The following is a 60948-nucleotide window of genomic DNA, read 5'->3' on the forward strand; positions in this document are numbered from 1 at the left end:
TAGGGTGATCTCCAAAGGTGCCTTCCAAGTGCCTGGTGGCTTGCATTTGCTCATGAACCTCACTAAGTCGCAGTTTACTTCACGAGTCTCCAGCAAGGTTGTTCTTTTGAATGACCATGATGAGAATGAAATTACAGCCTCGGAAGGACACAGGATGTTCCGGTTTGCATACTTATACCAACAGAGGTTGCAGCAACACCTAAAGATGCCGCATTGCCCCAAGACTGAAGGTAGGGATTTCCTCGGATTCTGGCAGCATGCAGGCAGCTGCCAAACCCTTTCAGTCCCAGCGGATGAGCGCTGTCAGGCACCACTTAATCCACTGGATGCTCCTGACAGTTTGTGTCACCTTTATCTAATTTGCCTCTGAAAGAAACAGTGAAATAACATTTTCTCTTTGCTGTTTCCAGGAGAAAGTCACAAATAAACAAGAAGAGAAAGTGAGTAGCTGACTAGAAATCAGTAAAACCAAGACAGTAATTAGGCTGAGGAGATCCCACCTGGAGTTTGGTTTTCCTCCTCTCTTTCCCTCCAAGTGGTCATGGGGCTCACCTCCAACAGCAGTAGGCAAAAAACTGCTGGGTACCTTTTTTCCCCCCTCTAAATCATTTGTCAGCCTTCAGCCCCTGCTTTTAGCCGACAGAATTTTTAGAAAAACACATTTCAGCAATGTAAATATAAAATAAAACGGCACAGGCCAGGGCTCACCTTGCAGTTGTGGCCCCACTGACACCCCGGCTGCCCCACTGACACCCCACAGGCACCTCTGGCTGCCCCACTGACACCCCTATCAACCCCACTGCAGGCCATTGCCACCCTGAGGGCCTGAGGGGGATGGGAGGAGATGCCCTGCTGCAGCAGCCCCTGCCTGGCCCTGGCCCATGGGTGGACTGAGATACTTCAGTGGAATCAATATAAAATCAACTTTGTCCAGTCCACAGGGTCCCACAATTAATGGTGCAGCATACCAAATGTATCTTTTAAGCACCTTTTGTACAAAAGTTTTTGCTCTCCTCCCATCACCCTGATTCAGTAAGGTTATTGTATCTGCTTTGAATTGCTTTAAACTATAATTTTTTTCTGGCTGCTTCTTACATCTCTCTCTCCTCCCTTTTTATACATTATCCCCGGTTTTCCACAGAAGAAGTAAAAGCCAACCCAGATTTTGATATTGCACACACTTTTGTTTTTTATAAACCACTTCAGGACTCCCACTGTCCTGGGATCAGCCCTGCTAGATAACTTGTATTTTTTTTGCAGCTGCAGAACAAAAATATTATGGTTACATACCAAAACAGGGCTTTCCACCGGTTAAAAGCCACGGGAAGGGAGGAGAGCAGAGTCCAGCCACAGTCACAGCCAGCACTGCTGATGTGCTTCAAACCACGCTCAACCTGCTGCCAAAGCGGGCAGCCTCTGTACTCTCTGTCTATAGCTACAGTAACTTAATGACAAAGTTATGGTTGCAGAAAAATTGCTTAAATAATGGCAGGTTGTTACAGGACCCAGAAAGAGCAGAGGGGCACCTGCCCCAGATGGATGTGAGTGGATGGGCAGCCAGACCTCCTGACTCGGCTCTGCGGCTCACTTGCAAGGCTCGCCATTCCTCATTCCTAAATGCAGGTTGATTTCTGACCTAAAGCTACTTGACAGGCTTCCCTTGAGTAATCCACCATGGTTTCCATGGAATTCTCCTCTTTGCAATGAGATAAAAATGTGCCTGATCTCTTCCTAACATGTTTGCAAAACAGCTAGAATATTTTCTCGTGTAGGCTTCTGTTGTTTTCCTTCACTGTTTGCTAAGACATAAAAATCAGTGATACCAAAAATTCCATATTAAACATCTTAAAGATCCAGCCCTGTTCCCATTATGAAGGATGTTTTACAATGCAAACAGCATGCTTCAAGTAGATGCAGCTATCTGTAGCTAGTGAGCAAGGGGTTTAAAGCCTGCTCTCAGACAGTATTTCAGACAGCATTTAATAAAATCCAAAGATTTGGGTGCCATTTACCACACCGTACAGTGTTTACAGGAGCAGATCTCTCCAAATAGCAGATTAAAGACAGGCTGGATTTTTTAAACATCTCTGTCCTGTCTAAAAGGCTTGAAGCACTGAAAGCATGGCTATGTTTTATGTGCCGTGAGTCTGAAATGGGAAGAGGGGCAGGGATGGAGTGAGCCAGTATAGGTAACACAGGGAAAACCAGTCACCACCACCACCTAGACAGTCCAGCACAGATTATACAGTTCAATTCTGCATTTATACAGATCCTGTACACATTAAAATATTAGCATGGTGTCACTGGCAAAGTTGGTTCAAGGTAAGTTGAAGATGCCATAACCACGTTCACAGGAGTCCCAGAATTTAGGAACAATTAATTCAATTTCTATTTGTTTCATTTCATAGTAACTTTGACCCATGTATATTATTACATTTCAAAGCATGTTGAACATCTTTGAATTCTGGTATTGTAATGTTTTGTGACATTGCTGAACCACAATACAGTGACCCTGTCTGCTCTCTTAACCGGGAATGGTAAAAAAGAAGGACTCCTGGCACTTTTAAAAACTCCCTTAACAAGAAGGAACACTATTCTAGGAAGGATTTCACCTCTCTCTTAATTTGCAGATGAATGAAACCCTCTCTCATTTCTGTTCCCTCTTCCACAGGCGCTGTCATTTCACTAGCATTCCTCCACACCACAGCGACGGCCAAGATCGAAATAACTATCTAAATGAAACCATCTGGATTCTGCATGGGTGAATTTATACTGTGAGGTTTTCATGAACGACAGCCCAACGTATCAAGAATTGGATGAAACTTGGCCTGTGTCAGAATAAAACAGTGATTTTTTTTTAATTTCTCACAATTTCTGGGGAAAAAAATCAGAAATATTAAAATGAGCATTTTTAAATGTTTTATTTCAACAAGGCCAGGACAATCCAGCTTTATACTTCTGACAGCTACGGTTGCTGAAACAACACTGAGGCATTTTGAACTAACCATAAGGTTTTAAAACTGTTGTTCAAATACTGATGAATTCCACATGTGCGAAATGCTTCCATTTCAGTAAAAGCTTACAAGTATACTGTTTTCAGAGGGATACACTTTGGTTCCAGTACACGTGTAATGAATATCTAGGCTCTCGGGAGCATCATAAATTTAAAGAAAAATCCAACCAAATCTCAGCACTGTTCATTTTTTAATATCACTGCTATTTTATAACCTTGCATAAAATCAGCTCAATAATATTGGATTTCAGTAGCATGTACAGTCAATTTTTGTAACATTTGAGTGTTAAACTTAGGGGAAAGTTGTTTATTAGTTTAGGAAACAATGGTGTTTACTCACATTCTCTTTTTTTCCAAATGGAAAGAGCACTCATATTCAACTGAAAAGCTATAACAATTTGGTACGAGGACAAAACTTCTGAGAATATCAGAATGATCCCACCAGAAATTTGAATGGTAGAGGAATCTTCTCACAACTAAACACACTTATGAAACAAATATTTTGCTTTCCTCAGCTGCTCGAACAAAAATCCAAGTGCCCAGAACTGACAAATTACCAGAAAAATGGTAACAAACAGATAAAATATTTATGCAGAAAATTAAAAAAAAAAAGCCCCCAAAGTACTAAAATCCCAGGAGAGGTCCCCCACCCTCGGCATCCCCACCTTCCTTTCTTACACCAGGGAAAACAACATACAACTGGAGTGCATGGCTCTCACCCTTTTCTCGGAGTAGGAAGTTATGACTGTGATATTTGCTCTTTTTGCCTGAGTAATGAGACAAAAAAGTAGAATATGTTGTCCTATGGCTATTTGTGTCTTGATTATCTCAATAATATGATTAACTCAATAATATGATTATCTCAATAATATGGTTACAATAAATGAATAAATAAGGATAAAGCTCGCAGGAGTCTTCCCATTAATTTCAGTGGGACCAGGATGTCAAAAGCTTGTCTTTTTTAAAGGATCAGGATCCAGGGACATGCTGGAAATCTGCATTTACATTTGTGCATGTACATTTACAACATCGAAGTGGCCTATAACATCAGTTGTTCTGCCTATTAAGAAAACGGGATTTAAACATTTTAAAACTGTTTGTTTCTCTGTGTCTCATCCCTACATTCTTGCTGGCCTCACCTGGCTCTGCTCTTACTTTCAGGTCCTTAAAGCAACGGCTTTTCCTGCTGTCCTTCCCCAGCTTTCCTCATCACCACTCTTGCCCAACCCTAGCAAGTATGTCTTTGGTTATTTGCATGCCAGCAATGGCTTGAAACACAAACATATCCATTTCTCCCTCTAGCACTGATTCTCTCTTCAGAAATCTTGCTTTTTCCATAGAAGTTTCACAAACAAAATTCCGTGACACTGGATTATACCTTATTTTAGTTATCCAAAATACCCACCCTTTCACCCTTCCAGCAGCCCAAGGGCTGTAGTAAGACAACAGTGCCTAAACACAGGGCACGTGTTTACAGAAAGAACATCCTACTGAACTAGCTTGGTGTCTTTTAACTGTAAGATGGTGAAGTGTGTTGGTATACGTACTAACACTGATGCCACAGAGCACTGCATGCCTCCCAACCTAATACCCGTCACTGACTGAGAAACTAGAACAGCACAGAACTAACCTGGCATACAGCAAGTAACCCGAAAACCAGCTGACAAATCTCCAAGCGTAACTGTAAACAAGGAATCATCACCCGATAGTTTCCAAGAAGCTCCAGGGTGATCTATCCTCAGCTATGTAACATCTTTACTGGAAGAAAACATGAAATCATGCTCTAATAAAGTTGCAGATGACACAACGCGGTGGAGCGATAACTGAGGGAGAGGATTTGTCACTGCCAGGGAACTGGCTGGGTCGCATGGCGGAGGGGAAGCAAGGAAGCCCCCCGTGCTTTGGTGGGGCCAAGTCAAGTCCCCCAGCAACACATGCACAAAGGGCAGGGCTTCATCTTGGCAGTCAGAGACGCTACAACAGATTTGGGGATCACAGTGGTTCATCAGCTAAGCACAAGCACAGCCATTACAGATGAGAAGACATTAAGAACGTTGTATTAACTCCATCCTTGGCACTCAGGCAGCTGCTGCCAGGGCTCCAGCAAGCTTGGCAGGGCCCTGCGTTTCCTCCCAATGCCTTTTCAGGGTGTCAGCCCCTGGCACTGTGCATGGCGGTTGGGCACGAGGGTGGCAGGCAGGCTCTGGTGAGCCGGCCTGCTGATGAGCGCTGTCCCTGGGGAGCGGGAACACACTGTCCCTCCGTCTGGACCGCAGCTCTCGCCCTGCCTTCTCAGGGCCCTGCTGTGACTTAAAAATATCCTTTCCCAGACTCTTAGGAAAGAGACAAATCTTCTGGTTTGCAGTTTAACTCCTTCTGCAGCCCATGATACAAACGCTGAAAACTGGCAAGCGTAAGAGACCATTTAGACACCAAAACCACATAAATACCAAGGGCTTTGCGTGGAATTCAAGACTGTGTCTTTATTTTAAAAAGATAAGGGGAGGGCTATGGAGGGAAATATCATCCTTCAGTATCCACCCACTACAACTACTGGCAGAATCAAAATACTGAGCTAGATGAAGTTTTGGTCTCAACCTATTTTTATATTGCTACTCAGTCGTACACAATATTTGAGTATAGTACTGTAGCAAAGAATGCAAATCTTCCTGTGCTCCTGGCATTACTGGTGTAATTCCCGCTGGAGGACCGTGTTAAAATTAGAGCCCACAATTCATAAAGGATGTTGACAAGTTGCAGAGAGTTCAGAGAGGAATATGAAGAACAGAAAAACAGCCTTTACAGCTACAGATCCAGGAGCTCTATCTATTTAGCTTATGAAGAGAAAAGGTTAAGGGATGACTTGGTTAAAGAAAATCAGTGTTTACAGGGAGAATGAAATTTTGAGATCAGTGTCCTCCATTAGCATAGGAAAACCTTGATACTGAAAACAGACAGGTTCTGACTGGAAAGATGGGGCACATGTTTAACAGTGCAAATAATGAGTTTATTACTGAAGCTAGGGCTGGGGCAGACCGGATGATTCTTCATTGCAATTTTTTTGAATAGCATTTGGATGTTTTTTCCTAAAAAGACATGCTGAAAGTCAAACAAGCGCAAACAGAAGCAGCCATGTGACCTGTATCATCCAAGAAAACAAATAGTAATGCTCCCTTTTGCTTTTATAACATTGACAGTCTTCTCTCCCTTCTATCAGCAGTCCTGACAGTAATTCCAAGCGTGTAACAGGTGTGCATATAATCCTGATCATAGATCCTCCTGGCAGATCTGGTCTGTTTGTGCATGCACCAAGCAGCTCTCTGGTCTCTCAGCTGCATGTGCTTTGAACCATAAAATAACATCATAGGCATGGCACCGGTGTTTTGGCTCCCCACTGCCTGAAGCCAGGAGCAATCACCCCATGCCACCTCTGCCAACACCTCCCTCACTTCTTCCTGGTGCCTGCCGACAGTGGGGAATCCTTTGACGTACCCTGATCCAAGCAATTTCAACCAGTCCTTAATTATCCATTCTGTGTTCCCCTAATACCCTATGCCAAGCACCCTCACTGTGCTTTAAGCCCTTTCCTTGGTGTCCTATCCAACACAATAATGGAGAACAAATTATTCCCTTCTTTGAAGGTGTTTAAGACTATTTTCATGCCTCACTGGAGTCTCCTCCAGACTCGACAGCACCAATTCTTTCTACCTTTCCTGAGAGGCCACAGCTCTCATTAATTTTGCCGCTGGACTCAGCTCCAAGTACACCTCCTCTTGCCTGAAATGTGACCGCCCCCCAACTCAACACAGGGCTGCAAGCATTCCACAAACACACACCAAAAACCCAAGATCTGTCACGTGTGTCTGAGAGCAGAACTTCACCCTCTTTAAATCCCATCTTGTTTATCAGCAATATAATATTTTGCACATTATCACCCCAATTATAAAGGCTCGTAAGTGATAATGAGATTCCACTTCCAGCAAAGCACATACTAGGTTTTACTAACTTCATTAACCAAGAAAAGCTGGTTAATGGCTGAAAGTGCAATGATGCACATAATAATACCAGTTGCTTTGCTACTACAATTATATTATTAAGGTGGATCTTTGAGGTACAATTTCTATGTATAATTAGTGGTTTATCCCTTCAGGAAAAAAAATCAAAAGTGCCCAAAGGTTTGAACAAAATAGTTCTTACTGAAAACACAACTGAAGTCATGCTCTCAGGGTCAGACTCAGAACAGGATTTGTGAGAAAAGAGGAGCACAAGATTTTGGAAAATTAACACAGGCTCCCAGGGGATGTGAAATGCCGAAGTGCAAATTGCAATCGGCTCACACTGCTGTGCACAGGGATGTGCACATGGGAGCACCCAATCTCTCACGTCATCCACGGGCATCCATGCCCAGGGCTCTCAGGGGTAAGGAACATGGGTGGGCAGGAGCCAGCTACGCCCCAGCCTCTGTGCAGGAGGGACCTCATAGCCTGGGGGGCAAGGGAGAGCCTTGGGGGTGGATGGGGTTTGTGTTCCAGCCTAAGCTGTAAGCATGGGCATGAGATGAGCTGGGAGAAGGGCAGAGCCGAGGAACGAGGGAGGAGCCCTTTGGAGGCACACACCGTGGTGGAGAGCAGCAAGAGCTGGATGATACCTTCTGTGCATACAGCCCTGGCCAGGCACTGGGTTGGCTGCCTGTTGCATGGGCACCATTGTACATCACGGGAAACACCAGCCCCTGCACTACACCGGGGCCTGCCCAGGGAAAGGGCTCTGCCATGGGACCCCCCTTCTCACCCGACACAAGCACCAAGCCTCAGACCAGCAGGACCCAAGAGGCGCACAGCACTGTAACCCAAGCCCTGACCCTCAGAGCTCTCCAGGAACCTTCCCCAAAGAAAGATTCGTTTGACCCGAGATGTTTGCATTAACACTCCAAGGGGCATTCGCTCTCTTGTGCAGCGCAAAATGCTCTGGGAAACAACTCACTGAGATTGTGTCTCTTTTCCAGTAAGATCAGAGGATGTCAGACTCCAAACCCCAAACTCCTCTGTTCAGCTGGAGATACACCCAACATCCCCAAACATGCTTGCTGGAAATCTCAGGGTGGAGGTGTTGAATCTTTAATGAAGGCCTCCTTTCTGCAGAATCTTAAGTCTCAAAGTAACGATGACTTCTGAGAAGACAAGAGATCCCAGAATATATCAGAAACATAAAACATTTAGACTGATTTTTCCTGTTGTTTTCTTGACTTGAGTATTCTTCAGTTGTTTCACTATTTTCTTGGTCATCACTGTTCTTTCCAATAGAGACAACTTCAATTTCAGATTAAGAAAACCAGCACCACCAAGAACAGAACAGTGAAGAACCCTCTGCTTACTCCTTTCAGCAAATAACAAAACAGAAAACAAGAGTGCTAGTTTTCAAGTGCAAGCCTGATTATTTTGGTTGCTTTTCTCTTACAGTTAATAACACTTATCAGCTTGACAAAAAGCACAATGACTGTTTTTCACTAGGAATTTTTTACAAATTTTATCAAGTTGTCAGGAGAAATACTACTATCCTCACCACGTGAAATTAATACATCAGGAACTTATTTACTGTCTTGCATGTGTGTATGACATTTATATGGACCAACTAATATATATGCCTTCTGCCTGGTAAAATTTCACAGAATAAAAAAATCTTCAGAACTGGATTTGCAGTTGTCCTAAAGTCCTTGATATGGCTGGCTCTGCCTAGCAGCTTAGCAGGAGCCTTTGCTGGATTTAACCAGCCAGTCAGACCTCAGAAATTCTGCTGGAATTCATGTCACTATTAGAAATATGCACTAGCATTTGCTAATTCAGGTTCAGAACCGATTCAGTAACTAAAAGCAATAAATCCTCGTGCAAGTTATATCCTGGAGCAGTAATTTTTGGAGAGGAGGAATACATAAAGGAATGTAGAGTGTCTAGCCAAAATTTTATTTGAAATACGCTTTTCAATGAATCCAAAGACTTGTCCAAAATGGAAAGCCTCTGTTTTTTCCCTGAACACATGGCTTGACCTTCCACTTCCATGACCTTTTACATGAGACAAGAAAGCATGAGCAGCACGTTATGCAATCAGTACGTAAACTCTTGGCCACCCCCTTTAAGCAAGCAGAGTTTCATCACTGGTATCAACTGAACAGGATTTTACCTAGTATTGCAAGTCACCATAACATCTCTCTGTGCTTTAAAAACTCTGTAGTCTCCTGAAATTTAACAGAAACTGCCAACTTTGAGAAAAACTACAAGAACAGTAGCAAGGCCTGTAATGGTAAGCATGCACTTAAGTGTTTACCAAGCTGGGTTTTAATTTATTATTACCCTGGAGTTACAAGAAAGCGTGAAACAGCATTACACACAGGCAAAGCCAACCAACACTTCAAATTTAGATGTGTGAAACCCCCAAAATACCAGACCCTCCAAGAGGCACTGACAGCACACACCTCTGACACTCCACTGCAGGGGAGGCTCTGACAGAGGCACACGATGATAACCTGCCAGCCATGACAAGTTCCGAAGATGAAACCCTGGCTGCAGCAGAGACCGGTGAGCCAGGATTTCAACCTCGGCATTTCAAAACGCACAGGCCAGGTCTCAGGCTGGTGTCAGTGGGCGCAGTCACATCGGCTGCAGTCGAGCAGCTCAGCACGGGTCAGAGAGCTGTTGGTCACCAAACACCCATTCCGCCTTGGTCACTTTACTTGAGTTTGAGATATCCAGTAACAATAAAGCCCAGTAATATAGAGTTTGTTTTCATTCATTATAAAAATTAAAATGGACATTTTCTGCGCTATTTCAAATTCACAGGTTCTTTGCAGAAGAATGTGTTTTTCAGTTTCAACATTAGTCTGATTTGCTGTAAGAAGGAAACCTCATTTGACATTTAGAAACCAAAATGCTGATAGCATTTATTAAGCTTCCCTGATGTATTTATAAAATACATAAACACAAATTGTTCTTAAACAAAAAAACCCTTCAGTTTTCATAAAAACTGTTTGATTTTCTCATAAACAGTATATATAAATTTCTATGCTACTTTGACACTCTTCTCCATGAGATATTAATGTGAGTTACCGTATCCTCAGGAAAAAATAGGCTTCTGCTGATAAACATTTGATTCTTGGCTTGTATTTGTGTTCTGCAGTAGTTTGGATGGGCAAGTCAAAACCCTGGCTGGTCGGCTACGACCTTTACATTCTCCTTTAAATTCCATGCATTTGCAGGAGATGATGGAAGAGCTGATAATGTCTAGTGTTTATCAGCCATGATAATTAGACTGGATACATTTTTGATTGTAGAAATAGTCTTGTCATGGATTTTTTTTTTCTGAACTGCTACTATTTCCAACACTTTCAGCGGTTCTCTGAATTTGAAGATTTAAAAAGGTCTGTGTCCAGAAAACACTTTGCCTCCTGAAAACTAGCTCAGCTTCAGGTGACAAACTTTTCTGGGGGAAAGGAAAATCAGTTTTTGCTCTCAGCCCTGGAGAGGGCTCGGCTGTCACCTCGGCAGCCCCTGTGCATGCCCCTGGGGCATGCATGGCCACGGCCAGACTGATGCTGCCAGACTGCAGTTTGGGCTTTGCAGAAGGCTCAGGTTCAAACCATACAGGATGCAGAAGATGCCATTGCTAGAGATAAAACGCAGTAGGGATAAGGATATAATTTTGCTGGAAAATCAAGTACCCAACAGTCAATCAGAGCCATATTTAGGTTGCCCATATAACTTTCTGCTATGATGTGCACATTACTTACATGACCACTACTTGGATTCTCCATGCCACCCAAAGCCCAGCTGGTACAGTGTCCAGGTTGTGAGCTAGCTCATCAATATTTTACTCCAGGTCTTTCAACTGGTAGCATTCATCAAAGTCTGTAGTTAAATAGGATTATTAATTTCTGCGTGGTTCTCTAGGAGCTGATCTGGGATCACAGCCCCAGTTCTTGCAGCACAGTTCCTCATTTGAACCTTGAACAGATACCACTACAGTCACGGAGAACTGGGAGGTTTGCTAGGTGCCAAGACCTGGGAGTGACCCATCTAGTTCTACTTCACTGGGGACCTACAACTGCCTCCTCTGCTTTCACACCCATGAAATGGAGACTTAAATTGTGCTGTCTCTTTACCAGGCAACAATGTGCTCTTGGAAGCACCTTTATTTTTTTCCCCTCAGCTCTTTCCAGCTGTCTGCATGCAAAGAGGTAGAGAAGGAGGTTCTTAGAGAGCTGGCTACTACTGTGTGCTGCTCTGCATTTTCAATGGCTGAATCAATTTAAAAAATAGCTAAAAATACATTATGTTCACCACCAGCTCTGTTTGCCCGGGTAAACATTTGTTGTAGTTGCCTGAGAACTGTCATATAACTCCAAAGTAGCTGAAGACAGTCAGTCCTGCCTCCAGCACGGTACATGGAAGTTGTGGTCTACACCATGGAGAAGTTTGATACCCTGGTACAGAAACACCTAACATGTTTGGATAGACAGAAATAGCCTGATGGGCTCCACATGGATCAGGGGAAGGCAAGACCGCCACTGCCTCCTTTGCAGTCAAACAGATTTCCACCTTCTTGAAGGACCAGCTGCTTCCACACAATAAAAACGAAAGCACTTCTTTAAAGAAAGATTCCTCAAACAGGAGCCATGTTTCACAGCTGGCTTCTACTTCCCTAATCTTCCATCCCAGTGTATTTTTGCCAGTAAAAAGGGCTAGAGAAATTTCATTACATTTCTTACCAACACTTTCGTGCCAGCACCAGCCCTCCTTTCCCCGAAGCCTGGGAGGCACCATGGCTGGGGCCACCCACCTTCCTGACACCAGCGACACGGAGCAGGGGCTTCCACCTCAGAGCCCTCCACCAGCACAGCCACCCCACGTGCACATACAGTGCCAGCCCTTGTGCACCTCTCCCTTTCTAAAAGGGAAATAGCCCATGGGTGCATCGAACATAGGCACTGCAGCCTCTGAGCAGACTCCAAGCTGAAGCTCCACTTTCATGACCTGTGTTTGTATCCTCTGCTGAAACCTAACTTGCCCATGTTAGTCTCACCAGCTGCTTCCAATCTTCTAAACAGAAGGATCGCTCTGTGCTATAAACTTCAGCTTTCCAAACACAAGCATCACCTGTTAAGCCAAAAGCTTTAGATAGGATCCCTGAACACTAGGCTGGGAGTCCAACCAGCACAGGGCATATCTTTCCTGCATCAGCAGACACCTAATGTATTTTTAGTGCTGTCAGAAACAAACCACTCCTTGATACTCCAGAGGGAGAGAAAAATAATCTAAAAGTGGTAGCGAAGCTAATATTTTAAAAGACCCTTTTGAGAACTCGCCAGCCTCCTGGGGGAGCTTGTCAACATCTCCCACGTTAAATAAAAGTCACTTCAACATCCACAGGGGTTTTAAAGAAAAGCTGGAACATATCAAAGCTGCTGGGATGGCAAGCTTCATAACGTGCACAATACATCAACACTAACAGACACTAAATCCTCACCAACCTCAAGGGAGCTAACAGCCCCCCCCCGCAGTAAGCTCTTTTTCCTAATGTATCTCTCAAATGAACTGCTAATCTCCTCTCTAAACCTGACAGCTGTCCTGCGTGCACTCAAAACCCCCTGTGCTTAAATCCTTCTACCATTCTTGTTACATGACCTGTTAGATCATTTTTTCTTTAATATGAAGAAGTCTTTCCTCCGACTCTATACAAAGACCCCACTGACCTGCTGTTGGCATGCACAAGAGTGGCAACACGCTGCTTTGGCACCCCATGTTTCAGAGGCTTCCTGGGGAGGCAGCAGTGTCCAGGGACACCACACCCATGGCACGCAGGGGAGCACTGCCCAGAGAGGCTCTCCCTGTGGCGTGGTTTGGTGACCCAGAGCACCGTGGCTCCATCCCTCGGGAGCAGGGTGGCACATACACTGGTGCCCACTACCACGGCTCTATGGCTCCATATTCATATATATATATATATATATATGTATGTATGTGTATTCCCAGGAGCTATTCTGAGCTCAGCTAACTCCTGCGGCCGACAGGCGCTCCCATGCAAGCCCTGCCCAGCATATTACTCACTCCCAGCAGATCCAATGGCTTCCTGCGCTCAGAGCTGCTTAAATCTGTGACATGGCTCTCACTGCTCTGAGGGACTGCAGAAAACTTTCCCCTTCACTGGGCAGAGTTTGGCCCATGGTGTTGAATTCACAGTGCCAACAGCTATCTGTCACTTCTGCTCCAGCCAATAGTTCTCAAGGGTTGCTGTGCAGCATTGCCACGAAAACTCACATAAGACACCATCAAGACAGCTATGGTTTTACACCGTCAAAGTCCTTACAAGGGTTGCCAAAAGGGTAGTTTGGGATAGAGTTAGAAATAGTCCCAACCTTCAGCTGAGGACAAAGCAGTAGTTTTTCTCGCAGTTCTCAACATTTCAAATGAAAAATATTTTCAAAGAACACTGAAACACCAATGCTGCATCCTTCCTAGAAGCAGCTACTTGTCCGTTACCTGTTCATGACCGTATTTTTTGTTTGAAGCTGTCTGATGAAAGAGTTCCACTGAGACGTCAACTTGTTCCATTGCCAACAGTGGCATTCCCTCCTCTTGCACCAGCACTGTGACATGCCACCCAACGAGTGAGGTCAGCTGCAGGCTGGTGAAACCTAACAGCTCTGCAGAGACCCAACCCCCAAGTCCAGCTGCTGAGTCTTCACTCCACACCTGGAACGTGAGCGGCCATTTGCAAAAGTCTGGACAGGGAAAGCAGTGGAATAACTTTTGCAACATGCATTGTACACTTGGGTTGTACTTGTACACGAGCTGTCAGTCAGAGGGTGCTGCTACTGCAGTGTTGGTGACAGCTATCTCTCCTTCACAGTATTTTTCTAGTGCGGATATTTTTTATGCTGCTCCGTGTTCTTCATCACTCCCTACATTAGGAGTGATGGGAACAGGACCATTTTACTCTCTGTCTGGTCTACTTCCACTGCTATAGCATGAAGCGATTTGAAATTATTCACTCTGTAAGATTTCCTCTTAAAATGTTGAGAAGATGAGTAACAACAATTGTCCCAGGACATGATGCTTGAACACTTTGATCACCCTGCGCCTTTTCATCCGTTACCTCTGCCATTCCCTGCCAGCTCCAGCACAACCTGCAAACGCTCACCCCTTGTGCAAATCAGGACATCCATTTGTGTTCAGAGAGGCAATGCCCCTGTGCCTCACTGGACGGGCCCCAGAATGCTCCACTGGAGAGAGAAAAGGCCCGTCACATAACTGCATCTTGGTGAAGGGCTCTAGGCCGTGACTGATGCCACACAACTGTGAAATGTCCCTGTGGTCACCTGGTGCAGAACCATGTCCCGCCACGAGCATGGCTCCAGAACAGGACTCTTTTGCAAACGTTTTCACCACAGAAAGGAGCCCCATTTTCCAATCAGAACATTCATGCTCTAAAATGCTGCTTCCAGTCAGCTCTACTCCCTGCAGCCGTCCTCACTGTTCCTTGGTACACCCACTTCCCAGCCACTTCACACGGCTGTAGAAGTGTATCAAGGCCTCACGGTGCAGGGAGCCAGCCCCTCGGGAGGTATTTCTGATGTCTGAGCTTATGAAACCTGCCAATTTCAGCTGCAAACAAACCACGTTGTAATGCTGCTTTACCTGCCAGGGGAGCACCTGTCAGACCTACAAATCAAGGCCCTGCACAGGGGAGACAGATTTACTACTGACAAAACTCCACCCACTGTGCTCAGCCCAGCAGCTCTTACCAGGGGCTGGAAATTAATAGGATTTTTAATTGCAGCTGCATTTTTAACTCCTTTTGCCCAAATGGAAGAGCATGCACATGGTGCTTCCCAGAAGAGGATCTGGTTTCTGGGGGGCCAGACTGGATGGGAATTGTCAGGGGCAGGAAAGGGGACCTGTGTCTCCCCACCACAGCCCCTCATCCAGCAGTGCCGTGACTGCTCTGCAAGCAGCAGCCGGGGTGAGAGCTGGGCCATTGAAACCTGGGCTCATCAGACTTGCTGGGTGGGTGCTGCGAGAGACCCGTGCCCACCCTGCTGCCCAGGGTCCTTCACACGGCACCCTCAGTGTGCATGCACCACACACGATGTGCTCGCAGCCGTAGCATAGGTCAGCCCTGACTCTTTTTAGGGTTGAATCTACCAGACCAGTTCCACACTCCCAAGCAGCGCTCAGGTGAGCGCATGTACCTCACCTGAGACCCAATCCAAAACTTTTATTAGTTTTAGAACATAGAATCATAGAATGTCCTGAGTTGGAAGGGACCCACAAGGATCAAGCCCAACTCCTGTCCCTGCACAGGACAACACCAAATTCACACCATGTGTCTGAGGGTCTTGTCCAAATGCTTCTTGAATGGCATCAGGCTTGGTGCCATGATGCCCCCCTGGGGAGTCTCTTCCAGTGCTCCACCACCCTCTGGGGAAGAAGCTTTTCCTAATATCCAACCTAGATATTAATAATTAAACCCACTTCCTAAGAGGGGCCTGAAGAAGACATCACCTCTGCCCCACACAACTTACTAGTACCTATGGGCAGGCACCTGTTGCACTTAACAAGCTTGCCAGGTGCTAATTGTTTTCTATTTGGGGCTGCATGTTACCAAACTTGTATTACCCTTACAACCATAGAATGGTTTGGGTTGGACAGGACCTTTACAAGTCATCTAGTCCCACCCCCCTGCAGTGAGCAGGGACATCTTCAACTACACCAGGTTGCTCAGAGCCCTGTCCAGCCTGGCCTGGAATGTTTCCAGGGATGGGGCATCCACCACCTCTCTGGGCAACCTGTGCCAGTGCTTCACCACCGTCACCATAAAAAATTTCTCCCTTATATCCAGTCTAAATCTACCCTCCTTTAGTTTAAAAACCCTCACCCCTTGTCCTGCCACAACAGGCCCTGCTACAGAGGTTACCCCCATCCTTCCTATAGTCCCCCTTTAAGTACTGGAAGGCCACATCAAGGTCTCCCTGCAGCCTTCTCTCCTCCAGGCTGAACAGCCCCATCTCCCTCAGCCTGTCCCAACAGGAGAGGTGCTCTAGCCCTCGGATCAGCCCGTCACTCTGCTGAGGAGGGAGAAAATGGACCCTCCCGACCAGTACAGGCGCTTCGCCAGCTCCGAGCGGCTCCGCGCCTCCCTAGCGGGCCGGGCCCGGGCTGGGCCGTGCCGTGTGACCCCCGGGGGTATCCGGGGAGGGGGAGGGGGGCTCGGCGGGACCCGCCCCGCCCGCACGTGCCGCCACACCTGCGGCCCCCCTCTCAGCGCGCCGCCCCACCGCCCGCCAGCCAATGATCGGGAGGGGGTTCTGGCCGGTGGCCAATGAGAGCGAGGCGGCCTCTCCCGCCCCCTCCCGCCCCCACCCCCTATTTGAGGCGCGTCGCGCGGCCGCGCGCTCGTAGCGGCGGGAACCGGAGCGGCACCGGGTCGTCGGGGGGGAGCGGGCGCTCCTGGGCCGCCGCGCCCTCATGGAGGCTTTTCCCGGTGGCAAGCTGGAGCAGCATCGGCACCTCCCGCCCGTGGAGCGCCTGCCGGGCGCCCGCTGCGGCGGCCGGAGTCACAGCGCCTGCGGGAACGTCTTCAACTCCTGGAACGACTACCTGGGGCTGGCCACGCTCATCACCAAGGCCGTACGCCCCGGCAAGGGCTTCGGCGCCGAGCCGCCCTCGGTGGTGGTGGCGGCGGCGGCCGTGCCGCCGGCCGAGGAGGAGGAGGAGGAAGAGGAGGAGGAAGAGGCGGCGGGGCCGTACTTCGAGGGCGCGCTGGACTTGCACGACCTGGACCTGTGCGGGCATCACCACCACCACAGCGGGGGCCTGCTGGAGGAGCGCTTCGCCGACTTCAGCCCCTTCCCCGGGCGCGGCGGCCCCGCCGCCGTTGTCTTCGACTGCTCGGGGGAGCACCCGGGCCGGGAGGGCTCGCCCCACGCGTGGGGCGGCGTGGTGGTGGCGGGGCGGCTGCCGGCCCACCCGCGGGCCGCCTCCCGCCTGCTCAAACCCGAGCTGCAGGTCTGCGTCTTCTGCCGGAACAACAAGGAGGCGGTGGCCCTCTACACCACCCACATCCTCAAGGGACCCGACGGCCGCGTCCTCTGCCCGGTGCTGCGGCGCTACACCTGCCCCCTCTGCGGCGCCAGCGGCGACAATGCCCACACCATCAAGTACTGCCCTCTCTCCAAAATGCAGGCGGCCAAACAGCTCAAACACGCCCGGACCGCCCTGGGGAAGAAGGGCCGTTAGGCACCGGGACCCCGCCGGCGGCCCCGCGTCCTCCCGCCCGCCTTTGGGGGCTTCTTTTGGGTTGTTGCTTTATTTTTTATTTTTTTTTTTGTCTTTAAGGCGGATGGTGGGTTTGACCTCTCCTACGTTGATGCGTTAGAGGCGGGGGCCGGCGGGCGGGGGCGCCGGGCCGGGGTCGCGGTGCCCGGTGCGCGCTGGCTCGCGCGGAGCCCGGCGCCGGCCCGCGGGACTTGCGCGGCTTAGATGCACTGTATTTGTTTATTGTAAGAAAAAATATATATGTGGTTTTTACGGAAACGGATTTACGGCGAGATCTGGCTGGGGCGGGGGGGGAGGGGGGTGGCGGGTTAAAGCAAGCAGCGGCCAGAGAGCGGGGCTGGGGGTCCCCCGATGCTTACAGCCGGGCCCGGTTCTGTCTCCACCACGGGGCCATGTCCCCAACCGCTGCGCACCATCGGGGCTGTCCAGCTGGGTTGTTTAGCCTGGTGCCGCACCGTGGAGGCCAGGTGGGAGAGCTGAGTCTTAACTCTTAATAGCAGGGTGTTTAGTTAGGGTGCAACACTCTGTTTTGGGTCTTAAAGTAAACATCTAAGCAATTTCCTTTGTTGATCTTAAAACCATGATCAGACCCGTGCTCAGTTACTCACTTGATAATTAACACCTCAGCCGCAAAATTGCCATGTCCTGCCTGGCACGATGGGAGAGCAGCACCCCATGGTCACCCCTGAACTGTCCCACTAGCAAGGGTGGATGGCCCTGGTCTTGCAGGTCCCTGTGTCCGATACACAGCTTTAGGAAAGGTCTGAGAGGAGAAAGCATCAAAGTGCTTGTTTGAAAATGTTATGACTCTGGGCTGGGTGCAAACTGAGCCCTTTCAGCAGGGAGAACAGCAGTAGGTATGGCAGAGAATAAGTATTGATGTAGCTTGTGTTTGTGGTGGAGAATAGGGGGGTGATGGGAAGCCTTTGGAGAGAATAGACCTGGACAAAGCAGAAAGCTGTGACCGTAGCAGAACGGTGGAAGGAGAGGTGATGTATTTTCAAGAGTTGAGAGAATATGGCTTTAACTCATTGCGAGGTGGGAGGGATCTACCTACCCATGTGGTTAACAAATACCCTTAACACTACATAGACTGTACACAATACAGGGCTGATGCAGGACCCTTGGCAATGGCAGTTCCTTTGTGCCGACTATCAGACAGGTTATGTTCCTTCTAATACTCAAGAAATTAGAAATGGCTTTTACTGTGACTTGGAGGCAAGACAGTAGGAGCAGCAGCAGGCTGGTAGTTTGCTTAGAAGTCCTGCAGAGCTGAAGGGCAGGAGCCCAAAGTCTCAGTGCGGAGAGGGTTATGCTATAGATGGCTTTACTGACACCGGGGACATGTAGGGGTGCTCGGTCTGCAAGGGTGGCCCTGCCAAAAGCAGGGAGGTGATGAGAGCCCTGTGCAGGAACTGCAGGGACATCACTGGGCAGATAAGAAAGAAAGGAAAAGGGAGCTCAGCAAGTAAGGGGTGACACAGGTTTGAGTGGATTCCTTTTGATAAGCTGCCCAGAAGGGTGGGGGATGCAGGCAGGAGAAGGGGGAGAGTGGGACAGTTAAGAATGGACCCAAAACACAGGTGAGGTGGGCTGGGAAGGAGAGCCTGGGGTTCATTATTTATCACTGCTGTTGACTCACAGCTGCAGCAATTAGGAGGGAGAAACTGATTTTGTGTGGAAATATTCTCTTAAATCTTCATCAAATGCCTCCAAAGATGGTGTCAGGTCTAATTACCAAATGCAGTGGGGCTTGCAGCTGCCCTCTCCTTGTGCTAAGTATCTGTTGTGTATTGTCTCATTCTGTGGGGCTTGCACCACGGGCTCTTCTGAGCTGTTAGAAGTTAGGTGTGTTTGGTTTTGTGATGCCTGGTCCCCATATGCTGAATCTGTATCCACCACACACTGGAGTGAAGCAAAAGTGTGATGCTGTGGGAAGAGTTTTCCTCTGTACTTTTGTTACCTCCTTGTGGGAAGTTTGAGGATCGGTACATACATTTTAATGCAGTTGACTGTTACTGGACACAAAAGCAAGAAAGATCTAAGAAAAGCTTTCTTGAGTGTTTTCTGAGGGGTAATTCTGGCAGGGCTGGATCCGAGGTGCTCCTCGCAGCGTTTGCTGTGTACCCACCTCGCCTCTGGTCTGTACATTAAGCTACTGTATAGCAAGAGCCCTATTGCAATGCTTGGAAATTCATCAAGATGCCGGAAGATCCCCTGCCTTGGATGGTGCTGGCCTTCTGCGGTGCTTCTTTCTTCCCTCTGCCTGTGTAAGAGGAAAACTCTTGCACCAATGGCGTCCACTGCTGCCTGTCACTCATGGTTCCTCTCTCGTCCTACACGCATGCTGGCAGCCTTGCTGTGGAAAGGCCAAGAGCTGCCCATCGTTGCCACTACTCGGCCTTAGACATCTGGTCAAAGCCTTAACAGGTAAGACAGTAGAGTAACAGCTTCAAAAGACTAGGTCGGGGTGGGGGGGAAGGAAGGGGAGGAAAAAACCCCAAACCAAACTATTCCAGAGGGGAGATGACAAGATTCAGAAGCACCAAAAGGCAGCCTGAGAGCAAGGCTCTTCAGTTACTTTACATGATCATTCAACACGACAGCTTGCCCTTAAGCTTTTGCAAGTCAGTGTCTTATAAAGACTGAACCTTTAAGACATCCTTGGTTCTTTTAAGCTGCTGCAATTTCCTGTGCACCAACACACTCCTCGTGGCACTGAGTAAGCAGAAACATGCTTGCTCTTGGTCACGCTGAAAAGCTTACAATAGATAGTGTTTCTAGTGTTACTTTGATTCCTTAAATTACTGGAAGCACTTTACATTAGTAACTTAAATCCTAGGAACAGCAAATAGATTAATCTGAAAGCAGCTGAGGTTGGAAGCTGTTATATGCTCCACAGAAGAGGTCTAAGAAAAGCAAGCCTGATATTATTTTCATTTATTCTACTGCCATCTGCAAATCAAAGTATTACAGTCACTACTTAAACCAAATATTTTATCCTCAGAGAATCACTTTATTAAGGGGAAATATTCCTAAGCATGTAAGTGATGAAATCTTTTCCATAGTGATATTCTGGTAAGTGAAACAGAGTATTGGATAGCCTATGATAATCCTCAGTTGACTGTAGTCTTGGCAAAAAGCAAGCTACTTCTAATTAAAAACTACTTTCAGGTGCATAGCTAACTTGAGCCAGCTGGAGCCAGGTTAGTCTGTACCCATCTGTAGTGCAAGTCCTGTCTGGACAGCTTGCTCTCAGTCTTGCTGCTGCCTCCGGTAGCTCCTCTAGGACTAAACCATGATGGCTATAAAATGTCTTTACTACCCCTAGATGTGCCAGTTTGATCCACCAAATATATGGGATAATATATACTGGAGATAGTCTGCTAACAGTCAGGTGGGGAGGAAGATAATGACTTCTAACATGCCTATAGTCTGGGCAATGCAGGAATGATATGCTAAATCTTCAAATGTGGAAAAAGGTGCAGCAAAGCCAGTAAATTGTCCTCCTGCCCAAGAGTGAAAGGACTAACAAAGCTTGAATTGCAGCAAGGGAGGTTTTGAAAAGCAAAAAGCAATGGAATAGCCTGTAGAATCTCCATCCTACGATAATTAAATGCATTAATAATTCTTTTTAAGAGCAGGCCCAGACACAGTGTGGAGCATTTCAGGTCAAGCTGGTCCTGCTGTGGCAAAATAGGATCAGGTGCTCCTGTTGTGCCATCCATGTGCCTGCTTCTTGCCATTCTGCAGTAAGCCTCACAGGACAGGTGATAGTACCTGAGTGACAGGTAAACTTGTCTTGCATTTCACTGACCTAACACCTTCACTTTGTAGGCTTACACAATTTAACAGTTCCTTTTAGTTACATAAGGAAAACTTGCTTAAATGTAGCAGTTCCTGTCAATGAGTGCAGCCCAGGGATATTAAAACAATAAAGGCAGATACATTTAATTTACAGACAGAGAAGGCTTTTAGTGCTGCTCTTGTTTGAGGTTGCCCCAGGGCTGTCCACCAGCCCAGCTGCACCGTCGCTCCCCAACATGCTCATGGCTGCACCGAGGCCCGTGTGACCAAGGCTGTGACTGAACTGAGGTGCAGCGGTGGCTGTGCCCAGGCTGGCATGGCACTGCCTCATTCACTGCCCCTGCTCTGGTCTGCCAAGTCTCCTATAGGAATACTGATTTGATTTTGTTTTTTTAGAACAAAGGCACTTCAGAGAAAATACAATTAAAATGTGTACACCCCACTCCCGCTGAGCGCTGACAGTCCTCAGCCCTGCCCAGCAGCCAGGGATCAGTCTCTGGGCTGCTCCTGGAGGAGGGAGGAAACTGAACTGTTCATGGTCACCTGTCTTGCTCTGCTCTTGGAGATTTGTTTTAGCTGAGCAGCATTTGCATCCATTTAACCAGCAGCAGCCTTAAGTTTTCTGCCTTCTCACGACAAGCACGTGACAGTTTGTATTCTAAGGTTCACTGAAAACGCTAGATGTTTAAACGGACATGAATCAATCAAATGCAGCAGTGCTTGACAGAGAATTGACTTCGGCAACATTTTCGGGGAACTGAACTTTGTGCCAATGTGTAATTATGGCAGTAGATGGCAGTTTTAGCTGTTAGATTTTGTCAGTGCTGGTTTTTGATCACTAGTTAGAATTCAGTCTAAAATGATCAAGCAGTAAAATAAGCACAGGGGCATGTCTGTAAAGCTCTCATCTTGCAGATGTTCTTTCAGGCTGCCCAGTCCTGAGAATTTTACATGTGTTGGCAGCACCGCAGTCTCAAATAATGGAAGTTAAGAATGCAGATTTGGGAACAGAGCTTTAGCTGGTACAATGATCGCTAACGTTCATCGCCATGTAAAAATGGCTTTGTTTGGATAAAATAAAAAATATGCAACTGGAGGTACAATCACTCTTTACATCTCCCTGATGACTGGAGAAAGGAGAGTCTTGCACCCAGCGTCAAAAAAGGCCAAAAGGACCATCTAAGGAACTACAGGCTTGATGGTTTTTCCTGGGGCTGAAGTGACACTATGGAGGAAGTCTCTTCTCCTGGCATGTTTTTGGGCACAGGCAGGAGAAGGTGACTGGGAGTGGTCAGCATGGATTTACTGGGGGTAAATCATGGGTGACTTACCTGCCTTCTACAACAAAATAACTTTGTGGCCAAGGGAAGGAGCAGCAGATGTTCTTAATCTCAAGTTCAGCAAGGCTTTCAGTGCTGTCTCAAGCACTTGTGCCCAGGTGTGGCTGTTACAGCCCAGAGTGTTGGACAACCAGGCAGGCAGAAAACATGGGTGGATGTCGAGGCTCAGCAGGATGGTCAATGGGCTGGGCTCCACCTGGAGCAGGGTGTCACAGGGGCTGTCTGGGGACCTGGCTGACACCTTCCTTAAGGACCTGGAGGCAGCAGCAGGGTTGTGGATGGCACCAAACAGGGAGGTCCAGTCAATGCATGTGGGGCAGGGCTGCCACCCACAGGGATCAAGATAGGCTGGACAGGAGCCTGATGAAATTCAACATGGAGAAGGGCAGAGCCCTGCACTGCCAAGGGAGAAGCCCTTGCAGTGACAGACTGAGGGGGTGGCTCAAATGCCTCCAGGCCCTGGCAGGCATAAAGCTGAGCTCAAGCCAAGTCTTGGGCTGGAGATGAGGGGAGGGAGCATCCCCCTCTACTCAGCACTCAGAAGGCCTCTGAGTCCCATCTGCCCCCATATAAGGAGGATTGGAGTGAGTGAGTTCAGCAGAGGGCCAACAAGATGGTTGGGGGCTGGAGCACCTGCCTGGGAGGAAAGGCTGAGGGAAGAGGGCTTGTTCAGCCTGGAGAAGGGAATGCTTCGGAAAGACCAACAGCAGCCAGCCTGTGCCTACCAGGAAAATGGAGTTGGGCTTTTCACAGCAATGCCTGAGCAGGATGAGGCAACAGCCAGAAGCTAAAAAGAGAGAGGGCTATGCTTTTCACTGTGGGAGCAGTCAAGCATTGGAAGAGGCTGCCCAGAAAGGTTATGCGGTCTCCATCCTTGGAGATTTTCAAGATTTTCACACTGGAAAGACATGGTTCTGAGTAACACTGTCTGACTTCATAGCAAGAACTTGGACCACTGGGCTCTGGGGGTCTCTCTTGAGAAGAATGATCCTGTAATCCTATGACAGAACACAAGGATGGCAGCAGCACCCACTACCCCAAATCCAGGAAGCACTCTGTTACTGGATAGCTGCCACACCCTAGTTCCATCCTTTATAGGACCACAGGAGGTACAAAGAAATGGGCTGGTTGGTTTGTTTAGAAAATACACTGTCCTGAAGGAATTCAGTGACTCAACCAGCAATTAAGTGAAGTGACAAGCTCCAAAGGCTCAAAGATCTGGCCCTCATAGTCATCATCTGAGAGCAAGTTTCTCCCCAAGAAGTGAAGAGGATCTGGAAAGCTCAAGAGAAGTATTAGAATTTCTGTTCATGCCCATTAAATTACACCAGGTTTCTCAGGAAGAAGCCATCCCAGGTGTTCCCACATTCTCTTTCAGCTGTCACAGAAACAGGTATACACAGAAGAGATGTTCAACAGCTGTTCTGCATTAACATGCATTGCAGGAAGTTACTAAAGAGTCAAGACTGCAGCAGTTAATTCCTTAAGTTGTTTATTTATCATTGAAGAAACACACAGCAGCAAGTTCTGTGTTGGCTTCAGTATCACCAGTTAATCATTGTTACTGCACCCCAAAATTGAAGTCAACACAGCCATTACCACAAATCACTTTTTTGGAAAGGGAAAGAATTGACCCTGAAGACAGAAGTGGGGGGGAAATTCAACAATTTCTCCAAAACCACACATTTTAAATATGACAATATTTATAAATTCTTGAAAGGCATGAATTATCCAGTAATGGAAAAAGCAGCTGTGATATTGGCAACAGAAAATACATAGCCATATGCTTACCAAAACACTTGAATTGTAAAAGCTTTAAGTTTTGTGGCTGTACACTGCAGCAGTATACATTACTGGAACAATGACTGCAAAATGGCCTCATAGGTGTTACATATTCAAGTAAATCTATGGAAAATATCCCAGTGTAGCTAACACTCATCACGTTTATTGTATTTAATTCAAATTTGAACAACTTACTGAATTCAGAGTGATAAAATGTCTCTTGGAAACCGCCTGCCCTTGGAGACACCTATATCTAGTAAAAGGGCTTTTGTTTGGTTTTTTTTTTCTATTTTTTTGGCTAATTATGGAAACTGATTTTGCTCAGCTTTTTCAGTAATTCCACTGTGCGAAACAAGTGTCTTCAAATGCATGTTCTGTGACAATAATAGCCCATTCCAAATTAAGAAAGACTAAAAATAAAAAGGTCAGCGTGTTTTGATGCGAGATAGAAGCATTACTCAAGACAGCTGTTGGGCTTGCTTCTTTTTATTTTAGCAATAAATGACCCATGAAATAAGCATAATTTGAAATTTCAGAAACTGGCATTTAATTTCCAACCTTCTGCTGTGAGTTTTGTGCATGATCAATCTATATAAGTAATTCAAGCTCATGCTTTCACGTTACCTCAAACATTTGTTAAAGAATTCCAATTCAGAATGTTTATAAGCACAAATATAATCCATGGATTCAATCAAATCAAAGCTAAAACATTGGTTAAACTCTGATTTTTCACTTAACGTCGTACAGTGGTCCACCCTTCTTCATCTGTCTCATTCTTAGTACGGCGAAGGGGCTCACGCTCCTTTTCTGTTTTCCAGGAACCTTTCTCCTTCTCCCCATCTCTTTCTCGATCTTTTGATGCTGGCGGGGGAGCAGAAGCTGAAGGAGCAGCAGGAGCTGGAGCTGATCGTCGAGCTGTTTCACGTTCTTCTCCACGTTCTTCTCTCCTATCGTCAGCACGCCGCCATGAGCTTGCTACAAATACAGAAAGACAATAGAACAACGTTTGTCATGCTCCACCAGCAGCCTGCAAGAGTTTAAACAAATATGCCCAGCACCAACAGTCTGATTTACTGATTCTCAACCTTGCCAAGAGGTAATATGACAATGACAGCCAAATGCACAGTTTAATTTTATAGTGAAGTAATGGACAGAAACTACTCAAGCCTCTTTTCAGATTCAGGATTGTTATAAGCAACCCAAGTGTAATCTTTTAAAACACAACAACTGCAATAAAAATGCTCTATTAATGTACATTGTTTTATGATGTAAAAATATATTCTTATTATCAGAATTAAAAGCACAAAAGCATCTCCTTAGGAATGACTGAACCCTGAAAACCGAAAAACCCTAACTTAAAAACACTTGTGGAAAATGTTTAGGTGTTCATTGTCTCAAAAGACAGCAAACTACTCTTCAGCTACTGAAATCAGAGGTGTAAACGGCACTGACTGACACAACTCCACTGGTAACGCCATTCCCCATCCTTTGCTGTATGAAAAGTTGTTCATTTCCACCAACAATGTTAAGAATTCTACCCCAGTTAGTATGAAAAAAGCTGTCTCAAATACCAAACCAGACAGTCAAGTACCAAAACTTCTTCATATATTAAAAACAAATAACCTCCACACTGACAACCCTTAGCCTTTCTGCCAGCTGAAGCCCCATATGACGAGTTCTGTTCCAGCCTGCTCCCCTGGGAGCACCCACAGTTGGGGCAGAGACCACATGAGATCCTGAACATGAGAACACCAGAACTGGAAGACGTGGTGGCTCAGGCTAAATATATTTGCTGCTACTGTATTTTTAGATCACAGCAAAGGTTTAATAAATGTATATAATTAAAACAGACTAATGTATGTAGTTAAAATACATTGTTCATCAATATCAATACCATTAACAGTGTAAAATCCACAAAGCCTTGTTTGGAAATATTTCCAAACATTTTAATGGTTTTAAGAAATGAGACAGAAATTACCTTCTCAAATGTCTAGCTTGATAATTTAAGTACAAGAATTTCATTCACCCTGAACATAATCCTACTATGAAAACTGCATACTTAAAATACTATCCTTCTACTGCAGACATGAAATGCTGCTATGATAGAAAAGAGTACAACTAAAAAAACCCTTAAGATTCAAGTTAAAATTTCCAATTACACTACTCAGCTTCTATTACTTTGCTCATGCAAAGGGCATTTAAGTGGCTGAAAATACAACTTATTTTACCACATCCTAATGCTGTCAGAATAACATGAACGTAAGCCTTCAGGAACACTAAATAAACATACGTTCTTCACGGTCAGATCTGAGGGGTGGTCCTCTTCTGAGGGGTGGATCTCTGTCATCACCGCGTCGATCTCTCATGTCACGACCACCTCTGTCCCATTCTTCACGACGACTTGAATCTCTCCAGCTAGAAGTTTCCTCAGCTGGTCCTCTTCTCCAACCAGCGTCATCCCTTTTGCCATTCAAAACAAAGACTAAATGTTAAGATTTTACCTTTGCTATGAAAAGGAGCAATAACAAATCACACCACAGATATTTTCAGGCCCAGTGGGTCTCTATTTAACCTACTGACATACTTCAAAACATTTTCTGTTCTTCTGGAGCCTAATATGAAATTCTCTTGATAACAGGTTAAAAAAAAATTTTAAAAGTAGTAAAGCGTTTTGGGATTCCTTCTGTAAACAGTGAACCTTGTCTTAAAAATAACAAACCAAGAAACCCCAAAATGCCACTATCCATTTAGTGCTTAATTTCATACAAACCAACCACTGTGTCACTTCATTTCCTTAGTAATAGGGCACGGTTTTCCTTTTTTTTTTTTTTTTTTTTTTTAAACAAACATTCTAGAAGTATTTAAATAGAGAAGTCAAACCTGGGACGCCTGAAACGATCATCTCTATCAAAATCTCTATCTCTGTCAAAATCACGGTCTTTCTCATTTTCATCACGATCTTTGTCTCTATCCCAGTCACGGTCTCCTGGAGGTCTGGAGTCTCGGGGAGGCCCCCAGCTATCCTCACGAGCCTTTTCTCGTTCTCTCCATCCACCTACAAGAAAGAAACACAGTAGAAGGAATTTGTGACCAACCTCTGATCTCTCTGTAGACAAAGAATCCTTTACCTCCCTCACAGAAACTGGTTCTTCAAGTTTCGATCCCTGAGGATCCAACTCAAGATGCTGTAAAAAGTGTGCACATTGAGTGGGAGTCACAGACAAGACACTGTAGAAACTGCTTAATATGAAGTCAGTAATACCTCATTTAGCAGGCCTGCCAGTAACACTTTAGCAGAGCTGATCACACCCTACAGTTTTCAGTCAGAAACCACAAACTCCTCAAGGGTCTCGTGCAAAACAAGTGTAGGAAGAAGTAAAAGGGGTAGCTTAGACAGCAGATTCCTTTGTGAAAATCCAAAAGGGAGGAGATTTTAGGCAAGCAGATTTTTAAGAACTTACTGCTTTTTAAAGCACTACTTTAAAATATGACTATCATTCACCATCTACGTACACAGTGCATCCTAGAGTATTGTTCAGTTATTTATTTATGAATGGGAGTTCTTTATTACACAGCCTGTCTTTTCTTTAAATAGGAAAAAGGAGAAAGCTGTTGGAGTGCAAGTATTGAGATTTATGATAACTTTTCTACGGGTTTGGATTACAGAATTAGCATCTATAAAAGTTGATGTGGCTCCTGTGAATACATAAATCTGAATATAAAGAACCAGGAAATCAAAATCATATCTAACATTTAAATGTCATCAACAGTTCTGAAAAGAATCAGAAAGAGTTGTACTAGTCACCACCGACGAGACTTAAGACTAGAAATAAACTGTACACAAATAGGATAATTCGGATTGTAAAGGACTGCAGAAGGTCACCTAGTCCAATCCAAAGCAGGATTTTTCAAGAAAGACAGACACAAAAGCAAAAAAATGGTAAAAACAGGACTCTCTTCGTACACAAAAAAAGGTTTCAAAACAAAACCCTTTAAAATGATGTGTCACAATCCTCCTTAGGAGGAGGTTAATTTCAGATGTATTGAGGGGGCAGGGAAGGGGACCAAGGTGTGCTCACCTAGTGAGAATGTTTCTCTCCCATCAGAGCATTCAACTTTATAATGTTTTGGTTTTGCACATAGGTAAATTACCAGCATTCCTATGTGGCCTTTACCTATCTTCCAGGCAAGCAATAAACACTGCTGTATTTTTTTCTTAATTCAACCGAATTAAAAGGTTTAATTATATTAAGTAAAGGAGTGTCCACATTAACCAAATTAATCCAGATGTTTTCAGAGTTGATTCTCCTATCCCTGGCACCAAGTTACATTACATCCATTATCTACTAGGGTAACACATGCTTTGGAAGGAAGTTTATTATATTGTTATATTTTACCTGGTTTACCAAATGGTCTCCAAGGACCTGGCCTTGAATCTTCACTGCTACGCCATGGACCCCTGTCATCATCTCGTCTGGAGAGCCTGTCATCATCTGCGCTACGCCACGGTCCCCTGTCATCGTCACGCCTTGACATCCTGTCGTCATCCATCCCACGCCTGGGACCCCTGTCGTCATCTGTGGCACGCCAGCTGCCCCGGTCATCATCCAGCCCACGCCTGGGTGGCCTGTCATCATCCAAAGCCCGTCTGGGTGGCCTGTCATCATCCAAAGCCCGTCTGGGTGGCCTGTCATCATCCAAAGCCCGTCTGGGTCCTCTGTCATCATCTGCTGCACGCCAACTGCCTCTGTCATCGTCCAAGCCACGTCTGGGACCTCTGTCATCGTCCAAGCCACGTCTGGGACCTCTGTCATCGTCCAAGCCACGTCTGGGACCTCTGTCATCGTCCAAGCCACGTCTGGGACCTCTGTCATCGTCCAAGCCACGTCTGGGACCTCTGTCATCGTCCAAGCCACGTCTGGGACCTCTGTCGTCATCCAAAGCGCGTCTGGGACCTCTGTCGTCATCCAAAGCGCGTCTGGGACCTCTGTCGTCATCCAAAGCGCGTCTGGGCGGCCTGTCGTCATCTGCAGCCCGCCAGCTCCCTCTATCATCATCCAAACCACGCCTGGTCGGTCTGTCCTCATCCCCTTCACGCCTAGGTGGCCTGTCCTCATCCCCCTCACGCCTAGGTGGCCTGTCCTCTGTTGATTCCATAGAAGGACGTTCCTTTTCTTCTGCAGCACCACGCCGGGGCAGATCATCTCCTCGTCGGGGCAGATCATCCCCTCGTCGGAAAGGTCTTTCATCATCTCTTGCGTCTCCTCGACGCCAATCTCTATAAAGCCATAGGGAATGAGCAAAAAGTAGAAGCTGTCATCCAGGAAAGCTTTACATATTAGATCAACATGTTTACTGATCAACAGTATCAAACACCTCAAAGCCATTTCTGAATGTACCCACTTGACGTGTGGGTGCAAACATATTTACAGAGCTTGCAGTTTTCAAATGCACATGTTCTAATTGCCTTCACTGCTAAGGGAAAGTGGGGGTCACCATCCCTACAGCTTCAGCAAAGACTGAAGAGTTTAGTATCTCCTTCGAAACTAGTTTGAAGGGGATAACTACAGTCCCCTGTTGGTTATCTGCTGCAACACAACAGAAAAAAGGTTTGGCTTCTACACCAAGCCTAATTTGACAAACTCTAGCTAAGCCTCAAAGAACCAGTACTAAAAAACAACCATCAAGTAGGTATCCCCCTTCTTCACACACATGCCAACCCTACGGTCCAATCCCCGTTTTCATAAGGTTTGGCACAGTTCCAGCCCAACAGACCGGCAATATTTTCACTGACAATCATCCACAACTAGATAGAGCTGGGACAACACAATAAACTCGAGACACAATCCACTGCTGCTCCCTGCCAGCAAGTGGGGTGCCCCAGGCTCTGGCAAGCTATCGTGTTTGCACGGACTCTCCTCAGTAGGATCTATATGAGAAGTAAAGAATTGGTGAGAATTTTCACTGGGCTACTGAGTCATCAGTTCATCTTCGAAGTGTGTTTGGATTTGTAACACTGAAAAGATCAGACAATGCTGAACCGCAGTTAGAGCCTACCATTCTTGTCAATTCTCTGGGCACACAATTCAGTTTAATGTCTACAGGATTTTACACGTATGTTTAGACCACAGACATTGTCTTTGTCACCAGATTAATTTCTGTGTTTCAGGAAATTAACCTTCCTAAGCTAGTTCCTCAGCAATGAAAAGAAACAAGCAGTAGTACTCACAGAGAGGTACTGGAGAAGTGAAACTGCACTGGAGTTGAATCTCACAGATTTAATAAAAAAAAAACAAAAAACAAAAAAAACCAACACAAACCCCCAAAACAAACCACTCCCCTGCTGACTCCCCCAGGTTTAGAAATCCACTATGCTACTAAAATGTCAACAAAAGAATAGCAATGATTTGCCACAAAACAACAGATGTAGGACTCCAAGAGGTGAGAACAAAGAGGCAACAGTTTGTGACAACTCTGCATCTCAGGATTTTTGAGGAATTGTGAACAGTGTATTTCCTAGTTTTGGAAGAACAAGGGAGAATGCAATTACCATTGAGCTGCAAGATAAAAACAAGACATGGAGATTGTTAACTTCCATTTAGACTCAAATTTGATAAACTTCTCCTTTGAAAATTCTGATTATTTTGACATTTAAAAAAAATGTAGAGAAATGGTTATAAAGTTCATCAAATGAACAAGTATTTAATTCATCCATACTTTAGTACTGTTTCAGGGTTTTAAGATTATTAAATCTATTTTTTAACTATTACTTTTAATCTATTACTACTCTAATTTTTAAACTATTACTTGCAGATGGAATTATTCCTGTTGTTACATTTTTTCTCCCCATTTGACAACTTTAGTGTCCATATTTCCTTCTTTCCCTCTTCGAAATCCTAACCCCCACTTTAAAAGTTTACTGAAATTAAGAGTCAAACAGCATCTGCTGAATTATTAAGAGGGATGCATGAATATGAAGAATATTGTTGAATGGCAGTCACTTGTAGTAATGCAATCCCATTTCTATTAAATAACCCATTTTTTCAGTAACCTCTAAAAACCCTACACACAGTGACAAGAGCTGAAAGCATACAGACAGCTTTCCCAGATAAAGCAGAAATTTGCTGTCTACCACTGTTACAGGTTTATAGCTTGAACGAGAGGTACCAGCATAAAATCACTTTTTCTACCAAACCAATTTGCTTTTAATTTAACTCCTACACAGCACTTTTACATTAACCTCTTTTTCCCTGCAATCACAATATTTGTTGTATTTTCTTAATCAGGATTTACTTTCTCCTCTTCCTTGTAGAATGTTATTACATCTACCACAGCAAGATCCCTAGTTTTATTTCCCTCTTTCATTTCTTACAACAACTACCCTTCTTGCACAGTGACGGAACAAAGCAAATACTCGCAGTCTAGTATAACTCGTAGTAAAGCCACTAGCTGTCCAAGAGACAGACAGCCCTTGCTGGACTCTTCTGCCTTTCCATAATCCACTTTTTCTTGTAACTAAAACCATGGTATGGAAAAGACTGAGAACATTGGAACATGCTGAACCCCTGGAATCCAGCACTCTGGGGGTTGCTGCATACTACAATCGGTTGCTCTGTGACTGTAGGGACCTGTGTACCAACACGGCACATACACCAGGACTGTGCCATTTCAATGAAAAATTGTCTGTCAGACAAATTTTATAGCTTCTCTCCTTGTACCATCATCCATAAGGACTTTTCAGTGCACATATCCAATAACTGTGCTTACAGCTAGATACATGCTGCAAGTTACATCTGATGCTCTGTCCTCTACGTTACTGCCTTTATCGCTCGACTCAAATACATTTGGGAATTACTTTACACACAGTTCAGTTTACACTGCTGTTTGCATCCAACACATTTTCCCTCTAGGGTTAAAATACAACTGAAGGTAGACTAGGGGCTACTAAAGAACCCAGATTTACCCTTTCTTCTGCAACTGTGTCTGAGCATCATCACTTTTACTTTGTCATTTCCAAAGTTCAGCAAAAAGGAAATAATCAGGAAACATTGCTTCACTTAAAATTCCACAGATATTAATTCTGACTGCTATCAGCACTTCCATTTAGTATTCCTCAGTATATTCCTTTCAGTAAAAGAAAAGGAAAGTTTTACTGAACATGCTACCTAATAATCCAAAACACGCCTAATTTTAACTCCTCAGCAGTCACTTGGCTCAATTTCTACAAAAGTTGAATGAGAAATGACTCCGACACTTATTCAGAAAAAAACTTTATGCTATAATGATTCAGAAATTAATATGGGTCACCTGTATCATTTTGTTGTGGAAAAAGTATCACACTGAAACATACAAATAGATGCGTTAAACACTTCTGCAATGTGTTAATAGTAAAAGGCTTCACCCAGGAGTTTCATCCTATTTTTGATTTTGAAATTCACAAGAAAGCAGATCAGGACCAATAATGGCAACACAGCTTTTAAGGAAAGACTGAAAGACTGGTTTGTTTATCAAAAGATCATACTCTTCAATGTTAGAAAGAATTACTAGAGAGAGAAATAGTAAATTAATTTGCTTCCACTGGAGTCAGAGTAAGCTGTAACGGATTTAAATTGCTGCACTAGAAATTAAGGTTAGACTTTTATTAAAAAAATCTATCTGCCTGGAAGGCTAATTAAGCAATAAAACATACTGCCAACTGGAACAAGCAGTGGTATCTCCATCAGCACAGGCTGTTAAGACCTAGACATGCACCATCAGAAATATTTTAGGTGCAGCTCATCCTGTTGTGGAGCAGAGGGACACACAAATGTTAAAGATCTTATTTTCTACAACTGTAGAAAGAGTCTTCATTATTAGTGAACATATCCAAAACTCCTAAAATACATAGATACGAACAAGTGGGTTTTGAGGCTTTTGTTTTTTTTCTAAAGTGCAAAGTACCTTCAAAATATTCTTCCTTCATAAATCCTTCCTTCTCTGTTCAACACAGTCTTTCAGAACTTTTTAGTTTACGGCATATCTTTTCTGCTCTATGTCTCACTCTGGGATCTGAATAGTGTAAGGCTCTGAATTATGACTTCACTGTTCTTATATATTACTGTCAGTTTTCTAAATGAAAAACTCAAACCCTACATTTGTTTATCATCCTTCCCCATTCTGTACTTACACAACTGGCACCAATGTTTGAGTAGGACAGAAATTTTTAATTTAAAAAATAAACCAAGCAAGCAAGTTGTTTATCAGACGCAGAAGGTGTGTGAAGGTTAGCAGACATCTAAGCTAAATAAAACAGGAACATTTTCTGAACGCAGTTCCAAGATAAAACATCTCTCTCATTCCAAAATCCTTACAAAGCAATTTTTTAAATAGAAGGTAACTTTCAGAGATGTAAAGAGATATTACTCAGTGCAGCTTTAGCAGTAGCAATGAAGAGGGAGCCTACAGATGTTAAGCCCAACACAACTGGTGTTTAGTAACACAATGCCTACCTTTCCACTGGTGCTCGTCGCCATTCAGATTCTGTCTCGCCACCTCTTCTCCAAGAGCTTTCAGATTCCCTATCACCCCAGCGAGACTCCTGTATGTCAAAAGACATTAGTAACATTCTCTCTGAATACTTTAAGATTTTCAACATATAATTTACTCCTTTCAGAACATACTATGTCATTAAAAACTCAACTTGTTACATTGTAAAGAATACTGAACTACCAGGAGTTTGAGTCACTTAACCATGGTCTTAACTATTGTTTCTGACAGAGTTTAAAAACCAATATGGTCCCCTTTGTGACACACGCTTTACTAATAGGGTAGGACACATGCAAATACACTAAGAAGTTTATGAACAAGTGTATGAATAGTTACAGTGAGCCATAGCTACCACCTGTTAACACAAAAAAGATCACAGTACCCCAGGTTGGAAGGGACCTCAGGGATCATCTAGTCCAACCTTTCTGGGAAGAGCACAGTCTAGACAAGATGGCCCAGCACCCTGTCCGGACAACTCTTGAAGGTGTCCAACATGGCCAAGTCAACCACTTCCCTGGGGAGATTATTCCAACAGCGACTGTCCTCACTGTGAAAAATTCTCCTCTTGTGTCCAGTCGGAATCTCCCCAAGAGCAACTTTTCCTGCTGCTTAATGATAGTAGGGATGAATTAAAAAATTATTTGGTTTTGCACTTTCTAATCAGATCAGAAAACGTAACTGAATAAACTGAAAGCTCTCTGTAGCAAAGCCCGTTTTGTTCCAGGTTTATACAGCAATTTAACGTCGTACCTCAATGCACAGAACAGGTGAGGTATCTGTGATTCACACAGGTTGCTTAGATCCACGGCAGAGCAATAATCAGTATTTTTTCTTATTAAAGGTAAAATGTCTCTCCCCATTGCTGGACAAAGACAAACCATTTAAACTATTTCTAACACAGTTGTTTATTCCTTAATTCCACCACAAGAGGCAATTAGGTAAACCATATAAAATATCTGATTTCACATACTCATGCAGCCTGTGTTTTTAAACTGCTCTTTGAGAAAGTGTTTTTATTTGTCAAAGTCTATGGGGAAATACACAGGTTGTGCAAGATCTCACATATCCACTACTCCATGGGCATCTACTCAAATGTTTTTGACAACCTGATTGTAGAAATGACCCTGACAAACATGGACAAGCAAGGAAAGAATCCCAAAACCACAAATGGCATTTTTCAAGTGGTACAGGTATATTTCACAGAACCTGAGCCAGCTTTTCCATATCATCAAGTGTCCCTGATTAAGAGTATCTCTTCTGTGAAAAATGCCAGTGGTGATATAGTCTATCAGGTAAATAATCGAAACAATTTATACAAGCTCGGATCACTTATCTGCACAGTGTTACTCAATGATGTATGCATTAAACAAAGACAATGGCTATGATGGATAAAATTTAGAACTAGTTCTCTTACTGATAAGCTCTGAAAAAGTGCAGACATAGAAGGTTTGTGGTACTCATTTACATTTTTAAAATCATTAAAGGCTTGCAAATAACTTTCACTTTGTTTCCTGTTCGGTTGGGGTAACGATTTTCCCAAATACCTATATTTGTAAATGGAAAGTTGCATACCCCTCTTGTTTTTACATTATGGCATATTTCTTACAAAATATAAAGCTATGCTTTTATGTTTTAGTCTGGGATTTTCCTTCCATATCTACTCCTAATTCCTGACTTTGGCATGAGTCACTATACTTGCTTCGAATACAGGTTTCCTCTTTTGTGCTAAAGATTTTATTCAGTATTTATTTTAGTCTTTATTAGTTTTGTTTTTGAACAGCTAACAGCTTGGAGATCTTAGCAGTTTCTTTGTTTTTACTTTATTACTAAAGTATAGACTCCAGATCCTGATAGTGAGCTGAAACTGACAATCACTTAACTATTAAATTAGTCACTTGCGCTACCACAACAAAAAAAATTTAGCCTATGATTTTACAATGCTACCATCTTCTTCCAAACAATCTACAGAAGGAGCGGTCAAAAAGAAAATAAACCTGCAAGTCTTTAACTACCTTTCTTGAAAATGGGTCATCCAGACCTCTCCTTTCTTCTTCTCGACGACGCTCTCTTTCTTCTATCTCCATTTCTCTTTGACGTTTTTTCTTCTCCAGTTCTTCCAGCTTTTTAACATGTTCCTGGTACTCACGCTGTTCCTGCTCACGTTTCTCACGCTCAATGCGTTCCTTTTCCTCACGCTCTGCAGTTAGAAAAATAAACAGAACGTATTACCAAAATGAATTCTGTTCCTTTGCTGTACCCACAGAAGGATTACAAAATACAATCTCTCCTCTTTGACTCCTTAAAAACAAACAAACAAAAAAAGGCAAGCAAGTATTTCACAGGACGTGTTTAACAATTGAATCTGTTTCCTCGAGCATGGTAGAGGATCCCTTCCTCAGAAAAGGTCAAAGGAAAAAAATCAGCTAGCAGTGTCAACGTTTTGATATTCAGGACTGCTTGGGTTTTGTTGGTTTGATTTTTAAATATTGCGTGATTATGAACTCTGACACATAAAATCTTCATCCGCAAAGTAACAAGTATGTAAGAAATTTACCTTACAGGATGCCTATCACCTCTTCTAAAGCCTAGAAATCGGCTACCAGACAAAGCAGTTCACAAAGAAAGGTGTGCAAGTCGCTTACAATTCTTGAGCTCTTGGTCTGACACCGATGTTCCCTTTCTACTCTCTTCAAGATGTGCAGAAACAAGCGGCCACAACTCGAAACTAAACAACTAAGATCAAAGACTCAATTTTTCATTAGCATCCTTTACTTTTATCTCCTCCTCACGTCCAGGAGAACGGGGGGGAGGAAGCACTCATTTGCTTTCATTTTCCCTTCCTCCCATATAGCTTTACCTTCATCTCTAGGCTGCAGGCGTAAGCATTCAGAAGGTGCTTTAGGTAAAATACAAAGGTGTAGTATCTTACAGCAACGAACAGTCTCTTCACTGCTGACTGAACATGAAGAGACTTCCTCCAGTAGAGTGAAACAGGGAAACCAGAATTTCTCTGCATACACATCTGGAATGGGTGAAGGATGCAAAAGATAAAATAATAATGGCCTCAGTTTTACCTTTAAGCAGCTGTTCTTCTCGTAATCTTTGCTCCTCTTCCTCCTTCTCTCTGTAATAAGTAATGCGTCTCTCTTCTTTGCGTTGTTTCTTGCGTTCCTCCAAACGATTACGCCTCTCTTCTGCTAACCGTTCCTGGAATTGCTTGAGTTTATCCTGACATACAAAGAACATCTATGAAACCACCAGAACTGTAATGTTTAAGGACTAGACAGTTACACAAATTGCTAAATAAGGCCTCACAGAAATACAAACCAACGGCAACATATTAACTTTACTCCACTGAAAAACAACTACCTGTTTGCCATTCCAATCTCTTCTGCAATAAGTTTCATATAAGGGAGTATACTCCTACTTAGAAGAAGACAGACCATCAGCATGCACAATTTTAGTCCTTCATCTGCTTTTTCAGGAAAGTAAGTACATTACCTAAAATTATCCATAATGTTGCAAAGAATCGTATCTGGTTACTTAACATGTTAAAATACATCTTTTGCCCCCCCTTTTTTTTTAAAGCAGCACTTTCTGCAACATAGCCAAATTATCAAAGCTACAAACAGTCTCAGCATTTTAAAAATGTAGAGCGAGAAACGAAGGCATGGTTCTTTCCCTCCTATTGTGGTCTAATTTTTTATTAAAGTTTGCAAACATAAAACATAACCTGAAGTACCAAATACTTGGACTATCAAAATAATTCCTAGATTCACACAAAGTTATTAAAAAAGCAATAGACACTTATTTCTATTTCTTGACTTCGATACTATTGTCAGTATTATTCCATCACCACAGTAAGTCCAAGTACTTGTACAGATACAGCTTCCTGCTCATATGCTACCCAATTATCCCTTGCTAATAGCTGTATTGAAATAAACTCTCTTTTAGATAACTATTTTCCATATAAGCTATTCCACAAGTTGTCAAAAATTGTAAGCGATAACACCTAAGAATGGGTGCAAGTTTGGTTTGTGGGGTTTTTTTGTTTGTTTATTTTGGTGGTTTTTTTCTGGGGGTGGGTGGGGGGTGGGTGAGTGGTAGTTGTTTTTTTGTAGTCAAAGCAGGAAACAATCCCATAATTCTTAGCCATCCTAGATATTAATTTGTTTCTAGTTTTCATGAAGAATCAGTGGGTCGCAAATTTAGTTCCTCACTTATGGGGAATATTTTATTACAATACTGTATCTCACATACCTCATAAACTGTTCGTCGTGATGCTTTGAGCCTGGCTTCAAATAAGTCTCTATCCTCCAACATTCTTGAGAGTCTGTTCTTATGCTCAAGGGCTTTCTCACGCTCCAACTGTAAAGTGGTGATCTAAAAATAGATAATATAAGAAGTATTACAAAGCAAAATCTTACTATGTATTTGTACTCAATCTACATCAGCCACTAGAAAGAGAAATTATCTTTTCCTCATTCAGATCCCAGCCAGAAGAAACTGGTGTCCACTAGCATAATGAAGTTGCAAAGTTAACACTTTATTCTTCATACCAACTTCTCTTCTTCCCTTGAATTGAGCTGGGAAAAAAGACCCAAATAGTACAAACCCATTGTTTTTCATTCATTTGTAATGGATTTTATCAGCTGAACAAAAAATTCTTACCCTTTCTTCTTCCTGTTGCTCCCACAGCTCCATATCACGCACTCTTTGCTCCTCATATGCAGTCTTTATTAAAGGAATTTCTTCTAAGCGCTTCGCTCTTTCAAAATAGTCAATCTAAATAAAGATAACGCACCTTTAGCATGGCATGACACAAAGGCCAAATCTGGAATACTCAATCTTCAGCATCGCCCAAAGAAAACCCCGATATCTGAAGGCTTCTCTATTATATCTGATATATTATTGTTACATAAGAGCAATCATGCTGGACCACATCAAAGGACCACCTAACCAAGAACCTGCCTCTAACCACTAACCTCTAACCACTAACGAAGAGCACTCCTAGGCAAGGACGCAAGAAGAGAGGCAGGCATAGATACAATACTCTCTCAGCATCATCAATTTTCAGCTCCCAGGATTTCCCGTGTTGCAGTTTATTTAGTATGGCATAATATATGGCACATATAATGTTTGCAGTGTATTTTGTAGGCATTGGTGGATTTATCATCTTGTCCTTTTGAAATGAAAGAAGTTTTTCATATACAACAACACACCTTGGAAACAACTCCTGCCTGTCTACAGCTCGCAGCATAAAGACCCACATTTTAGCTACAACTAGATCTGAACAGGGCTCATCCTAGCTTCATTTGTTGCTTCCTAGTCCACTATCCCTTGCAGCTAGTGCAAGAACAACTGCTCTTCATCATTAGCTGTTACAACAGGTACACTCTTACAGACTGCTACCACATCTTTTCTCCAGAAGTCTTTCAGACACAGGGGGTACTAACTTACATAGACATTTCTTACATAGAAGCCAATTTGCATCCTTGATAATTCTTGTTGGCCTCCTCTCAAGCTTCCAGTTCAACCACGTCCTTTTTGCCACAAAGAGTGTGACAGAACAGCCAGACTGCAGGCAGTCTAGAACTGCACACAGTGCTTGAGATGCAGAACCACCAGGTTCTCATTGCTGACTAAGAATGTTAAATTTGGAGCCCATCATTTAACACATAAAGCTAAAGACTGGGGGATTTTTTTCCCCTGCTTTCACTACATCAAGTATTTTTTATCTATCTAAACTGAACATCATTCAAAGACTCTTCCTTTTATCCCACAGCTGCTAAGTTTTCTTTGGTGAAGAACTCTGTAAACAGGTTTTTGGAAAATCCAACTTAGTGACACCAACCAGATCACCCTTACTCATATGTTTGTTTTGACAGCTTAAGAGAACTCCAAGAGGAAGACCTGGCTTGCAATTCTTTTAAAGAAGCTGTGCTAACCTTTCCAGGTAGATCATATTTACCTAAGTGACAACTAATTCTACTGTTAAGTTTTCTACTACTTTGCTCAGGCTTACAGGCCCACAGCATAAAAGATCCTCGCTGGAATGTTTTTAAGTAACTTGCCGCTTTCTAGTATCAAGCCAGTTTTAAGTGACTTGAATTGCCAACTGTATCATATAACCTCTGTTTCATTCTTGAATACTGTTGGAAGTCCTGGCTGAGTTTCAGCTCACCCAGGCTATACATTTCTATTTACACACTCCTCATGCTTTTACAGTCACCCAAGTTTCAGGCAGATACTGTTCTGCCATCTAGAAGGGCTCTAGCAGTAGAAATTCCCTTGTTTCACTGATGACTAACACAACTAACTAAATTTAGCTTCTCTGTAACGACACCACTCTCTGTGAATATTTAATCTTTCCTGAGCACTTTCCAATTACAACTAAGACTCAGTTCACACACAGATTAAGGGTCCTTCTTTCAAATCAACTCCAATACTTACAACAGATTTGTGCACTGACACTAGAAACTCAGTTGGTTTTTAACACATTTACCTTTTTTTGGTTTCATACAATAACATTTTCAACACCCATATTATATATACATATTAACGCGTGTGTGTGTGTGTGTGTATATATATATAAATACACACACACACACACAGGAGTTCACAATCACTGACTAAAGCGTTGTATAGACATGCTTTTGTACCTTTTTCTCCTGATTCTTCAGACGTTCCTGGAGCTCCTTCTTTTCTTTTTCAAGCTGTTCAACTTGTTTAGCCATTATGAAATCAGGATCCAATTCTTCAAGATCCTATAACCAAGTGAAGTTATCAATATCAATATAGCAAACATTTTTTCTATTATTAATGTAGCTTGTTTATTTATTTATTTATTTAAGCTTCTCTGCAGTTTTCCTCTTAACTTTTAAACGCATTTGCTTGAGAAGAGTTCTCAGTTTCTTTTCCTCTCTTCTGGATAACTTGTATTTTGTTTTTCAAGCTGTCTAAAAGACTTGTATCTTGATATTTAATTGAGACACAGTCCAGGTACTACAAAATTGGATCCAGAGGTTTATTCTGTATTTCAGGTATTGTTTAACAACAGGGGAAAAAAGACAGCTGAACTTAATACTTCCAGGTAAAACGTCCCATCCAAACTCAGTATTAAGGTTTACTTACACCTGGTTGAACAAATGAAATATTTCAGTGTCAAACTGTCTGTCTCATTTTTAAGAGAGACAGCTGATATGACCATGTTCTTTACTAGTTCTATACTGTAACTGAAATTCAGACAGCCTATAAATGTCGCACCAAAAGCATTAAAAAACCCCTCAAAACCTCAATAATAAATGGTGTACCTCAATATCAATATCTTTAAATGCTTTGGCTCCCAGTTCAGTCTTCTTAATCTGCTCCAAGCGCTCACGAACAGTCTTCTTTTTGATTTGTTCATGCTCCTGCAGGATACGCTCCTTCTCTCTTTCCTTTGCCTCCTGGCGCAGTCTTTCTTCTTCAGCTTTCCGGACTTTTTGTAATTCGGCTTCACGTTGTTCCAGTTCTTCTTTTTCACGCTGAATGTTTAAACTTTCAAGGCGCTCTTTTCTCTCCTCGATAGTTTGACGACGTGCAAGAATACGCTGATGCTCCTTCCTTGAATTTTTTAAGAAGGCAGTGACTGCCAGCTGATGTTGTTCTTCCTTCTCTTGCTGAATTTAAATTAAGGATAAGACAATGATATAAGTAGCATCTCTTTAAAAAGACAGAAAGCATAGCAAATGCTTCTCAAAGAAAACTCAAGGTTAGTTTTGCTCTCCAAACTTGCCAACTGCATGGAAATACATCTGTAATGGCAAATCTAATCACTCATCCAAGTGCCATTACGAGGTAGTATCAAGTGACTAGAATCACATGCAAATGGAGGAAGCTGTCTGTATCAGACAATATTCTGCAACACACCTTAGGTATGATATTTTCACAATTTTTTCTGTCCAAAAATTATTGCACACCTGTATGTTAGTGATATTTAAGACTCTAACAGGAAGGGGTGTGGGGGGCTCAATCTTATTTGGCTCCGCATACATTAGCAAGTATACTACCACGTGTACTGTATTTAATCAAAGCTCCCTTGTTCCCAAAGTTTGGGGTTTTTTTCCCAAACACTCTAACATAAGAGAAAAATATCCTAACTGACACAAAGCATTATCTGTGAGATGATAAAAAAAACCCTGATGAGTCAACAATTTAGGTATAAACATTGTATATGAAACCATTTTAATTAAATTATAAAAAGCACTAGACTCCTAGCCACTAGCACATAGACTATTCTTCAAGCAGCCTTCTCACTCCCCTGCCATTCTCCTCCAGAGTACCTATACAGTTCTCTGCAGCAGAGATTCCCGTTGTACACATGGAAGAGGTATAATTGTGCCAGCTCAGGGAGCTGCCCATTTTAATCAGTCCAGCAAGCAGCAAAACACTGCAGCCCAGTTAGCTCGCTGCACTCCCTCAAGTCATGCTGCTCTTGAAATGTGAGCTAGCTCAGAGGTATTTTTAGTAATCCGTCACTTCTAGGGCATTCAACAAAAACACTGAAACACTCATACTTTGTTGCAGATCTGTAAGCATTTTAAGATAAATGGAGGTGCCAGAAACAAAATTGAAAAGCTTTAGATAGATTTAATGGTTTTGTGAATTATAACAAATTTGACAGAAATTAAGTTTTTAAGCACCTGAAAAAAGTGAAATTTTTTTATCTGAATAGCAAAGGAAAAAAGGATATCAGCTTGTTCTAACCACGCAGATGGATATTAACCTTGATACTGCACTCCCAATTTTACAAGCATAATTACTAGCATTTATGTCTTATTCAGCTAATAGTATTAACATGTCAAATGTAAGACTACTTGTCATTTCCAGCTGTGAATATACAGCTAAAACATTTTTTTCTTTCAAACCAACAATCCATCTGTCTAATACCAATCACAAATAAAATCTTTTTAGGGGAAAACCTGCATGGAAATATTTTTATCTAATATATGTTCAAGGTAGCATAAGTAAGCTAGCATTAGGTGTCATGACACAGTCCTACTTTGTGTGTTTATATTTTAAGAGTATTACTTAGTATTTCAACCCGGATAAAGAATCTAACATGGACATCTTTCTATCAGCCTTTTTTCATTCAGAAAAATTATTTTATATGCTTGCTATTAAATCTTTCATAAACATAAAGCAAAAGAAAAAATTACCACTGCTCTTTTAAGAGAAGTGAAGCTTTAGCAGCCACAACCAAAGCATGCTGGAAATCCGAGAGTGATTTACACCTTGCTCCAAAGGGCTCTGGAGAACCTGAAATGTGAGCTCATTGGTGAGTCCGACCTTGAAACCAACAGCCCCAGTGAGGAGGACAGAGTGACAAGGACAGGTCAGTTCTTGAGCTGTGGGACCTTTTGTTCATGTTTTTAGATTCCACTATGAAGTTACATTCCAGGTTCTTCACAACAGCAGTTTCTCCAGGAAGAATAAAGAAAGCAAGCTCTTGGATTTTCAAAAAGGCATGCAAAATTTTAAACAAATCCTAGGTCTGTAGGCCCATCTATAGGTAGGTTATTATTCAGTATACCCTACACCTGGTCTCTGCAAGACCGGAAATTTAAACTCAGGCCTCTTGTGTACATTTTGGTATGATTTTAGTTACGACCAAACACTAACTAGTTGAGTGCATTTAAGAATGACCTATTCTTTACAAGCACAAAAAGCTGACTACCACCAGGCTGAAAAAAAAAAGAAATTAAAAGATCAATCTAACCTGAGAAAACACATTCATTAAAATATAAGCTTTGGTATAAAGTGTAGAGTTATTAGCTTACGTTTCTACTTAATCCACAAATATATAAATGTAGCCCATCACTGCTGTCAAATTATACCAGAGATTGCTACAATGCTCTGAAAAACAGCGCAACACACTTCTGAAAATAAACAAATGTACAAAAGCACCAATTGCTACCTACTCAAATCCTTGCAATGTCATGTTAAAGTAATCATTAGATAGCTCGGTGCCTTTCCTATGCCAAAAAAAGGTAAACCAAGTAACTCCTTGGTGTAATATTCAAGTATGATCTCTCAACGTCAAAACAAGCCTGTTTTGCTAAACCAGAAAATTTAGATTAGAACAGGTGAGTATTTAACAGATGCAGAAAGATACTTTGTCATGAATAAATACATTAATGCTACACTATATTTGTACGTATTAACGCCTCAAGGATCAATTATTTGTTCTGAAGGGAGGGGACAGCAGTAAGAATACTGATTACCACTGCACTGAAAATCAATTATTGGAACCAGCAGTTGATCAGGCAAGCAAAAAAACTAACAAAAGGCTGCATAAGGGCAACAAATAAACGTCACACAACATTGTGTGTGTTTGTCAACAATTTCAGAAGGCTTAAAATGACTTACCAGTAAGTGAGGAGGCTTAATGACTGCAAGAGCCTTAGCCAGAGCTGAGGACATTGCAGTCAATTGATTTCTAATTTGCTCAGAAGGCATGCTTTGTAGTTGAGGGCCTAGTGGAGCATCTTCTCTAGTACTGTAATTCAAATCTGAGCCAAAACTCAGTGTCCGGGTGGTATGATCAAGGCGAACCTTTGCAAAAAAAAAAATAAATAAGCTTGTATTATTCATTACTTCTAAGTAATTTCTCTGTTGCTCTGCCCATGACAAATATGAGTCAACAAAAGCTCTAAGCAGAAATTACTTTTAAAAAGGAGAAGTTTTAGTTATACCAGACTAAGAGAAATGCCAACTTAGCAAAAGAAAAATAGCACTGTGAATAAAATTTTGTTTCATTTCTATGGTTTATTAAAAAAATCACTGGAAGAGGCTGAACTTTAAGGCATTCTATGAAATGAACACTGCAAGACAAATCGTTCTTGCCTCTCCCTCCACATTAGTAATACATGAAACAAGAATCCTGACTTTAATGCAGACAATTTCAACACATCTAAAATACAAGCTAGTTGTGTGTTAACCTAAATGCATTAACTCAGCTTTATCTAAAAACCTCAGTGGATAATTACTAAGCAGTCTCAACTAAAAACCTAAATGGATAATTACTAACGATCTTAACTAAAAATTACTTGTATCTCATCACCAGCTTAAACATTTCATTACAGGCTGTCATTCATTCAATACCGAAAACTTTACCAAAAACGCAATCTTCAACAGCAGGTGAAACATCTCAGGCATTAGCGCACAGCTCAGACATTGGTGTTTTACTTCAGTCACTTGGTTAGTCAAAACGCAACATCAGCGACTGCTAACTCTTCAGTCTTGCACAACTAATTCAGCATAGTCAGAAATTCACATCCCTGCTTGTTAGACTTGCTTCAGGATATTCTGGACTAAAATGAATGGGGCTCACAGGGCAAGTTTCAGCAAATTTTATTTCAACTTTTACTTCTACTGGACTTACATAAATGGCTGTTGACCTAAATCAAAAATACACACCAGAATGCAAACAACAGTCAGTTCTCAAGATATAGTCACATGCATTGTTTACTCTAGTTTGTCTCATCTATCAGAATCCATTTTCTTCCTTGGGTTCAATGTCAACCAGTTAGTTTTCACCCAGTGTAATACACAGGAATCCATATACCATTTCACAGAAGTCTTTTTACAGCACTTACTTGTAAGTCACAATGTCTGGCTGCATCAACAATACTACGTTCCAGCTGGAAAGCATCAACAAAAGGAACGAGGCTAGCCAGACGAGAAAATTCAATGCTTTGGTAAATCTGGGCCACCTGTATGTGAACAGAAACCGTAGGTATTTTTCCTCATTTAAAAGAGATCAGAAACAGAAGTTGTTGTGTGGGATCTAAAGCTAACTCACTAAATTGTCAATACACTAATGTATACATATTAATACAATTACAAATACTCTTTCAGGATTTTATTTCTGTACTGTATTCAAACTTAAGCTAAGATTAAATGCCATTCCTGAATGGCTTCTTTGTATGAAGGAGACTGGCAGCAGTAACTACACACAGCTATGCTGCTAATTAGCCTTCAACTATTGCTTTAGCACATCAGAAATAACACTGCTCGTCACTTGTAACGAAAGCAGGTCAATGAAATGTGCATTCTTTAAAAAACACCTAGATACAAATAATCCTGAAACAAAAATATTGCACCCAGACCTTACCCCCCAAAAAAAGTTCTAAAATTACAAATTACCTTAAGTAAGATATTACAGATCCGTAATGAAGAAAATCTAGGCAAGAGGTTATGCCACTGTATGCAACCACTATTAAGCATGTACCTAAATGATGTAGAAACCTGAAGATACAGGTTATATACTAGAAGACTATTTCAAAAATCATAGAGGTCATCTTTTTAATAGAAAAAAATTACCTCAGCATGGAAGTTTCCAACTTAATGTTCCTCCAAAGCATTATCTAACTTATGTATACTTACGAACATACATTTTCTTTACTCATACCTGCTGCAGAAGGCGAAGAATGGTATTGTTTTGCAGGTGAGGAACATACAGCTGCAGCTCAGGTTCCTTTTCAGCTTGATCTTTCACCCAGTTCAGAGCCTATTAAAATTCTGAAAAGTTACTTTATCTGCATCAACCCTTAAAAACTTCAACACTAAATAAAGTTCTTAGATACTTCCGGTTTACAGCTCATGAAACAACAGCGCTTCTGTCCAGATACTATATTGTTTTACTGAAGTGTCTCTTTTGATCAGAACACTTTCGTTTTATAATGGATAGCTAACATTTTTTGTATGAAGGCGACTGACAGTCCTGGCAACAGATACCACACTGCTAATCTACCTTCAAGTTCTTTTTAGCACCTCAAATATCTTTGTTCCCACTATCAAAGAAAAAGAGCATGATGTGCTTCATCAATTGCAGAATCTGCATTTACCTACTTGACAGCTCTCACATTATTTTACTTCCCAAAACTCTACATTTTAATAGTAAAAACAGTCATTGGTATATTTTTCCACTTCCCACAAAACCCACTTGCATGCATATGCACGTGTGGGTGCGCAAAGTTTTCTCATTTCTGCATCTTTAAATGAAATTTAACTGAGGATCGTCTCCACTAATGAGACCTTCTGATATGTTCCCAGATCTCTGCACCTTTATAGGGGCCCTATGAATAGCACCCCAGAGACCTGAATGAATTTTCATTCTGTTTCAATAAGCCGGTGTACATACATGCCGTTGTAATGGAATTTGACCAAATAAAGCCTACCATTGAAAATTCTGGCAACAGAAAAAGCTAGTTGGTATTTACCACAAATCAATATTCAAATAACAGACTAAGTCAAGACCAGTTACTATACACAAGGAGCTACAAAACTCACCTTGCTGACACGGCTACATAACTTGAGCGGGTGAAAGTCTACTTCAAGCCAATTGTAAAGTTCTTTCACTTCCGGGACAACATATTGCACTACGTTGAACCTCACCTACGGTCAACAAAAAAATCCAAAGATCTTAAAATAAATACAATATTAACAAATAGTTATGCTTTAAGAATTTTATATTCAAGAAGTTAGATAGGCACCGCATGTACCTTTTAATATAGGAGACTTTTTCGTTAGAGCATTCTTAATTGCAGTGACAATAACTCTACACTACACCACTTAACTGTATTTAAGAATTGAGAAGTACACGAGTAAGATAAATATTTAGACTAGAGTACCACCCTCAACTTATTAGCCATTTCTAAGACCCAAGTCCTACTACACAGATGTAGACCCACATCCACACTGAAACCACACATCTCAGTTCATGAGTAAACTTCTGAAACTTTAAATTTTGTTTTTAAGGCAAACTGTAGAGGTACCAGCAGAAGAATTAATGCAAATTGTAAAATGAACCTTGAATGTAAGTTTTAGGCATGCATGCAAATGACTGCAAGAAATTCAAACAACCTCTGAAAATACCTAACTGTGATTGAATGCCTAATTTTTTTATGAATATCTGGGAAGGTCTGAAGACAGACAAATCCAGCCTCTCTTCAAATTTTCATAATCACTTAGGTCCTTATGGTCTGCTATTTGATATCTGACCTGTGCTTATCCAAAATACATTTAAAACAGAAAAATAAGCAATTGGTTCAGTTAATTACACACCTTAGAGCAGGGGAAAAACCCACAGTTCTAGCTTACAACCCTTTCAGACCACTCGGAGTTTCAAAATGACATTTGTTCCTTTGCTGACATGAAGGACTATATTGAATCTGACTTTTCAGTGCACACAAGCATTCAGGCCTCCCATTATTGCTGCCATTTCCAAGCAGTCCCTCTTGTGGATCTGCAGTTTTAACACTACACTGTAAGTCATACAATTAACCATATAGCTGTTTTAGCTTTTACACTGCTGTCCCATAATTAAGCACAGCGCTCTAGAAGGAAAACAGTCCAAAAAGAGGACTCACTGTTTAAAAGCTGCTCATCACTACCTACCATATCATTAATGAGACTGCCACGTGTAGGTGGGGCCTGAAGACCCAACAGGGTTGCCAGACGTCGCTGTTTTTCAACAATGATGCCATCCATATCCAGAAGGCGAGCAATATCAGTTCTCTCAGGAGTTATAGGAATTGACAGAGTGGCCAAAAGGACTCGAGTAGACATCCTGTTGGCAAAGTATAACCACAAAAGATGAACTGCAAGAGAACACTAATTCCTTTTCGTATACATGCCAATTCAAGAGTAGGAATGAGTAGCATTCATGATGACCAGCTGTGTAAAAATACCAGCAAAACCAGAGAAGACGTCAACTGCGCAACAGGAGTACAGAATGCAGTGTTCTTCAGTAACCAGGGGAAAGGTTTTGATAACAGCTTTTCATTACTTACATATGTGTGTATATACATACATATATATACAAGGAAATGATAAAGAAATAAAAGTCACCTCTGTAAATACCAAAATACTATAAAATAATGAAAACAGCAGAAAGCAGCACCTTTAAAAACTTACTTTAGCTGTAAATCCATATCAGTTATTTTGATTGCATTGATTTTTAAAATTTACTGTGCAAGCCAGATGTACCTTTTGATTAACACTACAAATGACATTAAATATTTAAATCCTGATCTTAGCACTCAGATGAGAAGGAATATAAGAATTTCCATGGAGTATTTATTCCCACCAGGTTCTGATTCTATAAAGGCCTGTACATGAACTTCAGAGGTTAATGCAGTCAATGATTCCACATGCCTCAAAAGCCTTGCCAATATCAACTTTTATACATTAAGGAAAAGTTTACACCAGTTATAATGAAATCTTGTGAAATAAATACCACAACTCAGAAGAGAAAATGGAGGCAAAACAAAGATACTTATTAAATTGCTTAGCTTCCCAGTCAGCAGAGAAGGAAGTTTAACTAAGGTGGTCCTGATGCTTATATTATTTACCCTGTAGCTTTGTAACATATCCTTCTTGCTCTAGGTTTCTTTTGAGGAAGTTAGTACTGGCCACTTAAAGCAGAGCTGCTCATAGCCATACATGCCATCTGCTTCTTTTAGGGTACAATTTAGTTTAGTTTTGAACCTATAGGGTTAAAAATAGAATCTAAGATCACATTAAATATCTTTCCCCACCTCTGCATCTCCTCTTGTGTGAGATTCTTTCGCATTTCTCTTGATAAGTGATAAAGTCGGTGAAGTGTGGATGCATGAAAAAGAGCATTTCCTGATTTCCAGAAGACAGTTGAAACTTTGTGATAGTAATTTGCCATCAGTTGTGGTTTGGGAGGTTTCTTAGACAGCGCAAATAGCCCATGAATATCCTCCACCGCTTTGAAAGCTTCCTAAAAAAAACCAAAACCACTACCTTTTAGAACGTTTTTTGCAACACCCAAAAAAGGGAAAATATATATTCAATAAAGGTTATAAGACCTTAATATATTTAATACCACTGAAAACTGTGATCTTCAGTTTCGCCAGCTACATGAAACAAAATACTTCTTTCCTAATAAAGAAATTACTTGGACACACTGCAAATCCATAAACCATCTGCTCAGAATCTGGTAGTTAATTATTAGTTTGTGTGATTTTTTAAAAACTGGTTTCTTTCAAGCCACAAACCAAGGGGGGGGGGGGGAAAAACCCACCTACAGAATAACTCCACTATTTAACTATTATACCAATTCTACTACTTACAGGTTTTACCATTTTTCATAAAAATAGTTTTTGTGATAAAAAATGGGTGTAGTTTCCCTAAAAATACATGTAATCTTGGAAATGCCTTACATGTAATTACTTACACACTTAAAAAGGGAGCAACACAACAGAGAACATTCTCCAAATTCACAAAAGCAAAAAATTACAACCTTAGCTTTTTAAGGAATTTAACATTAGAAAGCTTGGAAAAGCAAAGCACCTCTGAACAGTTTGCTTTGAATAACAGCAGGCTTTAACATTTACCAACCACTTCCCAGACTTCCCAGTGATCTAGTTCACGAGAATGCAAGATGGCAGAGATGAAGGTGCCATCACCAACTTCTCATTTTTGCAACTCAAAACAACTTCAGCCACTTTACCATTAACTACTACCAGCAGAAGCTTGGTTTGAAATGCTAGGAGAAACCAGCAATCCCAGAAACATCACACTAAGTACTCAATATGCATGTAGCACCACATTCTAGATATCAAAACTTTATTCTTTCGCTATTATCCTGTCTTTACCTTGGAGTATATACCATGAAACATGATCTGCGTGGAACAGATTATGGAAAGGCTGTAGACTACAGCGTGATTACAGGAACCCTGCTGCATACCTGCCACAGCTCCATGCTAATAGCACTGTCAAGCTGCACAAGCCTGGTCTCCAAGTGCATTGACTGACTGTCAGGATTGTTGAGGTTGATTGCTGTGCTTTGGTTGTGGTGACGCTGGATCTGCCCCAAATGCATTCGTAGGTTATCACAGAGTTTACGGAACTCAGCTTTACGTGTGTACTGCAGGCAGAACTTAAAAGCTGCGAAAATGAACAATATAAATTAAGAATGGTCACTAATGGTGACTTCATAGTAGTTCTAAATGGGATTCAAATATGTAAATCAGTACGTTTAAAGAATTTTCATTTACAGTCCAAAGACATACCAAACAAAATGTAATCTGTCATGCATAATGCGTGACAATGCAGAGCACTTCCATCTTGACCTCAAAAAATTAAGATGCTTCTACATGATTAAGCTTAAAGAGTAAAGAGAGTACTTTGACTCTCTCTAAAAGTGTTCTCATTTAAGCAGTGATTCTAGCTTTTCTTTTAAACTAAGTGTAAATAGAATTCTGTGAAGGGCAAGAATTCAGGTTTTGGCTTCGTAAAACGTGGGAAAAAATTCTCAAGTCCTCTAAATATGGTAAAGTTAAATGAAGCTTTCAAATGACTGGAAATGGCACGGAAGAAAAATTGTCTTTGATGCCATAGTTCCTCTCAAAAATCTGTTTTTGCTTTGCCACTGTCATTCCGAAAATTCTGAAGTATCTCTACCAGAAACAGGCAAAAAAAGAAGTCTCAACACTGTAGCACAGAGACTTAAATACACTACAGCACCCAGAACTCACCTTATGGTCGTCTTTCCTAATGTACTTGCACAATTTGGATCCAGAGTTAAAAACCTAACAGACTCTTTTTTCAAAAATACAGAGCCCTAAGTTATACATACAAAGGAAAACATTTTTCAGCTCATCTCTCACCCTTAAGAAAAGATTAACATGTAAGTATTCATTCTTATAAATTCAATTTTTGCAGAATAATGCCAGAATGAATCAGACTAGACTTTTTCCTACTATGCTCCACATAATATTTTGCTAAGTTATATCTGTGTCAAAACTGATAGTGCATCATAATTTTACAGTACTCTTTGTGTACACTAGTTTTTGAAGTTAGCTGAATACGTTAGCATAGAATATGTTAATGGCAGACACATTTGCCATTCTGGGTAGCAAAGTGAAAACATGACTAATTTTGATCAGTAAGTTAGAAAAAATACAGACACAGCACCAGTAATTCTCATATTCTCAGTATGTCCAGGAAAAAAATAACTTTCTCCTTGCAGGTTCTGTTACAAAAAAGATCAGTGCCCAAAAACCTCAGTAATTTTACGGAACCTCTGTAATTTTAAGAACAGTATGTGTGTACATACATATGCTTAAGAGATTAATACATTTCCAACTCTGAAGCAATATCCAAACAGAAATAACCTTTAATTTTCTAGTTTTACAGGATGCAATATGGAAGTCCTAGATTTCATTATACTTTGAGTTTCCATCTTTTTGACTTACCTTGCTGTGCGATATCATGGTACAGGCGTTCCACTCGAGAATTATTTCGGAGAAGATCTAAACATTGTCTATAAGATTCCCATAGAAATTTAACCCAGGGTGTCAACAGCAGTCGGTCAGTACGATCCTGAGTGTCTTCTCCACTTACAGCACTCAAAAGAACACTATGGGGGGTGGGGGTGGGGAGGTAAGGAAAAAAAACAAAAGGTGCTTTATTCCCCACAATTCTCACCGATTTTTCTTATCAAGGTCTAAGATGAGGCTGAACAAGCCTGAATAGCTAATTGCTGCTGAACAGTATTGGTTATTTTCAAATTGGTCCCTAACACTCCTCCCTTTTCCTTTAAGGACTGTAGATAACTTGTCTTGCTGTTAAGTTTCAAACTTTGGCCCCTGCATGTACAAGCTCCAGAGGTAAGAGATGTCAGGAGCTTTCATATCCTTCACATGAGCAAACCAAAGAAAACTAATTCCAGGATTTTCACCTTCCCTCTTTTACCAGGGAGCTGTGCACTGCACCCGTTAGATTCAAATATCACTGTCTACTCAGATACCTTCCTACTTGCTGAAACTTCCTTTTTAATCACCAGCAATGTGCCAGAGAGAGATCACTTCTTGTTGACATATGACACAGAAGCAATTTGTCCCTACTATCTGCAGACTTTGAAAACTAGAATAAAGTATCAAATCCTTAACAATTCTGACATGAAAAATATAAAAAGATGGTTAAAGATGTCAGAAGTAAGATATTATAATCTTGCACTTAGGGGCCATATCTGCATTCCCTCATTCACAGAAATACAAGATTGGAAAAGATTCCCAAGACACTGAAACAAATTCAGTGCTATGGCCCTCATGATCCCTTTCTGCTGAAAAACCTGCCCAGTGTGACAAACTTACAAAGAATCATCTTCCCCTAAGCCTTCATTTTTTAAGTCCTTTTTGAACTATGCTCCTAACATAAATTCTCAACTCCTGTAACTCTCTTCTTCTATACTGCTTCCAGTTCTAATTTACTTCCTTGAGCACTGGTACTATATAGAGTATTAACAATGACATTTCGCTAGTGTCTTCTCCAATGGATCAAGCAACAAATCCCACAAAAAAGCATGAGAAGTCTAGAAAACAGGACTTAAAAAACACTAAAGAAACTGTGATTGTTCAGATAAAGAAGTGTGACTGAAAAGACGTGTTTTCTAGTGCTCAGTTATGTAAGAGAGAAGGAAAAGAGCGGTCAGCCAATCTTCAATATCTAACTGTTAGTGGGATTCCTCTGTAACAAAGACTACTTCAAGCACTGCACTATTTCAAGATAATATGAACAGCACTGCCATCCTGGAACAGCTAATGAAGACAGGTCTGTAACCTTTTTGGGTTTTGCAACCAATGAGTTCTCAACTTCTACCAGAGAGCCTTGCTGTTAACATGTAAATCCACAGCCTTCCACTCCACGTCTTCAAGTTCTATTTGACTACTATAATTCTATCCCTCACAGTCACCTACACAAGACAAAATGTCATCTACTTCGGTAATTTCTTCCTATTTTCTATCATCAGTAAATACGACTTCAACTTTTTTAGTTTCTGTGCCAAGATCTTAATTGAAAGAGTTCCCACCAACTTCACTCTTGCTTCATATCTACTTTCATCATTACATGTCATCAGTTCCTCACTGGGCAATGTCTAAGTCCCCTTCCAATTCAACCGTAAACGTCCCTTCTGGTATGGTATCAACAGCTTTACTTTTCCCCAGGTTAGATCTCTGGCATTTCTTGAGTCTAAAAAAATGAAATTACCAAATAAATTATAACACAGTCAGATGTCACCTGTCCTTTGGCAAGCCATTGCTGAATTTTATCTTATTTTTAGCTCCGTGTACTACTGACTTCCTTCAAAACTCCTACTAAAGATCTGAATGTATTATAATCAAGAAAACAACACATCAGCAACTCTTCAGACCGCTACTCAGTCCTACATATGGATGATGAGAAAACACACTGTCTGCTCAGATGGGTATCTGCAGAGCTGCAGTACCCAAAAGATCTGCTGATATTTTTAGAACTCTAGGGTAGAAATTACATTTCACCCAACATGAAAAGAGACCCATTCACCTCAGACAGGGTAATTTCCATGCTCTAAAAACCTATCTCTTTCTTCTACTCCAGAATCAATATTCTTACAAAAATACGTAGCGAAGTATTGCTTCAATCTTCAGACCACACCTAGCATGGCTAACCTCAACCACCTCCTCAGAATTTTACCACCATTTTCCTAGAACTCTCCAATTATGACTGAAGATCCTTTTGTTATTTCTTTTAATATCTTTCCCAAGTTTTAATTTGTTTTGCCTCATGGTAATTTTAATTTATTCCCTACACTTTTTTTATTTTTTTTAAAGGATATGGACAGATGGCCTCTTTTAAACTCAGCTGGAATGGTTTAAAACATTTCTTTACGCCCACCTTGTCACCCCTCTTCCACAGATGTCACCACATACATAGCAGTACTATCAGAGTTAATATGAGCATTCCCTGCATCAATAGATTCATCTGAAGAACATAAATATGCAATCGGAGCTAACCACACTTTGCCTGATGCAGGTCAGGATGTTCTCCCACAAACCGTTCTGACAACAGAACTGTGACTTCTCGCAGAGCTGGAGAGTGGTTTCATCCTAACCTGGCACTACTTCCTTAAGCGAGGTCTAAGTGAAGGTCTATCCACAACCTAAAGCAGATATATTTACTGAACCTTTTTCCATCATTCCTACATTCTCATTATCCATCCAATTATTAATAACACTCTGAATTTACTTTTTATGCCTTTCTTGTATTAGCTACCCAAGCAAGTAAAAAGTAACATTACCTTTTGTTTGTACGTGCACAATGTGGTCAGAAATACTGGAGGTTATCACATATGGAAATTAAATTGGCCTAATATAATTAATAGTATTTGTACATCAACTGATCATGAGCAGCTTTTAATAATAAACTCTCCAAGAGTTCAGGCCCTAGAAAGCAGTGACCTGACTCCCAAAACTGCTCCTACTCTATGTTTTCTATTCTTTACTGCTTACTTCCCTTACTTTTCTCTACTTGGGCTTAGAATTTTGTTCAATGCAAAATACGGTTCCTATTTTTTCCCCCTACCAGAACCTCTAGAACACCACATTGCCGTGAAGCGCTACATTTTAAAGATTGGCCACCTACCTTTCTGGAGTTTGAATGTTATCTAAGTCTTCTATGTCCAGTACCATCTGCTGGGATTCTTCCTTAGCTGCTTCTGTTTTTTCTTCAGCTAATTTTAAATAGGCTCGAACAACGTCTTCCAAAGATTTGATGTTCACCTACATCAAAGGCAGAAAATGGGAAGATGTTTCCACCCACAACAGGCAGCAAATACTTAAAATGTAAATGCTACAAAACTAGAAACATCTAAAAGGCAGATTAATTCTAACTCCAGACCAATCAGTTACTTTTAGATCATATCAGCTGACACACACCATGCTTACTACAAATAATAATTTTTAAAAAGTACCAAAAGCCGTACCTGCTGGCAAATGTTCTTGTACTGGTACAGTCCTTCTTTTGCCAGATGACTCTTGCGGAGATCCACGCAGAGTTCCAGGTACTTCAGCATAATCGGCTCGTGGATTTTTTGCCATGTTCGGTGTTTTTTACTTTTCATAACATCATAGAGAACATCAAGGGCAGGCTGCTTTTTGCCAACCTCAAGGAATTCTGAAAGTAAAATCCAATTAGCAAAAGACTTGCAATGGAAAAGATACATGTTTTTATGCTTAAGACTGTAAACTTTTAAAATTTAATCAACTCTAACCAACGTTCACTGACGGTTTGATTTAGCTGGCCCTATCAGGAATGCTGGCAGATGCAGTGCCAGTCTTTCAGTGACATAACTGGCAAACGAACGCAGGCCTCTCCATTAACATGATAATTTCAGGACGGCAGATATGTCTCTCTGTCCATCCAGGCACAACTGGAAGCTTCATACATATTAATAAAATATACACATCCAGTTTTAAAACTTATTTCATCAAGAAGGACAACGAATACACACCACAAGGCTTGTAGTACAGCACCTACCAATGTCATTCAACAAGATGCAAACCATCTAGTGAATGTGACTCAAAAAAAAGTCCTGCCCTCAAGCCAAGAAAGAAAGAAAGAAACTTCAGTCACAGAAGTTGTTTGGAATTTTTTTTTAACTCAGAGCAGTCTAGAGATTCAGTTTACAGAATGCTGAGACTAAAAACTGCTACAGTCCAATTGTAGGGCCAGGCATTTTTTAAACCAGCCTTGCTGCTGAAAGCAGTGTCCTGTTTATTCATTCCCTAGACAGCTGCTGTTACTAACAGGATCTCTCAGCATCACTGCAACTCCCATCTATGATATACCACACGTTCTGCTCAGTACAAAATACAGCAAACCATCCAGGAGCAAATACCAAAGCAGCACTGCCAGCTACCAGCATACACACACTGGCCCTACACTAAAGGCAATCTTAACTGCAGAAAAGCAAGGCAAAACATTGAGGATGGGAAGCAAACAGGTTTGAGAGACAGAAGTCAAGGACAGCTAAAAGGAAGTGTGTGTATTCTTAAAGGATGAGGGGTGGAGTCAATACTTTCCATTAAGTACTTTGGAAATCACTACATTCCTGACGAAATAATGGCAGAACAGATTAAAGTAGGGACCTGCCTCAAGTTGCTCGGACATCAGACAAAGCTTCTAAGTTTTAGAATGTTTAGGATCTAAGTTAAATGTGGCTAAAAGATATATTTTGAAAGCAAAAGGGTTGTTTTAATTTAAGGACCGCAACAAGTATTCCGGTCTTAGTTTATGTAAATAGTGAGCTCATGTAAGATGAGCAAGTTACTTTATAGAAAAAATGTACTGTAACATTTAAAGATAATTAAGGTTACAATGTCACAGTATTCAGCTGTATTTGTTTTACTCACAGAGGGAATTTTAATAAAGCTATCCTCCATCCCATAATTTACACTGTTATTCTATCTGAGTGCTGCTTTTGAGGCGATTACTGCTCTTGGCTTTACAATTTTTTATTTATGAAAATAAACTCAAGAGGCAAGTTTAATCTTGCAACAATGCCAGGCCATTCCAACCACAACTCTCAGAGGTCGATAACCAACTGGACAAAGCACAAAATTTATTCATGTTGTTTGAAAGTATTAATTAACTCTGACTAAGCAAGTTCTTACCAGTAAGTCAAATAATTAAGGCTAATTTAACAGACACTGTAGTAAAAGCACACACAAAGTGAACCTGAAGAGTCAAATACAGCACACAACACCATGCCTTGCAGTAGAAACTCATTTATGGAGTTATGGAAACAAAGATTTGTAACAGACAAAATGTAAAGCCTTACCCCCGACGTGCTGTCAGAATTGCTTTTTTTCTATTTTTTTTCTGTTATACCACTTAAAATGTTAAGAGGTATCCTAAACAGCAACTGAAGCTCTGAGAAAACATGAACTACCTGATACATACGGACAACTCATTTACTACCAACCCAAAATCTCCAATTAAGCTAAGTTTTTGATCTGAGAAAACATACATCGTTACAGAAGGTGACAACGACGTCATGTGTTATCCAGTACCTCTAACAGAGAGAAAACCTAATACCTGCAACAGGAAAACATTCCTGAAAGTTGCATTACACCCTTGACTACAAAGCAATGCCAGATATTAACAGCTAAGGGCTGGCTTTGACCTACATTTATCATCTATAAGGAACACCAGCTTTTCTTACATATCTATACATACTTGTAATCATTCAATCTCTTCTTATTTTCCAATATCTTTTTTGTATGTTGGGGCCACTAAGAACCTGAAGCATAAAGTGCTCCTAAATGCTCACTTAAGCCTTATGTATAAAATGCTAACACTGAAGCTCTGGAAACTGCACTGGATGTTCCAACCTGAAATGTCAGTTTAACATTAAACTGCTTCCTGTGACATACCACCTGCATTAGGTACAACTTGGTGAGAATCTCACCTTGGACAAGGTGAGACTGAGCCCCTGCAGCCTGCAAGACTTGACACTGCTTGTCATGTTTTCCATTCACTCTGCTGAGACTCAGAATTGCTAGTGTTTGTCTAGAGAACACTCCCTTCAGTCCAACTCTACTCCTTCAGTTCCTTAGAACTTAGTAGACTTGCAGTAGTGCAAGAGATGTGAATTTAAAGCTGCTCTTCAATGCAAGGAAAGCAACAATAAAATGTCACATTTAAACAGTTTAAGGTCAGAATTCCAGCAATGTGACTCACTCACCAAGTGCGACATATTCTTCCCATGAATTCTGAAGTTTTAATTAAAAACTTTATATACTATGGCATGTGCACCTTTTCCAGTAAAAGGACTGCTAAAATACAACTTAATCTTTGGAAGGTGATTGAAGCTCATTTTTTTTTCTCATCATTTTGTCTTTCATCTTTGTGGAAATTATTTTTACAATGAGTTTTCAACTAGAAATCTTGAGAACGTGCAGTACTTTATTTAACATTTTCTTGTTACAATACCAAGTACTTGAATTACACATAGTCCCCAGACTACGCAGCCTCTTCAGCTGTCATTTCACGACCCACACATCATCCATAATTTTTGGGTGTCTTTAAGTGTCATCTGGCAATCAGCCCTGTGATAATGAAGGGTCTAAATGGTCTTGCTAAGTGCTTAAGATAGGATACTATAAAAAAAGAAGTGTCGAAACCACATATTTAGCCTGAGAGGAGACAGCTGATAAACATAACCACTCTGGCTTTATATGTGGCAGTTCAGCGAGAGACAGCTACAGTGCAGTCCTCCTTGGTTCCTGTTCCAGGAGCAAACGTACGCACCAGCCTGTGCCACACTGAAGAAATTTGGCCATTTGCATTCTCTCCAGAACAAGAAGGACAGGACTCCTAAGTGCGAAGCCCACATGGAAGAACGGGGCCCAGGATCAGGCCAGTCTGAGATCACCCCGGAGCGGGTGTGAGATGCGGGCTGGACACACCGGGCCCAGCCCCCGGCCAGCGCAGGGCCCCTTCCACCCCGCCGTGGCTCCGGCGGGGCAGAGCCGCATGCCGAGCTGCCGCGAGGCCCGGGCCGCCCTGCCCCGGCCAGCGCAGGTCCCCCCCGCCGTCCCTCCACCCCCCGCCTCCGCCCGCGGGCGGCCGGGGGCCCCGCCGGGGAGCGGGAGGCGGAGCCGGGCCGGGCCCTCTCTCCGCGGGCCGCCCGAGCCTCGCCTCCACCATGCGGCGCGGCCCGACGCCGGCCAGGCCCCGGCCATCTACCCGCGGCGGGGCAAGGCGAGACGGCGCTGCGGGCGGCCTCTCCTCAGCGCCGTGGAGGCGCCGGCCGGGGTCCCGCGCCGCGCCGCACGGCGAGGCCGCCCGAGGCGCGCTGGGGGGGAACGGCCCGGGGGAGCGGAGAGGCGCGGAGCGACGCACGCTGCCCACCACGGCGGGGGAAACGGGAGGCGAACCGGCGCGGGGTGGGGGGCGGCCCACACTGACCGTTCGCCCGCTTCAGGGCATTCTCGGGCCGCTGGAAGTACACCGGCATGATGGCGGCGGCCTCTCCTCACAGGGCGGCGGCGGCGGCGGCGGCGCGCTCCGTGCTCCAGCCAGGCAGCCTGCGAGACCGGAAAGGGAGGGCGGCCCCGCGCCCGCTGCCGTCGGCGGAAGCGGAAACTCCTCCCGCCCAGCGGGCGGGACTGTGAGGCGATCGTGAGGCGATCATGAGGTGGACGCGCACTGTCGCTGGGGGGTCCCGCCGGGGAATGTCCGCCCCGCCGCGGCATAGCCCGGAGCCCGTCGGAGCGGGAACGGCGATGGCTGCCGGCCCGAGCTCCTGGGCGCTCGGTGAGCCCCCGCCGAGAGCTCTTTCGGGCTGACGGCGTGCCTGGTTCCCGCTATCAGTGCCCGAGTGGCATCCCGCGCTGTGCCGGGCGGCGTCGCTGGGCGGGGACCCCGCTGGCTCTGCCGCAGGGCCGGTCGCGGCGGGTTGCCCAGGGGCGGGTGCTGCCAGCCACCCGCACCCATCAGACCGGGCCAGACCCCGGCTGGGGTCAGACCCCCGGGGCTGGCGGCAGCCCTCCAGGCCGGGGGGCCGGCTTGTGGAGGTCTACGGGGCTCCTTGGCTAACTTATCCTTGAGCTTTTGGACTGACTAAATGCAGTGTAGAACATCATTTTGGCAAAGAAGGCATCGTGTGTGCTGAGCCTATGCTCTTCACAGCTTGCTCAGCCGGTTCAGAAACTGCAGTTCAGGGCAGTTAAGAACTTCAGAAAGGCCCTTCTGTGCGCATGTAGGCATCACCAGCTGCAGGCCTCAGTCTTAAATTTGGGAAACTTTCAGAGGAACGCGGCTGTTCCTCTTAAGTCTTAAGTGCAATAGTAATTGCAGTATTTGTATGAGTGTACACATGAAAACTACTAGTGCCAGTGTATATTTTTCAAAACTGCTGATGTGAAAACTTCTACTGGTGTATGGAGAGAGTTGAAGCTGTATAGAAGTGTGTGAATTACACACACAAGTCCTGTAACAGCAGCAACAAAAACAGTGGAACAGCAGCAAGTGAATGTGTGACCAATGGGGTATTTTCGATGAGTGAACAGCAGAATAGTGCGTCTCCATGCGGGGCACTGAACACAGTGTGATCTTCAGTCTCTCAGTGGAAATGCACACCTCTGCAGCTAGATCACTGATGACATCATGACTGTTACTGTGACCCTCTGCAGACCCAGCTGTCTCACACTGGTTTCCTAACTATATCTAAGTATGATTTTTCCAGAAATAATGTAGGGAGAGGGAGAAGTCTGTTGATGATGAGTAAAGACAGCCTGTTCTTGTCTTTTGA

The 60948-nt window shown here is 42.6% G+C and overlaps 2 protein-coding genes and 1 non-coding gene across 3 annotated transcripts; 1 reads left to right on the top strand and 2 right to left on the bottom strand.

Annotated features, from left to right (window-relative positions):
- Positions 1–16446: 16446 nt before the first annotated feature.
- Positions 16447–19798, top strand: NANOS1 (nanos C2HC-type zinc finger 1). Its single transcript, XM_064464283.1, has one exon. It carries the CDS (start codon positions 16531–16533, stop codon positions 17299–17301), a length of 771 nt encoding a protein of 256 aa, XP_064320353.1. The 5' UTR covers positions 16447–16530; the 3' UTR covers positions 17302–19798.
- A 4164-nt stretch (positions 19799–23962) lies between these two features.
- On the bottom strand, positions 23963–59762 carry EIF3A (eukaryotic translation initiation factor 3 subunit A). The gene is made up of 22 exons (XM_064464260.1): positions 59604–59762; positions 55615–55805; positions 55275–55411; positions 52067–52230; positions 50557–50756; positions 49379–49587; positions 48237–48408; positions 47130–47234; positions 46249–46347; positions 45434–45550; positions 44205–44390; positions 41108–41455; positions 40457–40561; positions 38466–38579; positions 38055–38177; positions 36869–37022; positions 35804–35991; positions 33758–33843; positions 28667–29547; positions 27150–27324; positions 26560–26729; positions 23963–25244 (listed from the first exon to the last, which is right to left on the bottom strand). The coding sequence occupies exons 1-22, from the start codon at positions 59650–59652 to the stop codon at positions 25003–25005; spliced, it is 4215 nt and encodes a 1404-aa protein (XP_064320330.1). The 5' UTR covers positions 59653–59762; the 3' UTR covers positions 23963–25002.
- On the bottom strand, positions 45758–45890 carry LOC135315571 (small nucleolar RNA SNORA19). Its single transcript, XR_010375048.1, has one exon. It is a non-coding gene; the product is annotated as a small nucleolar RNA SNORA19 (small nucleolar RNA).
- Positions 59763–60948: the final 1186 nt, after the last annotated feature.

This window comes from Phalacrocorax carbo, chromosome 12 (assembly GCF_963921805.1).
Source record: "Phalacrocorax carbo chromosome 12, bPhaCar2.1, whole genome shotgun sequence".
In the NCBI taxonomy this organism is placed as follows: Eukaryota; Metazoa; Chordata; class Aves; order Suliformes; family Phalacrocoracidae; genus Phalacrocorax; species Phalacrocorax carbo.

Excerpts from the sequence above, each read along its gene's own strand:
- NANOS1 (XM_064464283.1), top strand. The coding sequence starts at position 16,531 with ATGGAGGCTTTTCCCGGTGGCAAGCTGGAGCAGCATCGGCACCTCCCG.
- EIF3A (XM_064464260.1), bottom strand. The coding sequence starts at position 59,652 with ATGCCGGTGTACTTCCAGCGGCCCGAGAATGCCCTGAAGCGGGCGAAC. Across the intron at positions 45,551-46,248 it reads TTCTTCGCCTTCTGCAGCAG|GTGGCCCAGATTTACCAAAG; the intron begins GTATGAGTAAAG and ends GTTCACATACAG. Across the intron at positions 41,456-44,204 it reads TTAAGCCTCCTCACTTACTG|CAAGAGAAGGAAGAACAACA; the intron begins GTAAGTCATTTT and ends ATTTAAATTCAG.